Source organism: Eumetopias jubatus, unplaced genomic scaffold, assembly GCF_037043125.1.
Source record: "Eumetopias jubatus isolate StellerSeaLion01/CBP00866 unplaced genomic scaffold, mEumJub1_p1.0 scaffold_11, whole genome shotgun sequence".
NCBI lineage: Eukaryota > Metazoa > Chordata > Mammalia > Carnivora > Otariidae > Eumetopias > Eumetopias jubatus.
In genome coordinates, this window is record NW_028274817.1 from 77,139,353 (window position 1) to 77,211,441 (window position 72,089).

The 72,089-nt window shown below is 41.3% G+C and overlaps 1 protein-coding gene and 3 pseudogenes across 1 annotated transcript; 2 read left to right on the forward strand and 2 right to left on the reverse strand.

Moving 5' to 3' along the window:
- Window positions 1-1,484: 1,484 nt before the first annotated feature.
- On the forward strand, window positions 1,485-1,826 carry LOC148163091 (signal transducer CD24 pseudogene; annotated as a pseudogene).
- Window positions 1,827-11,589: 9,763 nt separating this feature from the next.
- Window positions 11,590-37,876, forward strand: GNL3L (G protein nucleolar 3 like). The gene is made up of 16 exons (XM_028092865.2): window positions 11,590-11,684; window positions 13,955-14,020; window positions 19,773-19,813; window positions 20,804-20,911; window positions 21,681-21,797; window positions 22,556-22,639; window positions 22,806-22,941; window positions 23,850-23,953; window positions 25,682-25,826; window positions 29,052-29,139; window positions 29,669-29,843; window positions 29,930-30,072; window positions 30,400-30,536; window positions 32,562-32,689; window positions 35,745-35,964; window positions 37,530-37,876. The coding sequence occupies exons 2-16, from the start codon at window positions 14,002-14,004 to the stop codon at window positions 37,610-37,612; spliced, it is 1,728 nt and encodes a 575-aa protein (XP_027948666.1). The 5' UTR covers window positions 11,590-11,684; window positions 13,955-14,001; the 3' UTR covers window positions 37,613-37,876.
- Window positions 37,877-54,903: 17,027 nt separating this feature from the next.
- On the reverse strand, window positions 54,904-56,175 carry LOC114200648 (mitochondrial fission regulator 1 pseudogene; annotated as a pseudogene).
- Window positions 56,176-65,576: 9,401 nt separating this feature from the next.
- Window positions 65,577-66,445, reverse strand: LOC114200630 (centromere protein P pseudogene; annotated as a pseudogene).
- Window positions 66,446-72,089: the final 5,644 nt, after the last annotated feature.

Genomic DNA, 72,089 nt, shown 5'->3' on the forward strand with positions numbered 1-72,089 from the left:
AAAGCAGTAATTTGAATGCTATTTTTATTTTCCTGAGTCTAGATGAAGGAGGGACACATTCAAATTCTTTTTATAAAGTGAGTATAATATTGATACCAAGATCTGACAACGATTCTACAAAAAAAAAAAGAAAATGATATAGATCAATATTCATTTATTGAATATATGCTATAAGTAGCAATGCAAAATTCTTTTTTTTAGCAATGCAAAATTCTAAATAAAATATTAGCAAACAGAATCCATGGCTGTGTGGAGTTTATCCCAAGCAAGCAAGAATCATTCAGTATTACAAAATCCATTAATATAATCTAACATATTATTAAATCTAAGGAGAAAAATCATATCATCGTTTTCAGAGATGCCAAAGAGTCATTTGGAAAAATTCAATACCCATTCTTTATTAAAAAAAAAATTCAACAAGAGGAATATAAGGTTTCTTCCTTGATATGATTTAATTATGTGTGTTTGTGTGTGTGTATCTCCCCAAATACAGCAGTCCAGTATTTCACTTAACAAGGAAACACTAGCAGCATTTATATGCTAAAATCAGAAACCAGGCAAGGATGTCTACTCTCTCCACTATAATTTAACATTGTATTGGAAGTAGCAAGCATTGTAATTAAAAAAGAAAAAGAAATTAGAAGTATAAAATTGGAATTGAGGAGGTAAAGCTATCATTATTTATAGATAAGATTATATAGCCAGAAAACCCAAGCAAATCAATATAAAAACTACTATAAACAAGATAAGGTAGCAGGATAGAAAATTAATATATAGAAATCATTTAGTTGGAGGATATATAGAAGAGGGGCATCTGGCTGGCTCAGCTGGTAGAGCATGCAACTCTTGATCTCAGGGTTGTGAGTTTGGGCCCCATATTGGATGTAGAAATAAATAAAATCTTTTTTAAAAAAGAAGATATATGGAAGAGAAGGCCCCATTTATTATAGCAACAGAAAAGGCAAAATACTGTCTTAGTCCATTGTGGCTGCTATAACAATACCATAGAGTGGGTGGCCTACAAACAACAGAAATTTATTTCTCACAGTTCTAGAGGCTGAAAAGCCCAAGATCAAGGCAGACAGATTTGATCTCTGTTGAAAGCTGCTTCCTGGCTCATAGATAGTCATCTTCTAGCTGTGTCCACCGGGGCACTAATTTCACTCAGAGGGCTCCAACCTCATGACTTAATCACTTTCCAAAAGCCCTACCTCCAAATACCATCACAGTGGGGATTAGGTTTCAACATCTGAATTTTGGAGGCACACAAACCTTTAGTCTATAGCAAATACCTCGAAACAAAATAAGAAATGTCCAAAACCTTTATGACAAAACATTTATAACACTCTGAAGGAACAAACGGAAAGGCATCCCATGTTATGAAATAAGAAGATTCAGAATTATACAGATGTCGACCTTGCCTGCGCCCGCCCGGAGCCACCCGTTCTCCACTCACCCCACATCAGTGAGAGGCGCGGCGCACCGACGCCGATGGAGCGGACATGGGCAGAGTGATGGTGGCCAGGCTCGGACTGAGGCTGCTGCTTCTGGCGCAGCTCCTACCCACGCAGATTTATTCAAATCAAACAGCTGTTGTAACACTTTCAAGTAATTCCTCCTCCCAGAGTACCTCAACTGCCCCAAATCCAGCTAATACCACCACCACACCATCTGGCGGAGCTCTGCAGTCATCAGCCAGTCTCTTCGTGATCTCGTTCTCCCTTCTACATCTCTACTGTTAAAAGACTCAGGCCAAGAAACATCTATACTTTCCCATCTTCTAAACCCAATCCAAATGGCATCAGATATCCAGTGTGACAAGGAAAACACAGGTCTTCATTGAATCTGCTAATTCCACACCTTATTTTGTTGACACAGAAAGTGTTGAGGATCCCAAATTTGATTGAAGAACATGTGAAGGATTTGACTAGATGATGAATGTCTATTAAATCTACTGGAGTTTCATGTACAAGATGAAGAGACAGCATCCAAGATTAGTTTTAAGAGATAATTTCTTTAAATGTGGCCTAGGAAGTATGGACATGTAAAATCCTACCTTGAAAATGAGAATAGATTTTATCTTACCTAGATGTGAAAGATGGGATGTGAACAGATTCAGTTTTCATTTGGTTCATTAAATCTTTAAAGCCATAAAACAGTTAATACAAAAAGCTTCCATGATTCTATTTATATGTACATTAGAAGGAACTTCCAGGTGTTACTGTAAATCCTCAATGCATTGTTTCAGCAGTACTAACTTAATGCCTGTGTACTCTAGATAAAAGTTTTACCTTGTTAAGCTATCACTGTTTCTTGGGAACTGAACTCTTTCCTCTGAGGCTTTGGATTTGACATTGCATTTGATTTTTTTTTTTAAGATTTTATTTATTTATTTGACAGAGAGAGACACAGAGAGAGAGGGAACACAAGCAGGGGGAGTGGGAAAGGGAGAAACAGGCTTCCTGCCTAGCAGGGTTCCCGATGTGGGACTCGATCCCAGGACCCTGGGATCATGACCTGAGCCGAAGGCAGACGCTTAACGACTGAGCCACTCAGGCGCCCGCATTTGATTTTTTTTATATAGTAATTGACATATGCCAGGGCAATGATGGATTGGAATCTACCCCCAAATGAAGCATAAGGAATAAATTTTGCTTATATACTGATTACTTATTCCTATTCAACAAGAGTGCCAGATTCATTTAGCTACACTGATTCCAAAGAGTAGAAGATCATTGACCTCTGCTAATTTCAAAATGCTTTTTATTTCTGCATATGTTGAATACTTTTTATAATTTAAAAGATCTGTTTTGAAGGTAAAATTGACAAATCTTGAAATTAAAAAGGCAAAATATGTGCAGGAGCCAAAACTGTAAATCAAGTATTTGGGAAGTGAAGACTGGAAGTTTACATTAAATTTGGAAAAACTTTTATACTCTTTCTGTAAATACTTTTTTTTTTTAACTCTGAACCAGAATAGCCACATTTGGAACACTTTCTGTTAGTCAATATTTTTAGTTAGAACCTGGTCCTAAGCCTAAAGTGGGCTTGATTCTGGAAATTAAATCTTTTTACAACTGCCTCGATGCACAGAAAGCTTTTTAAAAGTAGACACTCTAAGGTCTTTTGTTCGCATGGTCACACACTGATGCTTAGATGTTCCAGTATCTAATATGGCCACAGTAGTCTTGATAACCAAAGTCACTTTTTCCCACCTTTAGGAACCTACACCAGAACAACCATACCCAAAAGATCTCAAGCTACTGTGTGTGTGAATGAACATTCCATTTTGTTCCATACCTGAATGTACATCTATTTTGGATTGTATACTGTGTTTGTGTATTTATGCTTTGATTCATAGTAACTTCTCATGTTATGGAATTGATTTGCATTGAACACAAACTGTAAATAAAAATAAACGGCTGAAAGAGCAAAAAAAATTATACAGATGTCAAATTAATTTATAAATTTAGTATAAACTCATTTAAAATGCCATTTTTTCTCTTTTTCTGAAACTAGACAAGCTGAATTAAAGTTCAAATGGAGGGACGCCTGGATGGCTCAGCTGGCTTAGCATCAGACTCTTGGTTTCAGCTCAGATCACGATCTCAGGGTTGTTAGATCCAGCCCTGCTTCAAGCTCAGTGCTCAGCAGGAGTCTGCTTGAGATTCTCTCCGCCTCCGCCCCCCCCCCCGGCCCCCGCCCCTCCCGTGGCTCACGCACATGCACGTTCTCGCTCTCTCAAATAAATAAATAAATAAAATCTTTTAAAAAAAGTTCAAATGGAAAAATAACGAGCAAGCTTAGCCAGGATATCTCCAAAAAGGAAGAGCAATGATATGGGACTATTGCCATAATAATGCTCTGTAAAAAGACAAAATGAATATTTATGTACCAAAACCTAGAGTCTGTGGGTCATTTGGGAGGGTCTACAATCTGGATCAAGCTCTGTTGATCTCAACTGGGCTAGCTCATGTGTCTGCACTAAGTTGATGGCTTCACTAGAGATTGGCCACTATAGGATGTCTTAACTGGGAGGACTGGGCTCATTTCTACATGTCTCTCACATCCTTCCAAGGTTAGCTTGGGTATGTTCTTGTAGCAGTGGCAGGGGTCCAAGAGAGGAAACAGAATATGCAAGAGCTTTTTCAAGTCTCTTCTTAATATCAAGTTTGCAACTATCCTGTTGGTTAAAGCAAGTTATATGGCCACACTCAGAGTCAATAAAGCAGGGCACTATGAAAGGGTGTGGATACATAGACACATGAGAAATTGGGGTCATTAATTGCAATCTATACCACCAACAACAACTCAAAATCTAGAATCCATAAAAAAAAACAAAGATAAATTTGTTTACATAAAATAAAATAAAACTTGCCTGGAAAAAATCCATTAGCAAAGTCAAAAGGATAACAAACTGAGGAAAAACACTGACAAATCATATGATTCACAAAGGTCTAATCTCTCTAATATATAACAACATTCTAGAAATCAAGGAAAGGCCAATAATCCAACAGAAAAATACAGGATATATATAGACAATTCACAGAAAAAGACGTAAAATTGACCCTTAAACATATGAAAAGATGCTCAGCCTCACTCATAATAAGAGAAATGTAAATTAAAACTACCATGAGATACTATTTCTTACCTATCACATTGTAAAAAATCTAAGTCTTTAACAACACACTTTGTTGGTGAGGCTGTGATAAAACAGATAAACTCATACATGGGTGGTAAGTGCAAAATGGTATACCTATGGAGGGAAATTTTGGCAATATCTACAAATATAATTATTGGAATGTATCTTACATAATTACAAATATAACTATTGGAATTTATCCTACATAATTATCTGCATATGTATGAAATGTCTATTCATTATGGCACCATTTGTAATACCAAAGGACTAAAAAACATCCCAAGCATCCACAAAAGGGGACTGCAGTCATTAAAAAAAACCCTATTATATATCCACATAATGTAACACTTTGAATAAGTACTCTATAAGCTTCCATACAGTGACTTTCTATGTACAGGAAACTCTAATGCTCTGATATGGAAAGACCTCCAGGATGTATTATTAAGAGAAATAAGCAACATGTATAACAGAATACACATGGGTAAGAAAGGGGGAGAGGGATTAAGATACATTTATGTTTGTTTGTATCTGCATAAAGAAACACTGGAAGAATAAAAAATAAACTAATAAAACTGGTAACTGTGAATCAAAACAGTATGGTACTGTCATAAAAAAACAGGCACATAGATCAGTGGAACAGAATAGAGAGTCCAGAAATAAACCCATGATTATATGGTCAATTAATCTGTGACAAAGAAGGCAAGAATATATAATGGGTAAACACAGTCTCTTCAACAAATGGTGCTGGGAAAATTGGACGGCTATATGCAAAAGAATAAAATTGGACCACTTTCTTACAGCATACACAAAAATAAATTCCAAATGAATTAAAGACCTAAAATGTGAGACCTGAAACCATAAAACTCCTAGAAGAAAACATAGGCAGTAATTTCTTGGACGCCAGCTGTAGAAACATTTTTCTAGATAAGGAAAACAAAAGTAAAAGTAAACTATTGGGACTATGCCAAAATAAAAAGCTTTTGCATGGCAAAGGAAACCATCAATAAAGTGAAAAGGCAACCTACTGAATGGTAGATGATATTTGCAAATGATATATCTGATAAGGGTCGATATCTAAAATATATAAAGAACTTATACAACTCAACACCAAGGAAAAAAACCAATACAATTAAAAAATGGGCAAAGGGCCTGAATAGACATTTTTCCAAAGAAGACATACAGGTGGTCAACAGACCTATGAAAAGATGCTCAACATCACTAATCATCAGGAAATCCAAATCCAAACCACAGTGATGGGATGCCTGGGTGGCTCGGTCAGTTAAGCGTCTGCCTTTGGCTCAGGTCATGATCCCAAGGTCCTGGGACTGAGTCCCGCATCAGGCTCCTTGCTCAGCAGGGAGCCTGCTTCTCCCTCTGCCTGCTGCTCCCCCTGCTTGCTCAGTCCCTCTCTCTCTCTGACAAATAAATAAAATCTTAAAAAAAAAACAACCCACAATGAGATATCACCTCACAGATGTTTGAATGGCTATTATCAAAAAGACAGGAAATAACAAGTGTTGGAGAGGATGTAGAGAAAAAGGAATCCTCTAAAACTATTGGTGGGAATGCAAATTGGTGCAGTCACTGTGGAAAACAGTATAGAGATTCCTCCAAAAATTAAAAATAGAATTATATGATCCAGTAATTCCACTACTGGGTATTTACCCAAAGAAAATGAAAACACTAATTTGAAAAGATACCTGTACCCCTATGTTTATTGCAGCATTATTTATAATAGCCAAATATGGAAGCAACCCAAGCATCCATCAATAGACGAATGGATAAAGAAGATGTGGTCTAGATCTATATCTATATGAAATAGTACTTATATATATATATCAAACTTCTTATCAAATAGATCACTGGCCTTTGAACATAGGGATGTTTCAGTGATGTGATACTTTTCAGTATAATCTGGTTAACAGAACATTCTGAAGAGGGAGATTGACTGTAATGTACCTACATATCTCCATCATGTCTTTGTTAATTTTGTCTTTCCTTATTCTAGGGGAGTTGGCCTGTTCAGTTACTGGGTTGTCTATTTAATACATTAAAGAAACAATATACAAAAATCAAAATTAAGGAGGCATTCTCTACTTCCTTCCTTCGTTCCCTCTACTTCCTTCCTTCCTTACAGTCTTTGTTGTCCCTTTTTTGGTACAATTCTTATTTCATAATGTTCTTTGTTGAACCTAAAAGAAAGCATTCTTAAGGTGGAAAGAAGCTTGAAGTCAGTATCTGTGTACCAAAATGACTGTACAAAGATACCAGATAGAGATCAGTGTGTATGTTTTGTTTTTTATTTTTTTTATTTTTTTAAGATTTTATTTATTTGACAGAAAGAGAGAGACAGCTAGAGAGGGAACACAAGCAGGGGCAGTGGGAGAGGGAGAAGCAGGTTCCTGGTTGAGCAAGGAGCCCGATGCGGGGCTCAATCCCAGGACCCCAGGATCACAACCTGAGCCGAAGGCAGACGCTTAATGACTGAGCCACCCAGGCGCCCCAGAATGTTTTGTTTTTTAAAAAGCATGTGAAAATGTAGGGTTTTTTGAACCTCTTGTCATTCATAGAGTCTGTCTTGATTGTTGAAAGTAAACTTAAATACAAGAAAAAATATTAAATATAAAATATTCTGTATATAACGGAATCCTATGCAGCCATAAAAAAGAATGAGATCTTGCCATTTGCAACAACATGGATGGACCTAGATGGTATAATGTTAAGTGAAATAAGTCAGAGAAAGACAATACCATATGATTTCATTCATATGTGGAATTTAAGAAACAAAACAAATGAGCAAAGGAGAAAAAGACAAAAAAAAAAAAACAACCAACAACAACATACCAGATTCTTAAATACAGAGAATGAATTGGAGGTTGCCAGAGGGGAGGTGGCTGGGGGGATGGGTGAAATAGAGGGGATTAGGAGTATACTTATCTTGATGAACACTTAGTAATGAATAGAATTGTTGAATCATTAGACCTGAAACTAATATAACACTGCATATTAATCATAAATAAGAAATTAAAAAAAAGTGGTAACTGCTGGGGGTGTGTATAGTGGCAACTGGGTGAAATGGACAAGAGTGACACTTTTCAAAGTATAATTTTTATTTTGTTTTGATATTCAAAATGTATGTGTATTATCTATTCAAAAAGAAATAACTATAAAATATTCACAATAGTAACAAAAACTACAAAGCAACTAGGAATTAAATTAGTAAAAACACACAATTCCAAAGAGAAAACTCGACTCTTAATAAAGGACATAGATAGAAGGTGAATTCAACAAATGAGGAGATAGTCCATGTCCTTGGATGAGTTATTATTTTGATGATGTCAACTCTCTCAAATTAATCTGTAAATTTAGTGTGATCCTAATAAGAATTCCAGTCGGATTTCTGAAGAGCTTGATAAACTCTTTTTAAAATTTATGTGGAGATATAGCTAAGACAATACTAAAACAAGACTAAAGCAGAGGTACTTGCCCTATCAAATCTTATATTACAAAATATCAAAAGCAAGGCAGTATTAGTGCAAGAACTGAAACAGACTTGTGCGTGTGTGTTTCATAATATGTGACAAAGGTGGCACAGCAAATCAGTGAAAAAGTAAGGATCGTTCAGTGTTTGATGGTGGGAAATGTGGCTCACTGTGTATAGAAAAAATAAAATTGCATCCCTACCTATCACTACATATGAGAGGGATTCTAGATGGATTAAAACCTAAAGGTGAAAGATAAAACTATAAAGTTAATAGAAAAAAATAAGAGAATATCTTTGTGACCTGGGAGGAGGTAACTAGTTTTTAAATAAAACCCCCAAACCAGAAACCATAGAGCAAAAATTTGATGGATTTGATTGCATTAAAAACAACAATTTCTATTCAAAAAAGGCTAACATGGACAAAGTTAAAATAGGGACAGAATATTTGCAATGCCTGAAATTGACAGGGGACTAGTAGCTAGACTACATAAGGAACTCTAGCAAATCAATAGGAAAGATAGGAAACTCATCGGAAAAATGGGCCAACTACATAAGCAGGCAATTTACAAAAGAGGCATTTAACACACACACGAAGTGATGCTGAAAAATTCATTAATAATCAGAGAAATGCAATATTAAGGGTATATGGGCTTTCATTGTACTATTCTTTCAAGTTTTCTGAATTTTGAAAAAGTGAAAAATAAAAATTTTGAGGAAATACATGCACCTAAAACAATAATACATATTTTGCAAGAACACATATAAGCAAAAAGATCTGCATAAAATACCACAGAATGGATGCCTATGAGGGAAATAAGAGTTTGAAATAGAGATTAAGGTGAATTTAAAACAAACAACAAAAACCTCTCTGTAAAGTAATTCATATTCATTATGTGGAAAACACGGAAAAGCACAATGAAGACAACAAAATTCACTGAGAATCTCATATTCTTTGCCAGTAGGTCTCAATATATGGTACCTGGACTAGCAGCAGCCCCAGATGATTCTTCTCCCCCTCCCCCTTCTTCTCCATCATCATCATCATCATTGCTTGGAAACTTGTTAGAAATTCAAATTCTTGGGCCCTACCAGACTTACTGAAACACAACTCTGGGCATAGGGCCCAGCAATCAGTGTTCTGACAAGCCCTCCCACTGACTCTGATGCTGGCCAAAGTTTGAGAACCACTGATCTATATTTAACCATCATTAGTTTTTTTTATAGATCCTTGTAGTCTTTCTTTAAAAAAGTATGAAATATTTCAGGCATACAAATAAGTATAGAGAATAATGTAACACACATCCATATACCTACTACCCAGATAAAGTATTAGACAAACAGTTGAAGTCCCCTGTGTATCTCTCTTTCTGTTCCTTTGTTTTCTTCCCCAGAACTAATTACCATTCTGCATTTCCTATTTAATGCCGTTTTAAAAATATTGTTTATTTATTTATATAACCTATAAGTAATTTAGTGCATTATTTTCTAGATTTAAAAAGTCTATATAGGGGCTCCTAGCTGGCAAAGTCAGTAGAGCACCTGACTCTTGATCTTGGGGTCATATGAGTTCAAGCCCTACATTGGGTGTAGAGATTACTTAAAATTTTTTAAAAAAATCTACATAAATGTCTCATATTTCATATATCCTTCTATAACTTATATTTTATCTCAGCACTGTGTTTTTTAAATTTATCTGGGTTGATATATGTAACTCAATTTCATTTTTTCCGCTGCTGTATAGTATGCTGTTGTATGATTGTACTGCTATTTATTCATTCTCCTGTTGGTGAACTTTTAGATTGTTCAGATTTTTTCTCTATTATAAACAGTTATGCAACGTAATATTCTTGCACATGCCTCCTTATGCATATGTATAAGAATTTCTCTAGGACTTAAAAGTCTGGAGGTTATATACATCTCTACCAGTAGAATTGCTGGGTCCCAGGGCCCAACTTCAACTATTCTGGATAACTTCCTAATTGTTTTCCAAAGTAGAAACACCAATTTTCTTTCTTATCAAAGATTTCATTGCATTTTCCCCTTATAGTTTGCACATTTGGGCCTTTGTTGAAAAAGTCTTTCCCCAGTTGTAGGTGACAAAGATACTCTCCACCATCTTACATGTAAATAAGTAGGGATCCAGTTTTATTTCTCTCCTTATAGTGAGCCAAATTTCCCAGTGCTATCTACTAGATTGTCCATTTCCCATTGATTTGTGGTGCAGGCCTATAAACTCACACATTTCACATATATTGGCTGAAGCCTGATTTGTACCAGTCTTGTGCTGGGTCTTGTTGAGGTCTTGAAGATATATGGTCCCTAGTCTCAGGAGGCGAGACTCCATCTCCATTTATGTGGAGATGCATCCACATAAATGATTACAGCATTAAGGGATAAGTGCAGAAAGGTGTTCTGAGTTTCTAACTCAGCTGGGAAAGTTCATACAAGTGACAAGAGTTAGGTCTTAAAAAAGAATTTGCTAATGCAGTGGTAAGGGGTAAGGTGGTTAGGGTTGGTTTGGAGTCCCCAGGAGATCTGTTTAATCTCCAGGGTGAGAGGTTAGGCGCCTTTCATCAAGGTAGGGGCAGTGAGTAGTGCGTACGTAAGGGGTAGGAGTAGGCAGAGATTTCCGCTTGGATATTCTGGAAGTGGAGGAACATACCCTAGGGGTAGTGGGGCTGGGCCCTACCCCAAAGTTTAGGTTTGAAGAAGAGAAGGGGCTGGAATTAAATTATCATAAAGACATTTTCAGACTAATATTTACTGTTTTTAAGGGGAGACCTCATTCTCCAGCCATGTCAGGAGCTCCTCAAGATGGTTTCTAAAGAAATCCTTATTTGTTCCCACTTCAGAGGTATATATTCATTCCCTTCTGCATTTGCCGCTCTGCGGCCAAAGACAAGGAGGGAGGAGGAGGGGAAGAGGAAAAACGGGTGGGAGAGACTTCCAGTTGTTCAGCTCCTGGGCCTGACCATGGATTTGAATTTCTGCATAAAGAGCTGGGAGTACCTGCTTCAGGGTTTGTCTGGGGCCTTACCAGCCAGGAAGGTTGTTGGGAACAGCTAACCAAGTCACTTTTTGGTGGGGGGGGGGGGGGCACTCGGCAAGACATGTGACCCAGGCGGCCATTTTCCCACACCCTGCCCGTCGCCATCTTCCTTTGTAGACAAAGGGACTGACCCCCACCTGCGATCACGGTGATTGCTTGGTCACTATGATTCGGGAACACGCATATTCGGGCGCAGGTAGAGGCCGGCAGACAAGATCTTGGCTTACAAGTAGGTATATGGTGACCCGCCGCTCCCAACCTACCACCTCTCGGCTTTTTCCTCACCTCACAGGGTTGCGGGGGAGGCGGGACCAGTGCCCTTGTGGAGTAGGGATGGCGGGCGCGAGCCGTCAATCCGAGGCCCCGCCCCTCGGGGGGGACGTAAGGCGGGCCAACCAGCGCCGCAAGGCTGGGGTCCGGAAGTCGGAGCCTAGCGGCGCGAGCGCAGTTTGCAGACCAACCCTATCGTACTGCCATTCTCTCCTGTCTGATCCCCGCCGGAAGTGGAGGTAAGAGACGACTCTCCTCTTTTCTCGTTGTGAGCGCTCACCCAGCCAGCCGCGCAGTAAGGATCGTGTATTTGAGTTGGAAACTAGAGGTGTCCTCCACCCTGGAATGGAGAGATAGAGAACCGGCTGTCATCCACGGTAGAAGGGCCCAGATGAGGAACAGGGATCGCTCCGCAAATGGGCATGTGCGAAAATGCACTCTCGCTGGGTAAAGGAGCACGGCCCCACCCCATCTCGGCAGGTGTAGACCTCTGGTCACAATATGTAGAAAGCCACAGACCCCACTTGTGTGGAGAAGCATCGAGTGCCCTCTTGCCTTCAGGATAGCAAGGCTCCATTTTGCACTCCTCCAGTATAGACAGGCGTCTCCGTGTGGCGACATCGAGCCCATGGTTATAGAGACATACCGCCCTCCCCGTCCCCCAATCCCCTGGCTGAGCGGCGCGGACCTTTACTGGCGCGGAGGCACACACAGCCGCCTTGGCGCATCTCTTCTCTTTGGACAGAGGCTTTGATATATTACCTCCTCCACAGACATACACTACCGCCTACCCCGGCAGGACCGCCAGTACAGAGGAGCTTAGAAACGTTTAATATACAGAGACGGAAGAGCTGGAGACTTCCTTGCCTCGCCCCCGTGTAACTAATTGTGGAAGCCCCGCCCCTGCTACTGCAGATATGTTAGATCACCCCTCTTCCAAGTGGTTGGCACCCGCTTCAGCCCATAGAGAACCACGCAGATTTTCCTCTCCCTGCCTAGAGTGAGTCCCCGTTGTGGAAAATCAGACCTGACTCCTCACCCCACCCCATAAGAAGGCACTGGTTTACCGAATTTGTAAAGGCCCGGCCCCAAAAATGCCCTGCAGCAAAGAGAAACAGACCTTAACCAGGGAATATTGTCAGATTTGCCCCTTATTGGGCAGCTGCGGTAGAGGGGCTCAGGTTTGTTCTCCTTTTGAGGTAAACAGATCATCCCTCCCCTCCTCCTTCCCCAAAGATTTGGAATCACCAAATGTCGCAGAACAGAGACACACCCCCCCATCAAGGGAGCAGAGAGGTGCAGCTCCCCCTCCCTGCAGTGTTGAGAGACAGTGACATCACTGATTACCCTACATTTTGTGTATGTGGGCTCCCCCCCTTACCCAAGGTAGAGGAGCTCAAACATCTTTCTCTCCATTCAGGATAACCGCCCCCCTCCCTGCAAAGTGTAAGGGCTGATCCACTGAATTTATAGTTGTGTACCTACCCCCCACTACCATGTGGAGAACCAGAGGTCCTATTCCCTTCAGTGTTAGCACACTGCTGACTTCAACCCATATAAAAGATAAACAGATTGTTCCCCATTCCACCCACATGGAAGGGTCCAGAATAGCCCACAACAGGCAAGGTGCAGACCCCATTCATGCAAAACTGCATATACCCCCCCGCCCCGTTTGTTAGTGTGTCAACTAATATCACCTTGTAGTGGAGACAGGCATATCATCTTCCCCTCACCCCAACCCTCCCCAGGGTACAGAGACCCAGGATTCCTCCCCGCCAACTTAGAGATGTACACACCTGCGCTTCTCTCCCATGTGGCAGAGATGCACACAGCCACTGTGCTGGTTTTCCCAGTTCCTCTACACCCCAGAGTAGAGCAACAGAAGGCATCTCCTTACCCACGTTCACAAGGAACAGACCCCACCCACACATGCAGGCATACATTCCCCCCCCAACCCCTGCATTCCCCCCCCAACCCCTGCCCCAGCAAGATTTTGCACTGGCTCCTAGCCTCAGTTTAGTAAACACAGTTAAAAGCGTTGTTCTAAGGTCCCTTTTCCCTAGGGTAGACTCCTGGTACCTGTCTTTTCCCCTACTTCCAGGGTAGATCAGATATAGAACCCCCTACTTGGGAAAAGAGGTACTATTAATATGTAGAAACAGGCCATCCTTGTATACCCCGTCCCCTCAGCCTAGAGAGGTTTAGTACTAGGGTGTATAACACTACAGGGTGGAGGATTGAGGACCAAGGACTTCATCTGATGCATTGAGGCACTGACTCCACCCATCAAGAGAGTTTCCTTTTGGGTAGTGTGATGCTGCTTTCCCTGTGTAGATAGCTACACCAGGCCCCAACTCCATTATAGCCTCTTCTCCTAGTTCCTCCAATTGTTAGGGCTTCCTTATCAAGTTCTTTGCACATTTCATTTTGCCTGTAGGGGGCTTGGAAGGGGGCTTGTGGCATTGTGGTTCCCCCCTCTGTCTTCACATTGGTTCTTCCATTCTGACAGGAAGAAAGACTGCAGATTTGAACCTACCTGCTTTCAAGCTAGTCATCATGATGAAACACAGACACAGTGAGTTTCTTTTACCACCCCTCCCAATGCTAAGCTTTAATGAATATTTGTAGTAGTTCATGGCAACTTTTTAAAAATTATTCTTTCTTTTTTTTAAAAATTTTAATTCCAATGTAGTTAACATACAATGTTATATTAGTTTTAGGTGTACAGTATAGTGATTCAGCACTTCCAGACATCACCCATTGCTCATTACAAGTGCACTCCTTAATCCCCATCACCTATTTCCCGCATCCCCACACCCACCTCCCCTCTGGTAACCATCAGTTTGTTCTCTATAGTTAAGAGTCTGTTTCTTGGTTTGTCTCTCTCTCTCTCTCTTTTTTTAACTTTGCTCATTTGTTTTGTTTCTTAAAGTTCCACATTTGAGTGAAATCATATGGTATTTGTCTTTCTCTGACTTACTTTGCTTCATGTTAAACTCTCTAGCTCCATCCGTGTCATTGCAAATGGCAAGATTTCATTCTTTTTTATGGTTGAGTAATATTCTGTTGGATATATACACCACATCTTTATCCATCCATCAGTCGATGGGGGAGGTGGGGGAGGTGCCTCATGGTGCAGCTAGCTACCTGAGCTTGGGCTGTTTCCATAATTTGGTTATTGTAGATAATGCTGCTATAAATATTGGGGTGCATGTATCCCTTTGAATTTGTGTTTTTGTATTTTTTGGGTAAATACCCAGTAGTGTGATCACAGGATCATAGGGTAGTTCTATTTTAAAAAATTGCTCAGTATGGCATGAGGGGATGGGGCAGAATGGGTGAAGGGGGGTGAGAGACACAGGCTTTCAGTTATGGAATGAATAAGTCTTGGGATTAAAATATACAGTATAGGGAATAGAGTCAATGGTATTGTAGCATTGTATGGTGACAGATGGTAGCTATGCTTATGGTGAGCAGAGCATCATGCATAGACTTAGACTTGTCTTGTGGAATCACTACGTTGTACACCTGAAACTAGTGTAACATTGTGTGTCAACTATACTAAAATAATAAAAAAAAAACCCTCAAAAAATTGCTCAGTAGGTACCAGATCATTTAGTCTGTCTTCTACGTATGGTATCATTGTTGTCTTCCCAACTTCCTTGATGGTGGTGTTCCCCTTATCCCCCATTCCCATTTTACAGTTGAGGAAACTGAGACTCAGCAAAGTTAAGTGACTTGATCTGAGGTGAATAGCAGTAAATACCAGACAGTGTGGACAAGTTGCTCTTCTTTTTGCCTTCGAGATGCTTTTCTTTCCTTCTCCCTCATTCTTCAACTGGATAACTCTTGCTCATTTTTTAGATTTCAACTTACACATTACTTCCTCTAGGAATCTCTCCCATTAAGCTTCTCCCTTGGTTTCTATGGTCTGTACCCCTAAGAACTGGGGCTGTTGGCACTGTATGACTGGGTCTGTCTCCTCCACTGCACTGTTAACTTCTCACCCACATCTAGTTTATCTTTTTGTCCCAAGGGCCCAGCATAACTGGGCATAGCTATTTGGTACTTACTGTGTGCCGGGCACTAGAATGTCTCAGTTGTCCTAACTCAGTTCCTCCTCCTCCTCCCACCATGCTTACAGCCTAGAGAGAAAAGACAAATGTGATACATGATTCTCCCGTATAAGAGGGAAGGCAAGGGCATTAGGGCCAGTCTGGTTCTGTGCTTCCTGCCTTTATCTTGCTATAGCCCACATAGAAAACGACATCATAGACTAGACAAGACTTGTGCAACCCAGTGACCCCATACTCTGTGTGAATGGTGGCCCTGCCTATGTGGGCTTGGTGAAAAAAGTTCAATACACTTACTTTATATAATTATAAAAAAATCAACAAGAATCAGACTTTGGTTATGTGACTACCAAAAGCAAATAATCATTTTTTTCAAGTAACACAAGAAAAATGAACAAAATTAATTATTTTCTATTTAAGAACATCAAATACCAGAGGATAATAAAATTATTGATAGTGATGAAAAAGACAATAATGAGCTGGTTGAATGAAGTAGAGTATATGCATACAAAAGAACATTGGCAGTTTATAAAGATTTTATTTATTTATTTGACAGAGAGAGAGAGAGTGAGCACAAGCAGGGGGAGCGGCAGGCCGAGGAAGAGGGAGGAGCAGGCTCCCCGCTGAGCAGAGAGCCGGATGTGGGGCTCAATCCCAGGACCCTGGGATCATGACCCGAGCCAAAGGTAGATGCTTAACCGACTGAGCCACCCAGGCGCCCAAGAACCCTGGCAGTTAAAATAAATGAGGAAGTATTGTATGGAAAGATTATATAGAAAGACTATTATATGGAAGAAGTATTAGATAGAAAGATCTCTAGGATTTGTTAAGTGAAAAAAGCAAGTTGTCAACAGGAGGACATACTATGTTATCTTTAATGGAGAAAATGGGGGAAATAAGATTACATGTATTTGCGTTTGCACTAATAAGTGGTTTCTTGTTGCAGTGAGGAGAGTGCAGTGGCTAGGGACAAGTGTGGAAGACCTCTCAAAATACACCTTCTTATTTTGGAACCATATGACCATTACCTGTTAAAGAACAATCATATACATCTACATGAGTGGGAAAAATGGTGATTATTAAACAAAAACTTAACATGTGCTCATAAAACACAGACTGTGATTGGTAAATTGCAACTAAGTAATGATCAGACTAAGTGGAATGACTGCAATGGAAGGTGCCTCATGGTGCAGCTACTTGAACTCTCAGCAATACCTTGGACCCAAATGGTAATGATAATGGTTAAATCTGGGGAGGTTATTGAGGAGCCCTGCAAGGAGTGTTTTCTCCTTACTAAGTGATTTATTTTGTTTTTATTGCGTGCCTATATCCGGCACAGGCCCTCGGTTTCCAGGGAAGTTAGGCAGATAGAAATTGTTGAGTAAAATGGCCAGTCCTGGTTCATTCCCAACCTCACATTCTTTTCATTGCAACATGAGTACTTTGGAACAAAAGGAGACTTGAGGTCTGTTTTTGTTGTTGTTGTTGTTACAGGAAAATTTGATCCATTCGTATTCATATATTTGGTCTAATTTCTGCCATTTTATTTTATATTTTTTGTTTGTTTCTTTTTAGTCTCATTTATTTACTTTTCAAGTTCAAAAAAAATCCACCAGTGATTATAAAGTTTTCTCTAAAGATTTTATTTATTCATTTGTCAGAGAGAGAGTGCAAGTGAGCAGCAGGCAGAGGGAGAAGCAGGCTCCCTGCTGAGCAAGGATCCCGCTGCAGGACTCCATCCCAGGACCCTGGGATCATGACCTGAGCCGAAAGCAGACGCTTAACTGACTGAGCCACCCAGGTGTCCCCCAGTGATTATAAAGTTATGTTAGTAGTTGCATTCATGTTTATATCAAACATAATTAAACTTGAATTTCTCTTGTCACTTTACCGAAGTTAAGTATTAACTATTTTTATCCTATCCTTCCAAAGTAAGATCATGCTTTCATGATTTTACTTTTCCAACCCCTATTGCCTGATTCCAGGATTTTGTTGAAATAATTTGGTATTTTGGTACTGAGCTATTTCCTATGATATGCTTCCTGGTTTTTAAAAATCTTTTCTAAATATGTATTATAGTTCTTAGCTACATTAGTAGCATTTTGAAGATTTAATGTAAGTTGTTTTTTTAATTTAGTGATAAGTTTTAATCGATATCCCGCCCATCATTATTTGTTTCCTTTAGCTTGAGATCTTTATTCTGAATTAATTTTTATTTTTGCTGGTATACTTCCTTAGTACAATTGACCCTTGAACAACATGGGGCTTAGGGGCCTCAAGCCCCTGTGCACTCAAGAATCCACATAGAACTTTTGACTCCCCCAAAACTTCACTACTAATAGCCTACTACTGATGGGAAGCCTTACCAGTAACATAAACAGTCTATTAACACATATTTTGTTAGATGTGCTCTGTACCGTATTCTTCCAATAAAGGAAGCTAGAGGAAAGACAATGTTATTAAGAAAATCGTAAGGAAGAGAAAACACATTTACAGTACTATGCGTATTTATCAAAAAAATCTGTGTATAAGTGAATCTATGGAGTTCAAACTCAAGTTGTTCAAGGGTCAACTGTAGTTTTACCAGAACACAGGTGCTCATCTTTGCACATCTGAAAATGCCTTTTAACTTTGTGTAAGAGTAATCTGTTGGTTAAGTATAGGAATTTAGCTTGGTACACAGTTCCTTGTTTCAGAACTTTGTACGGGGCGCCTGGGTGGTGAAGTCGGTTAAGAGTCTGGCTCTTGGTTTCGGCTCAGGTCGTGATCTCAGGATTGTAAGATTGAACCCTGCGTCCGGCTCCATGCTTGGTGCAGAGTCTGCTTCGAATTCTCTCTCCTTCTTCCTCTGCCCCTCCCGCTCGTGCTTGCTCTCTCTCTCAAATAAATCTTTTTAAAAAAGAACTTTGTAATGGTTATTCTGTCTTAAATGTTAAGAGTTGTAGATTTGAGAAGGCTGTCTGCTTCTCTTGCCTTTGTTGGAAACTCCTGTTTGGAAGTTTATAAGATTTTCTTTTTATCATTAGAGTTCAGAATTTTCATCAGGGTATGCCTATGGTATGGCTTTTTTTGTTAATCTTGGTGTCCTATGAGCCTTTCTAATCTGAACCCTCAAGCCTGTTTTCAATTTAAGGAACTTTCATATATTATTTTAACAAAATAATTGCTTCTCCATTTGTACCTTTTTCTCTTTCAGGAACTCCTGTTATTTAGATATCAGCTCTCCTGGGCCCATTCTCCATTTTTTATTTTTACTCATAATTTCCATTTCTTTAGATTTTTGTTTTAAGCAAGCTCTTCTCTTGATTTTCCAGCTTATTAGTTTGGTTGTTAATGGTGTCTTTGTTGTTTTTCACTACATCTATTGAATTTTTATCCAACATCAAGTTTTGGGAATTTTTTTTTTCTCACACAGTTCCTTTGAGGTATCTTCTTGAATCTCCTTAAGTATTTGCAATAGTATTTAAATTCTGTTTCCTATATTAATTCTGCTTTGGTGTGAACCACCTTATTGGAGAGCCTGTTCTCTGGTAATTCCAAGCTGCTCCTATATTTGTTTGTATATATCCTGACCTTCCAGAACCTACCGCTCTAGGAATTTCTTTAGCTCCCTTACAGGTAGTAAGCATTAAGGCAACCATTCTTCCCCAGGAGGCCATCTGTGAAGGGGATGACAGATGGGACTTCTCATGAAGAGGGTGAGGCCTCTTAAGTTCTTGGGCTCTGTTTAGATGTGACTGAAGAAGATGAGCTCTCTCTTCCTTGTATCCAATGGAGGCCACAGTTTGGCTAGATAGAGCAAGTCCCTTTGGAGTTAATGGCCTGAGCAGGATCAGCAGGAAGGAGCAGTTCTCTCCCCATGTGCTGAGGGCATCTGCCCTGGCTTAGCCACCTGGGACTCCTCAGATCACCTTCCCATGCCGGCAGCCCCCAACTTGAGCTCGGTGTGGCAATTGTTGAGTTGCTCCCAGCCAGAAGTTTGGGGAGAGAGAGGAGTTAAAAGCACGCATTCAGGTAGCCCTCTTCACAGGGTTCCCATAAGCACTGTTTCAGTCCGCATTGAAATAATGTCTCAAACATTTTCTCCAGTACTTCCTCTGACCCTGTTGCTGTCATCTCCATGTCTTTGTTGTTCTGGGCCTGGACAGACATAGTAGCTCAGTCCTCCTTAGGTTCTCGGTGTGGCCTGGCTTTGATTAAGGTATAAACAGATGTTGGGTAGGTGGATAATGGCTTTTTTTTTTTTTTTTGTAGAAAATAAAAAACCAGGTAAAGGTTCCAAAGGCTGCAAGAAGGTAAGTTGGCTTGACCCCCAGGTAAGGTATACTCATTGTTGGTAAGGTCAGGAACAGGTTCCCTGCCCCAGAAGAGGTCTACAAACCCCAGTAGATGTTGGGTCATTCCAGACAGAGCAGCAAATTGGAATCAGAGGATCTGGCTTTCCCTCCCTCTCTGGTTGACTGAGGTAGAGAATCAGCAGCATTTATTAATTTTCCTCCATGAGCCATGTGCTGCTTTGTGCTTGAGTTACCTTGGTGTAGGGATTGCTCCATTTTTAAAATGAAGAAACTGAGCCTTAGTGAGAAAGTTCCTGCGTTCAGGGTAGCACGGCTGGGACTTGAGTCTCTCTGATTCCCAAGTCCCTATTGCTCTTGTTGAGGAGGGAGGCCAAAACATAATCTTTGGCTCCAGCTCTTGGTCCTGCTAGGAAAGGTGGAGACAGGTAAGATGGGCCAGAGCAGTGGTTCTCAAATTTTAACGTGGTTAAAGTTCTCAAACCTTAACCAACCCTCCAGGTAATTGGGGCTGGTTAAGACACAGATTGCTGGGCCTCACCCTTGAGTTTCTGATTCAGTAGGTCTGTTGTGGCATCCCATAATTTATATTTCTTTTTTTAAATTTTATTGTTATGTTAATCACCATATATTACATCATTAGTTTTTGATGCCATAATTTATATTTCTAACCAGTTTCCAGGTGATGGTGCTGCTCTGGTCCACGAACCACACTTTGAGAGCTACTTTAGCATTTCCCTTGGCCTTTACTTGGGAAACTTTTCTACTTGCCCCCACCTTTCCTGGGGTTCTTCAGTCAGTCCCTGCCTAGGAGAGGGAGGGTCTCTTCTCTAGCCAGATGGGCAGACCTCTGAGGACAGAGCCCTTCTTTTTGCTTATTCCTCTCTTTTCCCTACAAGTACACTTTTGAGCAGCTTTAACCCTCCAGGAAGCGTGATTTCCATGGGTTCATTCGCTCAGTTTGATTGTTTCCTTTTGTGTGGTGACCAGCCTGCAAAGCAGAATGGAAAGAAAGCAGCTTCCAAAGTGGCTTCTGCTCCCCAGTTTGTTCACTCCAATGATCATGCCAGTCGGGAGGCTGAATTAAAGAAGAAGAGGGTAAGCCCTTGACCTTGGAGGAAGGAGAGGGCCTGGCCTGACTGCCAGGTCCACAGAAGTGGTGACTGAAAGGGAAAAGACCAGAGTTGTTAGGGTTGTTGAGGCTGTTTGTGGAAGAAGGAAGAGAAGGGGGTCACTTTGATACTTGATTTAGTGTCTCTGTTTGCTTATCTCCCTCTCACCTCCCCGTCCGTTGCTGCCCTGCTGTGTTCCCACTGCCCCACTGAAAACTCTCCGGTCAGCCTCACCAGTTTGTTCTGTGCCATCACACTCAGGGATAGTCTCCTTCCATTGTCTCATCCGAATTGTCAGAATTTGAGACCATGCTTTCTTTGGAGCACTGTCACTTTGACTTTCTTGTCATCTCACTATCCTGGATGTCCTCCTTCCTCGTTCCCAGTCTCTTTGGCTGTTCCTTCCTTTTCCTGCTCTTTAGAGGATGGACCATCCCAGGACCTTGTCCTCTCTCTCCCTCTGGTCTTATTTGACTCCCTTTGCCTAGAGCACATTCTCTCTCTGTTTTACACGCCCTCTTTTTATTGTTCTCTGCCACACTTTCCCTTCCTTCATCTTTTGTTTCCTTTCTCTCAAACCCTGTATCTCCTACTATCATAGCTGCTCTCTCCCTGCATCCCTGCCCCTCCTACCTCTGCCACATCAACTCTGTTTCTTCCCTCTGTCACCCGCTCTCTGTTACTGTAGGTCTCCCACACCTCCCTTAGGTTACAGACCTAGCCAGCTGTAGTCCTGCTATGTGTTCCCTTGTTAGGTTGAGGAGATGAGGGAGAAGCAGCAGGCTGCCCGGGAGCAAGAGAGACACAGGCGCAGGACTATCGAGAGCTACTGTCAGGATGTGCTGCAATGCCAGGAGGAATTTGAGCATAAGGTAAGAGGACAACCTTTGCTTCTGGTTCAGACTCGTTCTGGTTTGCTGAAAAGCATCTATTGCCGTTGCTCTGTGAAAGGGAAAGAGGAAAGATGGGAGATTTTTTGGGGGGGGACGGAGGAAATAGGTGCAGAGAAGATGAGAAACAGTGGGGATGGAGGGAGGGAGGTATGAGAAGGAAGCAGAGAGCCATTTTGAGCCTTATCTGTGACTGGACAACCCTGGATAGGCCCCAAAGACAGGGTTGGGAGTAGAGGAAGGGAGACCTAGGACCAGGGGACAGGGGGAGAGGGAATAAGTGAGAGGGAAGGGTTGACAGAGGATGGTATGTGAGGGGGATGCCAGCTTCCTTCTGGGACTCACTGCCCTTCTGGCATATGTTCTCACTTCACATAATATGCACTTTCCAGCTCAAAGTTCCTTTCCTAACGTAAAGTGCATATTTTGCCTCCCGCATCCCATGTTCCCACATGGGTTGTTTTTCTCACTTATACCTCCCTCTCACATTCTTTCCTTACATGCACAGGTGCACACTCAGGTCCCTAGCTAGTGCTTGAACACATACTTAAACATAGGCACACACATGCATTATGTGGTTCCATCCATTCTTCCAGTTCCCAGCTTTATTGGCTGGTCAAAGTTACTCTTCGTTGGGCTGGGACTCCCATTGCTCCCCCAGCCTGTCATGGTTTCCAAAGCCCTGACTTTCACTCCCTCTTTCCTCTCTGGACCATTCTTTTTTTTTTTTTTTCCTTTAGGAGGAAGTTCTGCAGGAATTAAATATGTTTCCTCAGTTGGATGATGAGGCAACAAGGAAGGCTTATTACAAGGAGTTCCGTAAGGTATGGGGACCCATTTCTTAAGGCTCTTTAGGGAGGGCACCAATCCCATCCAATCATCCCTCCATTTCTGCTTTTCCTGACTGAGATGAAGACTTTTCTTTTATGGGCCTGTGTGATTCACACCCAGTCCTTTCCCTGCCTTCATCCCCTGTCCTTTCCCCTGTAGGTGGTGGAATACTCTGATGTGATTTTGGAAGTCCTGGATGCCAGGGACCCATTGGGCTGCCGCTGCTTCCAAATGGAGGAGGCTGTCCTGCAGGCAGAAGGCAACAAGAAGCTCGTCCTGGTCTTGAACAAGATTGGTGGGTGTTGGGGCAGAATTGGGTAAGGCAGGACGGGGGCCAGACCTCCTTGAAAGACTAGCTCAGACCAGACCCTGAGCCTCAGCAACTCAGTGGTAGTTATAACAGTTGTGTGAGGTAGGAATTTGTGTTCAGTTTTTTAAAACCAGGAATCTGAGAGGTGAAATCACTTGTTTAAAGACACACACACACACACACACACACACGAGTATAACAGAAATTGGGGATGGGGTCAAAGCCTGTCTGCCTTTCAGTCCCTTGTTCTTGCCATTTTGAGCCTTATTGGCCAACCCTGGAGAATTCCTCTCTGCCCCAAACTGGAACCAAAGACTAGGGCAGAAGAGTACATGGACTCAGGAGTCACTGAGGTCTGGGTCTTATCCCAGTTGTACTGTCAGTTTTCTCTAGGATCTTGGACAAGTCGTGTCACCTGAGAGCTTCTGTTTCTCTAGCTGTAAAATGGGCTGTGATTGTCCCAATCTCACAGGGTTGTTGTGAGAATTAATGATAAAGTGCTTGGTGTATGCATGGTTAGTACCCCACAAATGGTAGCGATATTCTTGTCAAGAGTTATTTTTGACATTTGGCCCAACCTAGAAGGATCTACAAAGAGAGTGTGAAACAATCTTTAGGAAGCCTGGCTTGGAAGGAAGGCATCTGGGACCAAACAGCTAATTTGCCCATTTTCCCCAAGGGACAGAGGTCCCCTCAGAGAGGGCCAACTAGTCTCCTAGACTAGACTTTCCTTTCTAATTTTAACCTGGGAGCTGGACAGGTACTGATAGGGCCAGGGAGACATCTGTTGGCAGGAGGTGGGCCTAGCCTTGGGTGTGGGTGGATATATCTTTAGAGTGAGCCACTGAAGTGATGTTGTCCTTATAAGTCCTACCTATTTCTATTTTCCCCAGACCTGGTCCCCAAAGAGGTCGTGGAGAAGTGGCTGGATTACCTTCGGAATGAGCTGCCGACCGTGGCTTTCAAGGCCAGCACACAGCATCAGGTCAAAAACCTGGTAAGCTGGGGCCAGGGTTAGAGGATCATGACTTGGACTGGGGCCTCCAGCCCTTTGGTAATTGAACTGGGCTTTCAACTTTGAGCTTTTTGCCTTACTAGATGACCTTTTAATATTTGTTTCACTTCTTCCTATATTTTAGCTTTTGGGGAAAGTTGTTTTTTTTTTTTTTTTCTTTCTCAGATGTAAGGGTAATACATACTGTCCATAGAAAATTTGGAAAATATAGTTAACTATTTGTTAGCTTTTAAAAACATATGTCTTCATTTTTCTCCTTAACACAAATCACACTATTTTCTAATTGTATCATTAACACAAATACATTTTAGTTGTAAAACATTAAAGTGTTACAGAAACATTGGTTGCTTCTGAGGAGAGAAACTGGGTTCTAGGGGATATTTTTTCAATTTTGCACTAGGTGTAGAACTTATTATTTATGAAAAATAAAGTAGAAAAAAAAAAGCAATTATAGACAGCTTAAATATCCTTTACCAGTACCCTTAATTCTAGGCTCCTTTATCCATACCCAGATGTAACCAACATTGTTAGCTTGGTGTGTGTCCTTTCAGATATTTTTCTGTGCTTTATACATATGTAGATGTATATAGAGAGAGAAGGAAGTGTTTGGGAGTGTCCTATGTGTCATCCTGGGGCTTGCTTTTTTTTCCCGTGGCAATTTTTTTTATAGAGATGTACTTTTTTGATGCTAAATAAAATTAGTTTCCAATTTTTAATCATTATAAGCAGTACTTTAGCACATACCCTTGCATATGTTATCTTGGCTGGTGGGCGAGCGCTTATATAGGTTGGATACTGAGGGGTGGAGTGGGTATGTATTTTACATTTTCCTAGACACTGACAAATTGCCTCCCTTCCAGTGGCTGTACCAATTTATCTTCCTACCCCTGGGGTAGATGAATGTGTGAGAGGGCTTATTTCCCTACACCCTTTCCAACACTTGCTATCGTTAAACATTTTAATCTTTACTCATTTGGGGAAACCTGATACCTCATTTATATAATTTTTGGCCTTCTCGATGGCAAAAATGTGGTGAGCATCCTTTTCTAACAGCTCTCTTTCATTTGTATTCCACTTTAAGGATGTATTTCCTTAACCTATTTCTTACTGATGGATATTTAGCTTAATTCCTAATTTGCAGTGCTGTGGTGGGTAAGTAAGGAGAGAGGAAGAGGTGGAAGGGCATTCTGGGCTGAGGAGGTGGCATCAGGAGTAAGGAGATGGAAGCTGGAGTGGCCTTGTCTTGTGTGAGGAATTAAGGGAAGGTAGGCTATGGGCCAGGCACGGTCTTCCCACCACAGGTAGGGAGAGCAGTGTCCCCATTTTGTGGATGAGGGCACTGAAACCCAGAGAAGGGAAGCAGGATTTGATGCCCACACACCTGTGAGAGGCAGAGCTGGAACTCAAACCTGGCCTGACTAGAAGCTGGGGTGCCATCCTTTCCCTGCTGAGGGAGGCAAGAGATACGTGTGTCTAGAGAGAGGCAGGGACAGAGAAGACTGAAGACGCAATGACAGTGGAAAAACAAGCCTTGTGCAAGCAGGGAAATGGCGGGTATTCAGGGCCTTCATGAGAAGCCCTCTGCTTCAGCCTTGGGGAGCTCGGTGATCACAGGGAGGTGGCCCTGAAAGTTTCATTGAAAGTTGGAAATCTGGACTCAGACTGTATTTCCCACCTGATGCCTCTTCTGTAATACCCCTCGGTTTCCAGAATCGTTGCACTGTACCAGTGGATCAGGCCTCCGAGTCACTGCTGAAAAGCAAAGCCTGCTTTGGAGCTGAAAACCTCATGAGGGTTTTGGGGAACTATTGCCGCCTTGGCGAAGTGCGCACTCATATCCGTGTGGGTGTTGTGGGTAAGACCTGTGGGGAGGCCATGGGGCCCAGGCTCATTCTTTGGGCAGGGGTTTCACTGGGCAAAGGATTCTGGGAGCTTTGTGTTACCCCTCTGAGGAAGAGAGGAGCAGTTCAGAAACGGTTTTGTGACTTGTGGTACATATTGGTGGACATAGGAAGGCATACTGGGAATCACCACCATGCATTGAGTATTAGAACCGTGGATCAAATACACAGGGTTGTGCTTGGATTTGGTGCCATCTCATCCTACCAGAGCTGTGGGTGGTGGGGGGGAGGAGTGAACATATCTCTGACAGATAAGGACACTGAGGCCCAGAGAAGTGAAAGGGACTTGTGGGGATCAGCCCTGTGTGAGACAAGGTAGAGCTGGTACTCAAACCTGGGCCTGTCTGGAACCCAGGGCACTGAGGGAAGGATGATAGGGGAAAGAAGAGGGAAATTGAGAGAAGCAGAGATAGACTGTCAGGGAGATGAAGTGAAGCCAAAAGAGAAAGACATTGGGAGAGAGCTGGACACTGAGAAAAAGGGAGAGATATACAGACCTGAATAGACATAGAAAAAGAACTGGGAAATGATGGGATTGGTGGGGAGTGGAAAGGAAGGGTGGATTTAAATGACAGAGGCATGCCGAGAGAGGGAGATAACGATCAGAAAAAGATACCAGAAGGACTATAGAAGACCTGCAGAGAGACATAAGAGAGCTAGATACTTTATGCCTGTAGAGAGGCAGACATGCATACCAAAGAAACAATGAGAAAGGGACACCTGGGGGCTCAGTCAGTTAAGCGTCTGCCTCTGGCTCAGGTCGTGATCCTAGGACCACCCCACCCCCCCCCCCCCCCCCCCCCCCCCCCCCCCCCCGCATTGGGCTCCTTGCTCAGCAGGGAGCCTGCTTCTTCCTCTGCCTGCCCCTCCCCCTGCTTGTGCTTGTGCTCTTTCGCTCTCTCTCTGACAAATAAAATCTTTAAAAAACAAAACAATGAGAGGGACAGGCAGACACAGATAGACAGATTCAGAGAGAGGTACATATGGAAGGAACCGGGACAAAGAGTTAGACATAGAGGAACACACACACACACAGTCCTGGAACACATGCAGATCCACAAATACATGTACAGATCCACACTTGTGCAGACATGTCCAGACCCAGAGGCAACACACATGTAGACCCAGGTCCTTCCCACATACTCGCCCCAACTCTGCTCACAAGCGAATAGAGGCACAGAGAGACACATGTGCCCAGATACACTGGACCCTTGGACCCAGTCACTTCCCCAGAGTCACAGAGGGAGACAAATACACAAACATGTCTATGATGAGATAGATACATGTTCGTAGAGAAATAGAGACAGAGGGAAGGCTAGGGATATACAGACATAGACAGAAGAAAGCACAATGAAACAGTACAGAGAAGCATACAGAGACGGGCCCATGGAGAGAAGAAACACCGAAAGAGACTGAGAGAAGTTGTCATCGAGGGAATTGAAAAGAGGGGCAGGATAAAAAAAAATGAAATCTTGCCATTTGCAACAACGTGGATAGAACTAGAGGTCCTGGTGTAAAATTCACCTGGTGGGGGGTGGGAGAGCCCTCTCCAGATGTCAGTCTCTGAGCAGCTGTCTGCCTGTGGTACATGTTTTCTGTTCCAGCATCTGTGAACACCTCTAGGCCTGTGGATGTCTTTGTGTGCTACCCCCTCACCAGGTCTCTTGTTCTCATCATTCGCCTTCTCTGTGTGCCAGAATTTATGCACAGACTGCTCTCTCATTCTTTTTTAAGATTTTATTTATTTGAGAGAGAGAACAAGAGAGAGCATTAGCGGGAGGGGGAGGGGCACTGAGTAAAATAAGTCCATCAGAGAAAGACAAGTATCCATATGATCTCACGGATATGAGGAATTTGAGAAACAAGACAGGATCATAGGGGAAGAAAGGAAAAAAAACCGAAGAAATCAGGGAGAAAAACCATAAGAGACTCTTAATCATAGGAAACAAACTGAGGGCTGCTGGAGGGGAGGGGTGTGGGGGGATGCGATAACTGGTGATGGACATTAAGGAGGGCACAGGATGTAATGACCACTGGGTATTACATAACACTCATGAATCACTGAGCTCCACCTCTGAAACTAATAATACATTATATGTTAATTAATTGAATTTAAACTTAAAAAAGCAAAAACCAAAAAGAGGGGCAGAATTGGTGGGGTGGGGAGAATCAGAAATGACAGTGGCCAGAATGAGAGACAAAGAGACAGACCAGCAGAGTAAGGTGCTTAGGTAGAGCTACACAGAGAAAGAAAAATATGTTAGAGAAAAAGACTGAGCGGGAGAAAGTAAACATGGAAAAAAGAGTAATATTTAGAATGAGAACAACCAAGAGATATGGATGTGCATGTGTGTACACACACACTGATGTACAGAGACTTCCACACATGAGGGGTACACACACATAGGTACATCCATAAGGGAGGTGTCTGGGGGCGCCTGGGTGGCTCAGTGGATTAAACTTCTGCATTAGGCTCAGGTCATGATCCCAGTGGGATCGAGCCCCATATCGGGCTCCCTGCTCAGTGGGGAGTCTGCCTCTCCCTCTGCCCCTCCCCCTCCTACTAATGCTCTCTCTTGTTCTCTCTCTCAAATAAATAAAATCTTAAGAGAATGAGAGAGTGGTCTGTGCATAAATTCTGGCACACAGAGAAGGAGAATGATGAGAACAAGAGACCTGGTGAGGGGGTAGCACACAAAGACATCCACAGGCCTAGAGGTGCTCACAGATGCTTGAACAGAAAACATGCACCACAGGCAGACAGCTGCTCAGAGAGACTGACATCTGGAGAGGGCTCTCCCACCCCCCACTAGGTGAATTTCACACCAGGACAGATGGTTCTCAGTTTCACAGACATTTCCTGATGTCTGCCCTCTGTTGGATCGTGTTACAGAGGCCTTGCATTGAGCACCTTTCCCAGGCTGGTTGTAGGTGGAAGGTGAGTGTCCTATCTAGAGAGAGGGACATGTCTACCCAGTATGCTCACAAATGGAGGAAAGGGGTAGGTAGGCCATGTTGAGGCTTGGTCAGGGCCTGGGATGGGAAGGCAGGAGGCCAGGCTCTGTTTTCGGCTTCTTCATAGCTCGGTCATTGTCCCCTCCTGGGCCACCCACATACAGGCCAGCCCAAATGTTCCTGAGGGCCCTTCCTGCCCTGAGCCATCTGCCGCCCCTTTATAGGTCTTCCTAATGTTGGGAAGAGCAGCCTGATCAATAGCCTGAAGCGCAGCCGTGCATGCAGTGTGGGAGCCGTTCCTGGTGTCACCAAGTAAGCACCTGCCTGCTTCCCCACTCCACAGCTCCTTGACCTTCCCATTCCCCCATCTCTCATGACTTCAGCCCCTGCCCTTTTCCTTATCTTGGCCCAGCCTCTGATTCTTCCCTGGGCACTCTCACTAACAGCTCTCATTTACCTGGTACGCCATAGGTGCGGGCCAGGCACTGAGCTGGGTGGTTTCCCCCTTAGCTTCTTCAAGTCTCTTAGCAGCCATGCAAGGTTGGGCTACAGATAAGCAACTCCACTTTGTAGATGAAGCAGTGGAGGCTCAGAGAATCAGAAGCTTGCCCACAGCCCTGCAGCTCAGTCCCCAGTGGCAGAATTAGACTAGTATTAGTAGACTAGAATTAGTCCCAGGTCTGTAGGCCCCAGAGCCCCCAGCCCCACATCTCTCCCATCTTCATCTGTATGCTGTCTGTCCCTCACCCCTCTCCCAGCTGTGTCCCTGGGGCCTGGGGGATACTAGATACATCCCAGCTTATCAGTGTCCTGCATTCTCTTACCTCCTTTCCTGTCCTAGGTTCATGCAGGAGGTCTATCTGGACAAGTTCATCAGGCTGCTGGATGCCCCAGGCATTGTCCCAGGACCGAACTCAGAGGTGGGCACCATCCTGCGCAACTGCATCCACGTGCAGAAGTTGGCAGACCCCGTGACCCCGGTAGAGACCATCCTGCAACGCTGTAACCTGGAGGAGGTACAGAAGGTTCTTGCTCATGCCCTGCCCCACTCCAAGCGCCCTTCATTTTTCCTCATGATTTCTTTTCTTTCTCTCTTCGCCAGATTTCCAACTATTATGGCATCTCTGGGTTCCAGACCACTGAGCACTTTCTGACTGCGGTGGCTCACCGCTTGGGGAAGAAGAAGAAAGGAGGCATATACAGTCAGGAGCAGGCAGCCAAAGCTGTTCTGGCTGACTGGGTGAGGTGAGGAGAGGGCTAGGGGTGAGGGTGCACCTGCCGAGAGTCAGACTCCACAAAGGGGGGTGCATCTGTGTTTATTGCAGCGGTGGGGCAGCCTGGCAGCCTGGCAGCCTGTTTCCTAGGGTAGGGGAAGGCCAAGGCACCAGGTCATGTCCCCATCAGGAATTTATGGCCAGTGACTATCCAGCAACTCAACTTCTTGTTGTTTGGAAGCTACTGTGGGTTTTCTTGTTGTTCCTCATTTTTTCTGACTTGGGAACTCATCCTCTCTTCGATTGGTCATTCGCTCTCTTAATGACATCACCAGTTTCCTCCCATTTCCCGATGCAGTGGGAAGATCAGCTTCTATACACTCCCACCTGCCACCCACACTCTGCCTGCCCATCTCAGTGCTGAGATCATTAAGGAGATGACCGAAGTCTTTGATATTGAGGATACCGAGCAGGCCAATGAAGACACCATGGAATGTAAGTAGGGGCGAGTGGACTGGCCTGCCTGGTACTTTGTCTTGCCCTGGGTGGGAGCCACACAGACCCAACAACAAATCCCATGTTTGGGGCACCTGGGTGGCTCGGTTATTAAGCGTCTGCCTTCGGCTTGGGTCATGATCCCGGGGTTCTGGGATCGAGCCCCACGTTGGGCTCCCTGCTCTGCAGGAAGCCTGCTTCTCCCTCTCCCACTCCCCCTGCTTGTGTTCCCTTTCACGCTGTCTCTCTCTCTCTGTCAAATAAATAAATAAAATCTTAAAAAAAAAAATCCCATGGTTGATCTTCCCCTGCCCTGGCCCTACTCTGGCTTTGGGAACATTATTTAACCAGCTCTAAGCTTAATGTTTTCTCCCACAAGGCAGAGAATTCTAATCTGGGCCTTGGGGGTGGTTGTGGGCTCTTGGTAGATAGGAAAAAAAGTCAGCAAAGTACTGTGTACACAGTGAGTTGCTCAGGAAATAATGAGGGTCCTTTCCCCATCTCTTGGGACCTGGAGTGGACTAAGACACTCCTCTCCAAAACCCCTTCCCTCGTGTTGCCCTAGGCTTTGCCTCAGCTACTGCATGTCTGTTCCTAGATTTTTGTTCTCACCCCCACTGGCAGGGAGGCATCTGAGTCACAGAAAGCTGGTATTTCCTGAACGATGCATGGTCAGTGGCAGGCAGAGGTGGCATTTAAAGCAACTCTTCTGCCCTCTAGTCTGAGACCATCCCAGCTTGGAGTAGCTAAGTGGTTAAAAGAATGGACTGCCTGGAGTCAAATTCAAGTTTTGTTTCTTGTTAGCTCTGTGATTAAGTTACTTCATTTCTCCATGTCTCAGTGGCATCCTCTGTAAAATGGGGACAGTAGCACTCACCCAATAAGATGGTCATGAAGACTTATTTAATATGTAAAAACACAGCAGTGCTGGCTTGGAGTACATGCTTGGTGAATATTAGTTGTTACTAAGATGATCATTTGCTGCAGTACAGAGGTGTGGCTTTGAGAAATTCCTGTGGGAAATTTGTTCTCTTTAGGTACTACCATCTGCAACCTTGGCTTACGGCTCCTTCCTTCTCTACCCCACCTCGGAGAGGTGCCTGGTGCTCTCTGGGCCTGTCTGTGGACACTCGGGCAGTGGAAAAAGCCCTGGCTGGCCTGGCTTCTGGTTTCTCTGTTTCTCTTGAGGGCCACTAGCTTTCCTTCTCTGGGTCTTTTAGTGTCCTTAGATTATAGATGAGGACAAGAGGACTTGCCTGCTTCAGAGTTTATTCCCCAGGTGGCTTCTGGCAAGTCAGTTCGCTTTCTGAACTTTACCTCCCTCTTCTACCAAGTGGGTAGTTGGGAGGAATTTGAGGTCACGTTCCTATGATGATGCTTGACCCTGGCTGCATGTGAGGGCAAGAGGGGCTCCATCACTGAGAATGGGCTTTGGCAAAAGATTGAGGTCTGGGAAATTGAGGAGAGGGAGAGGTTAATGGTGAGAATTTCCTAGGGGAGTTGGCTCTAGTGTTGTATCTTGAAGAGTGAGTAGGAATTAGAGGAAGGGGATGGTAGCAAAGTTTAGAAGCAGGCGGGAGGATAGCATGGGCCCAGGGCAATGGGTGCATTAATGGTTTGCAGTGGAGGCCAACTCCAGGCAAGGGGACAGAAGGAAGGGGAGAGAGGCCTGGTCCCGGGGAAGGAAACCCAGTGGCTGCCATTTACTGAGCAGTATTTCAGGCCAGTGCATTTCAGGTGTCCTCTGCTGTGACAGCAGCCCCATGTCATAGGCTTGTGGTATTCTCATTTTCTAGATGAAGAAGCTGAGGCTCCAAGACCAGCTCCCAGCAGGCGAATGCCCTACTGCAAAACCCATGCCTTTAATCCTTTGTCATGTGGCCTCCCATCAGGAATGAAAGAGCCTTCCCTCCCCAACTCCCTTGGGCAGTGTCCACATATCCTTTCCACTGAGGCCTGAATGGGTGGGGGGGCTGGCAGCAGGGAGGAACTAGGGCCCTGACAGTGGTGTTGGTTGTGTTAAAGGCTTGGCTACCGGAGAAGCAGATGAACTGTTGGGTGACATGGACCCGCTCGAAATGGAGATCAAGTGGCTCCATTCTCCGATGATGAAAATAGCAGATGCCATGGAAAATAAAACCACTGTGTACAAGGTACCCATCCCCTTTCTTCATGGTAACCCTCTCTTCTACCCAGGGCTCTGGGGAGTGGTTGGTCCCTTCTATCTGGCTCCCACAAGGTCTGCCTATAATGGTGGGTAGATGTAGGTCATTCATTCACTCCTTGTGGGCGCCCTGGGCATCAGGTGGTGTGCATCCTTTACCAGGCAATGGCAGGTCCAGGGAGGAAGCATGCTGTCTCAAGCAGCTTTTCCAGCCTGGGTCCAGCCTAGAAAGCAGGTATCCATCCCCCTTTCAGCCACTCAGTTGTTCAAGTTGCAAACCTGGGTACCCCTGACTCTTCCCTCCAACTAGCATCCAGTATCCCAGACAGTCAGTCAGCAAGTCCTGTGGCTTCTCCCTCCCAAGTCTCTTGAGAAGCTATCAGCTTCTTTCGATTCCTATCATTTCTATAACTCTAGTTTAAGCTTCTCACCCTTTCTCACCTGGACATATGTCCCGTGGTTTCTAATGGCACAATCTGACCATGTCACCTCCCCTGTCATGGCTCCCCAGTACCTGCGTGATCAAGTCAATATGCCATGCTTATGATTCCTGGAGGCTTTTTCAGCTTCTACTGCCAGTGTCCCTATCTCTGCCCTTCAGGAGGTCACAGTTTAGTGGGTTTCACATATAGACCTCTGCACTGTTATGGGAGACACACAGACTAGGGGTGGGGACAGAGGTTGGGAAAGCGTGGATCTGAGGGCCCTAACCTATACTACTTGTGGGTCAGGGAAGTCTTCCTGAAGGCCTTGATCCTTGCGCCCCTTCTTGGAGGCTGAGGAATTCTCTGTACGAGGCGGGCAGCAGCCCGTGGCTAGGAGCTCAGACAGTGCTTATGCTGAGGCCCAAGAGGAGAGAGAGTGGTGTTTTATGGGGAAATGTTAGTGATGTGGGGTGGTTGGAATGAGAGATGAGGCAAGGAAGGATGAATCATCTGGAATTAGATCACAGCAGTCCTTGAGTTAGACCTTATACCATGGATATTAGGAAAACATTGAAAATCGGTTATTTTTTTCTGTCAAAGCATTTTCTATTTTTCCCCATTTTGTTTATTTAAAATATTTTTTATATTTTATATTTTTTATAAAAAAGATACCTTTTATTTATTTTTTGACTAGGTAGTATGTGTACGTGGTATAAAATTTAAAAGGTACTAAAGGGTATATAGTGAAAAGTAAGTTTCTCTCCTGCAGCTGTCTCCCAGCCACCTTGTCCCCTCTTTGGAGGCAGTCACTAGTAGCACACTTGAATGCCCTTTTCATAGCTATTCCATCTTAATGCACATGCATACGTACATATACACAGATAGATCCATTTTAATTCAAATAATAGCATGCTATTTGTATTCTGTGTTTTGCTTATTTCATTTAAAAATTCATCTTGTGATTGTTCCACATCATTACTTAAAGAGCCGTCCTTTATTTTTGATGGCTCCGTAATATCTGGAAGGGTTTCTTAAGGAAATGACATGGTTAGGTTTGTGTATTAGAACTGTCACTCTGGGAGCACCTGGGTGGCTCAGTCAATTAAGCATCTGCCTTTTGCTCAGGTCATGATCCTGGGGTCCTGGGATCAAGTCCCATATCGGGCTCCCTGCTCAGCAGGGAGCCTGCTTCTCCCTCTCCCTCTGTCCTTCTCCCCCTCCCCACGGACTCGTACTTGCTCTCTCTCTGTCTCTCAAATAAATAAATAAAACCTTTAAAAAAAAAGAACTGTCACTCTGGCAGCCAGAGTAAAAATCAGGTTAGAAAGAAAGGGACCAGGGTGGAGGCAGGGGGCCTAGGAAGTCAGTCTTATATTCTGTAAGAGATGATGAGGCCTACAGTGTGGTAGTGACAGGAATTATGCCATTCTCATTCCCACATAGTTTTAAAGATTTCCCTTCTGCTTACAGGAAAACCAGTGTAGAGTTGTGTGCTTAAGGCCCATATGCCCCAATGAACCCATAAGCCCCAGAACATACCATTTTTCCTTAGGGACCTACAGTAGTTCCCCGCTCTATGCTGCAGGTTCCAGACTCAGGTTCAGGGAACCTGAGCAGGGCCACTTCATTGTACAACTCTGGGAGATACCAGTTTTGTGTGCCGTATTGTGAATGGTGCCCCCTGCTGCAACCCCAGATGTATAGTTTGGTAGCCTTGCCTTTTCCCCACCATAGTGTAATGGGTAGTCATATATACATACAAGCCTTGCTGCTAGGGTTCTTATTTATTCCATTCTTTACTAGCTATGTGACCTGAGGTGCTTTGTTTGTCATAGCATTGTTGGCAAGGATTAAATGAGTTAATATGTGCACGTGCGCACGTGTGTACATATATATGTATACACACATGTATTTGTGTGTGCTTAGAATGGTACCTGGCACACAGTGAGCTTTCTGTCAATGTTAGCTTTTACTACCCACATGTACCCACGTGTACTCCAGCCAAACAGACACCCTTTTGGGTGCCCATCTATGTTCTGTGCTTTTCCATTGTTCATGGTCAGGAATGACCTTCCCATCAGTAGAAACGTATTGACCACCACCTTCCCCACAACCGCTGCTACTTACGCTGTGTCCTTCTGGTGGGCACTTAACACACTCTGACTTGGCCTGTGGTATGGGTTGGTTTTATCCTCTTTAGACCAGTTGCTTCTCAAAGATGGGACTGCATCTGATTCATTTTTCCAACATTTCCCCACATAGAGCTGGGCATAGAAGAGACGTCTGAAAATACTTGTTAAATTGAGTAAGATTTTGTAGGGTCACTTGAAAAAAGAATCATAATACCAATTGTCACTGATCAAGTAACTCTGCTTTTTTATTTTATTCTTGTAAAAGGCATGCAAGCTACCCATTGTCTACCCCATTTGACAGATGAGCCAACTACAGCTGAGAAATTAACTAAGCACCTTCTAGTTTGTGATGGAGCCAGACTCGGAGCTTAGTTCTGCGAGGCTCTAGGCTTCCTGTTCTTAACCAAACCTGTCCCTGTCTCTTCTGCAGAAGTCCTTGGTGGTACTCTGGGGGCCCAGACCTCACTGTTGTCCTTTCTCTCTCTAGATTGGAGATCTCACTGGGTATTGCACCAATCCGAACCGACATCAGATGGGGTGGGCTAAACGCAACGTGGACCACCGCCCCAGGAACAACAGCATGGTGGACGTCTGCCCTGTGGACCGCCGCCCAGTGCTGCAGAGGATCATGGAGACCGACCCCCTGCAGCAGGGCCAGGCTCTTGCATCTGCCCTGAAGAATAAGAAGAAGATGCAGAAGCGTACTGGTGGGGGCACCTGACCATACCCCTCTTCCCCATGCTCCAAAAAGCACCCACTTGGGCCCTGATTAGGAGCTTCTGAATGAGCATTTACATGTGTCCAGCACCAGGCTAACCCTGGTTAAGGGGCAGGGATGGGTTAGGAGGCTCACCTACTAGCACAGTGGTTCTCGAACTTAAGCTTGTTAGAATTGCCTGGCAGGCTTGTTAAAACACAGATTTCTGGGATTCACCCCCAGAGTTTCTGATTGAGTATGTTGGCCATAGGGCCCAAGAATTTGTGTTGCTAACTGGTTCCTGGTTGATGCTGATGTTGCTCTTCTGGGAACCACACTTGGAGAACCATTGGCCTAGTCTATGTGTCAAATAGCCACGATTTATTTCTTAGCTGCTTTCTATGTGTTTGGAAGCTTATAGGTTATATGTAATGTTTACTTTATCCATAGGCAATATACTCAAAATTCAAAAGGTACAAAGGGATATACAGTGAAATGTTTTTCTCCTTCCAGTCTCCTAGTCATCTAGGCCTCCTCACGGAGTGACCAGTTAATTTTTTCTATCTCATTCCTGAGATAGGTACACAGGCAAATATGGTACATAGATAGGTACATATGCAAATATGCGAACACTAGTCACCTGAACATAATTTTGCCACATCGTGTTTCCATTTAATGGCCGTTCACAAAAGAATTTCCTCCTTCATTTTAATGGTGGTTTGTTATGTGGTTGGCTGATTTAGGTCTTCATGCTATGCTAATCTTTACTAACTCATTGCAAGTCTTATCCCCATTTGGTAAGTGGGGAAACTGAGGCCCAGAGACATTAAATGACACACTCAAGGTAAAACAACTAGTATTTAATCGATCCAAAATGTAAACCTAGGATTGATTGACCCCATAAGCCCAATTCTTTGCTCTTGGCCTGGTTTCACTCTGAGTGCTGGGAATCCAGAGATGAATAACCCTTAAACTGCTGGTCCTATTATAAGGGAGTGAGGAGGAAATAAAACAGACATTGGCAACACAGAGTATTCACAGACACAGAAAGCAGAGTAAGGAAACCTAACTCAGCCTGGTGAACCTAACCCGGATGGTGGTGGGGTAGAGGTGATCGCTTCCTGGAGGAGATGATGTCTGAGGGGAATCCTGAAGAACAGCAGGGTATGGCTGGAGGATGGGAGGTGAGCATTCAGGCTTAAGGCCCCTACATCCATGCTGCCCTTTTGCTGTGAGAGCTTTGAGGGTACTGGCAGAGTGCTAAGCTCAACACAGTAAAAGAAAATTGCTGTTTGGATACTAGGAAGGGATAAAAATACTTGGAGCCCAGTGAGTCTGACACTCTGAGATAGAAGCTATATTGGGGTGATCATTTCACAGGTAGACAAATGGTTCTACCTGTGAGATTGCACACTGGCTGCCAATACCCCCCACCCAGTTGTTTTGTTTAGTGTTGGGGGTAAGTGAGTCGGTTTGGGAGTTTGATGTAGACCAAGGTAGATCTAGGCCAGCTCCTGCAGGCGTCCTCTTGGTGAGCCAGCCGCTAAGTGACTGCCTGTATTTCTCCATCTGCAGATAAACTCGCCAGCAAGTTGTCTGATTCCATGATGTCTGTCCTCGACCTCTCTGGCAACGCTGATGACAGTGCTGGTGACTGATCGACTAATCTCACCTTCTCCCCCCTGCCCCCCCGTCCCTCCAAGCACCAGTTCCAGTGGGATGGGGGAATACAGATGAAATGGTGTGCTTCTCCCTGAAGTACCAGCATATTAAAAGAACTCTTCACCCACCGTGCCCCTTTTCACTCTCCCCTCCATTTTTCCAAAAAAAAAAGAGTCCCAAGTTGCTGGAACTAGCAAACCCCATACCCTTTATTTAACCCCAACTCTGTTTTACAAGAGAAATAAAATTACTGTCAGATCCCTGAGGCTAACAATTTATTCCTCATCCTGTAGGTTGGTCTGGTTGGAGGATAAACTCTCAAAACTGTCTTGAACAGCTAAAGGTACAAGGCGAGGCTGCTGGTAGACCTGGGGGTCCCTGGCAGGGTGATGATTTCTTTATCAGTCTGCAACAGATCTCAGTGGTAAGACATTCCTGTGATGGGCTGTAGGCTATGCATCTTCCACCAAGTCTGCAGATCCTCACCTGGGTGGCAGTGATGGTAGGGGGAACAGTGATGAGCCTTGTCTCTGGAGGGGTCTGGGGCTGGGATAGAGGGAAGAAGAGAACATAAGCCTGGCTGGGTGCTGAAGTGTGGTAAGTGCCACCTTGTTTCCATGAAAGGAAAACAAGGTGCCTGTTAGTAGGGTGGCTAGATATGTTAGGGGCAAACCATATCTTGGGGCATTTCTAGGCACACTGGGTTGGAGGATCCCTTGAACTGAGGCACTCTGGCTGGGCCCCACCCTTCCATGACCACTTCCCATCTAGCACCAGTGTTTGAATTCCGTGATTCAAAAGGGTTATGGTACCATTTATTCACAGCCTGCATCCTCAAGGGAGCTGCTATATTGGAGGTGCCTTGGCTGATGTCATTATACTCCATTAAAATATAGTTAGCCACCCTGGGTGGGGGGCTACCCCATCAGACAAAGATAGTGTCAAGGGGCCCTCAGGAAGGGACTGGAGTAGATGGCAGCAGGAACATAATCTTCTTACTTTACCCGGGTTTGTTTGGGTTGTGCACATGACATCTGTCCCAGCAATCTACCTGAAACTGAACATATTTGAAGGGAGTGCCTGTTAGATCACTTCAGTCTTTTCCCCCTACCCCAAACTTCCACATCATCTTTGGACCCATAGCCACATCTTAGCCTTGCCTCATGCTGTCACCCCCTAATTTACCTATTCAAATTCTAAAAGCAGAACCAAATGATGGACTGGAGCAGTTGGCTGCAGGCTGATTGGCAGGGAAGTGCAGCCTACTGCATTCTGGGGCAGCCAAAGAAGAGAATTAAGTACTACTTGAGCACAAATTGCACCAAACCCTGAAAACCTGTTAGCTCCTTTAACCCTCAATATAGCTCCGCCAGTAAGGGATTAGTCTCCCCATATGAAAGATAAACAGGTTCAGGAAGCCGTTAGGACATACCCAAAACATATTAAATGTTGGTGCCAGGATTGGAACCCAGATGTGATAAAAGCTGTGTGCAGGTTCTTTCCTCTGCATTGTACTGTCTCCTTAACATTGATTAAGCACCCACTCTGTGCCAGCCTCTATTATCAAGCCCTTTAAATACATTCTGGTTTTACTTTTTTTAAAAAATTAGGGTCTTGCTAAAATTCCACTTCAAGTCCCTTTAGGTGGGGTCCAACTTATTTCACACTATCTTATCAAACTCTCCTGGTAGGTAAATGATGTTATAATGAAAAATTGGATACTAAGATAGGTAAGTCCATTTTACAGCTTATATGGCATTTCATAGTTGAACATTTAAAATGTTTTCTAGTGCTCCTAAGAGATACTGGTGAACTACTAGACATAAGAGGTATCTTGAGTAAGAAAGAGATGGGAGGGGAGCATGCCTGGCTCGCTCAGTAGAATATGCAGCTTGTTCTCTTGGTGAGTTCAAGCCCCATGCTGGGCATGGAACTTAATGTAAAGCATGGGAACATAATTTGGCTTAGAAGAACTGAAGTAGTCATGTCAAGGTAAGAATGTGGGACTCCAGATTCTCTACAACATATCACAACATTTTTTTTTTTTAAAGATTTCTTTATTTTAGATAGAGCCAGGGGGAGGGGCAGAGGGAGAGGGAGAGAATTTTAAGCAGACTCCCCAGTGAGTGTGGCACCTGACATGGGGCTCTATCTCATGACCCCAAGATCATGACCCAAGCTGAAACCAAGAGTGGGGCACCTGACTGACTGAGCCACCCAGGCGTCCCATCATAACTTTTTTAAAAAGGTGTTTCTTGAGTCTTTCCCCTCATTTTTACAAAAGAGATTTATTTATTTCAGAGAGAGAGCACATGAGTGGGGGGGTGGGGGAAGGGACAGAAGAAGAGGGAGAGATCTTAAGCAGACAATGCGCTGAGCACGGAGCCCAACAGGAGTCTCGATCTCAGGGTCATGAGATTGAGAGATCTCAACCTGAGCTGAAACCAAGAGTTGGACACTCAAATTACTGCACCACCCAGGAGCCACACCCTCATTTAAAAATGTTTTTAATTTAAATTCAATTTAATCAACATATACTGTACTATTAGTTTCAGAGGTAGAATTCACTGATTCATCAGTTGCATATTAACACCCAGTGCTCATTACTTCAAGTGCCGTCTTTAATGCCCATCACCCAATTACCCCATCCCCTCCCTCCCATCCATCAACCCTGTTTGTTTCCTGTAGTTAAGAGTTTCTTATGGTTTGCCTCCCTCTCTGTTTTCATCTTATTTTATTTTTCCTTCCCTTCCTCCATGTTGATTTGTTTGGTTTCTTAAATTCCACATATGAGTGAAACCATATGGTATTTGTCTTTCTCTGACTGACTTATTTCACTTAGCATAATACCCTCTAGTTCCATCCATGTCATTGCAAATGGCAAGATTTCATTTTTCTGATGGCTGAGTAGTATTCCATTGTATATGTATATATATATATATATATATATATATATATATATATATGTATGTATATATACACCACGTCTTTATCCATTTATCTGTCGAAGGACACCTGGGCTCTTTCCATAATTTGGCTATTGTGGACATTGCTGCTATAAACATTGGGCTGCAGGTGCCCCTTCAGATCACTACATTTGTATCTTTGCAGTATAAGTATAAATACTTATACTGCAATTGCTGGGTCATAGGGTAGCTCTATTTTCAATTTTTTGAGGAACCTCCATACTGTTTTCCAGAGTGGCTGCACCAGCTTGCATTCCCACCAACAGGGTAAGAGGGTTCCCCTTTCTCTGCATCTTTACCAACATCTGTTGTTTCCTGACTTGTTCATTTTAGCCATTCTGACTGGTGTGAGGTGGTATCTCATTGAGGTTTTGATTTGGATTTCCCTGGTGCTGAGTGATGGTGATCGTTTTTTTCATGTGTCTGTTGGCCATTTGTATGTCTTTGTGGGTAATGTCTGTTCATGTTCTTGTTTCTCTATGCCCTTGTGCCCTTGACTTGAATGCCTGTTTCCTTCCCCAGATTAGGGAAGTTCTCAGCTATAATTTGTTCAGATAAATCTTCTGCCCCTTTCTCCTGCTCCTCATCTTCTGGAATCCCTATTATCTGGATATTATTTCACTTAATGGAATCACTGAGTTCTCGAAGTCTCCTTTCGTGACCTAATAGTTTTCTTTCTCTTTTCAGTTTCCTTATTTTCCATCATTTTGTCTTCTGTATCACTGATTCTTCTGTTTTGTTCATCCTCACTTTTATGGGATCCACTTGGGACTGCATCTCAGTAATAGCATTTTTAATTTCAGCCTGACTAGGTTTTATTTCTTTTATCTCTACAGTAAGGGATTGTCTAGTATCTTCTATGCATTTGTCGAGCCCAGCTAGTATCTTTGGGAATCGTGGTTTTAAATTCTAGTTCAGATATCTTAATTATATCCTTAAATCCCTGGCGGTGAGTACTGCCTCCTGTTCTTTTTTTGGGATGAATTTCTCCATCTTGTCATTTTGTCCAGAAAAGAAAGGAAGAAAGAAGAAGAAGAAAAACAAAATAATAACAACAACAAGATCAACAACAAAAACTTCAGAAGTGTTTCTGGTGTATGTTTTGTACAGTCTGCTGTACAGTCAGCTGTGTTTTGACTGCTCTTTCCCACTGGCCCATCCTCTACAGAATTCCTCCTTCTTTGTAGTGGGGAGTGTTTGGATCTTTAACTAGCTGTGCTTTGATTTTTTTGTCAAGGTAAGAATGTAAAGTAAAAAAAAAAAAAGGGGGGCGCCTGGGTGGCTAAGTCTTAAGTGTCTGCCTTCAGCTCAGGTCCTGGGATCAAGCCCCGCATCGTGCTCCCTGCTCCGTGGGAAGCCTGCTTCTCCCTCTCTCACTCCCCCTGCTTGTGTTCCCTCTCTCACTGTCTCTCTCTGTCAAATAAATAAAAATCTTAAAAATAAAATAAAAAAGGAAAAGAAGAAAGAAGAAAAATAAAGCCTGATCCAAGACAAGAGAAAGGGAAAAGGAACAAAAATGCAAACAAGAAACTATAAGCCTGATTCCAACGAATAAAGAAAAAGAAGAAGAAGGAAAGAAGAAAAAAATAAGCCTGATTCGAAAAGGAAGGAAACAAATGAACAAATGAACAAAATGAACAACAAATTATGCAACAAATGAACAAAAAATTATAAGCCTCATACCAAAAAAAGGTAAAGCAAAAAGAATAAAAAAGGAAAAAAATATAAAAGATAAAAATAAGAAATAGAAAAGTAAAAAATAAAAAATTTAAAAAATTAAGAGAAACAAAGCAAATCTGGTCCTATTTTCATGTTTTAGAGCATTCTTTCATCAGTAGACTTGATACACGCAGGGGCCTATGTTGGTCTTTTGAGGGAGTGTCCTGCTGGGCTGGCCCACAACCTGACTTGCCCCTGTAAAGATGCCCCTGCCAGGTGCAGGAGAGTGGGGTTTAGTGTAGGGAACTCTGGTCTCCACTAGATGCGCTTGTTTCTCTCTGAAGTTGGACTGTTCTGTTGTGTGGTGGGGAGGGAGGGGTGGTGGAGGAGGATGAATATGGCCCTCTCATTCCTGGGGAGGGGAACTGGCTACTGTTGTTCAGGAGGCCCTCTCAGAAAAGCCAACAATCTCCTGTGTCCTGGGCTTTCATCAGTTCCATGAGCCTTAACCTGTCTGTTCCTGGCCATTGGTGCACCTGGCAGTACAGATCTCCAGTATTTTATCTCTGGCGAGTGGCTGGGACTCAAAACTCCAAGTTTTAAAGGGCCTGGTAATGTGCGGGCCCACTCCCCTCCCTCGGAGGGGAGTCTTGAGCTGTGCTCAGCACCATCTGTCCCCAAAAAGCAGTCATACAGTGCGCAAGCAGAGTCTCGAGATGATTTTAGCACTCAGTAAACAGCCGGAACCAGGTTATTGGCATCTGTGTGTGACTCTGTCCCCTACTCTCTTCTGTCAGAGAAAAGCAGTCATACAGAGGCTTGAATCTACTGTGGCGGACAGTGAAGAGCAGTGGCCAGGTTATCTGCAGTCTGCCTATCTCTGCTCTCTGTTCAGTTCTGCTGCACACAAGCAGCTGCTCTGTGCATACAGAGGTTTAAGCCTATTGTGGCTCACAGCAAAGTTGTTAGGAGGTCTTCTGCCCTCTGTGCACACCTCTGACCCTGCTGTTGAGTGCTGCTCAATGGCTCCTGTCTGTCCCTTTGTCCTTGCAGAAGCAAAATACCCTTTTCCAAATACACCCCAGGAAGGGGAGCGATCTCTCCCAATGCGACCCAGGGGAGCTCCTCACCACAACTTAATGTACAATCCCTACCCACTGTGCTCTCTTCCACTTTCTCCCTCTCCCTGACTTTGCTCCATGAAAAGGGTTCCCTCCCTGTTGTGGCACGACTTTCCTCTCCCCCAATTCAGGGCTCCGAACCTCACATCTGCCATGTTCTCTCCCTCCAACAGTGCAGATTGTTTTCTTAATCCTCAGATTGTATTCCTAGTTGTTCAAAATGGTTGGATGTTGATCTAGCTGTGTTCAAAGGACAAGGCAAACTCTAGGTCCCCCTACTACTCTGCCATCTTAACTCCATACTCATTTTTTAAAAATTAAGTTTAATGTACATACAATAAAGTTCATCATTTATAGGGTAAGTTCTGTCACTTTGGACAAATATATACAGTAGTAAACTATTAAAATCAAGATATGGAATAGTTATTTCACCCCCAAAACACTAGGGCCCTTTGTAGTCAACCCTTACCCCCACCTTCAGATTCTGGGAACCACTGATCTGTTTTCTGTCCCTATAAGTTTTGCTTTAGTGTGAATGTGATATGAAAAGAATCATACAACATGTAGGCTTATTTTATGCCTATAGGTTTTTAAATTTTATTCAAAATTTACATAGAATAAAATTCCTTTTGGTGTACACTTCTATAAGCTTTGACAAATGCAGAGTTGTGTAAACAACACAATCAAGGTACAGAACAGTTCCATTATTCCCTGCACTCTACCACCAAATTTATTCCTGCTAGTTTATTTTTATTTATTTTTTGAAGATTTATTTATTTATTTATTTTAGGGAGAGAGAGCATCAGCTTGGGGAGAGGAAGAGGGAAAGGGAGAGAAGCAGACTCCTCATTGAGCATGGGGCCTGATACTGGGTTCAATCCCACAACTCCGAGATCAGGACCTGAGCCAAAATCAAGAGTTGGATGTTCAACTGACTGAGCCAGCCAGGTGCTCCATTCCTGTTACTTTATAGTAAAAACCTCCCTACACCTAACTCTGGAAACCCTGATTTATTATTCATCCCTATAGTTTTATCCTTTGGAGAATGTCATGTAAGTGGAATTGTATAGTATTTAGCCTTTTGAGACTGGCTTCCTTCACTAAGCATAATACATCTGAGGTTCATTCATGTTGTTGGGTTTATCAATAGTTCCTTATTTCTGAGTCATAATCCATTGTATGGATATAGCACCATTTGGTTTATCCATTCCCCAGTTGAAGGGACATTGATTAGGTTACTTCCAGTTTTGGGTGATTACAAATAAAGCTGCCATAAACATTTGTATGCATTTTTTTGTGTTTTTATTTCTTGAGAGTAAATACTTACAGTTGGATTGCTGGCATATGTGGTAAGTATGTGTTTAACATTCTCAAAAACTGCTATACTGTTTCTCAAAGTAACTCTACCATTTGGCATTTCCATCAGTGTCTGAAAGTTTAAGTTGCTCTACATCCTTTCCAGCACTCGGCATTTTTGGTTTTGTGACATTAGCTATTCTAGTAGGATGTAAGTGGTATTTTGTGATTTTGATTTGCATTTCCTTACTGACTAGTGAGTTGAACATATTTTCATGTGCTTATTTGTCATCCATATATGTTCTTTGGCAAAGTGTTTAAATCTCTTCCACATCTGGTATTAGGTTGTTTATTGTTGAGTTTTGATAATTCTCTATATATTCATTGGATACAAGTTCTTTGTCAGATATTGCTTTGTAATATTTTTACCCAGTTCCTGGTTTGCCTTTTCATTCTCTAAAAAGTGTCTTTATTTTCCATTCCAAAGAGCTCTTTAAAAATTTTTTAAATTTAAATTCAATTATTAACATATAATGTATTATTAGTTTCAGAGGTAGAGGTCAGTGATTCATCAGTCCTATATAATACCCAATGCTCATTACATCAGATGCCCTCCTTAATGTTCATCACCCAGCTGCCTCATCCCCCCACCCCCTCCCCTCCAGCAACCCTCAGTTTGTTTCCTATGATTGAGAGTCTCTTATGGTTTGGGCGCCTGGGTGGCTCAGTTGGTTGAGCGACTGCCTTCGGCTCAGGTCATGATCCTGGAGTCCCGGGATCGAGTCCCACATCGGGCTTCCTGCTTGGCGGGGAGTCTGCTTCTCCCTCTGACCCTGTTCCCTCTCGTGCTTTCTATCTCTCATTCTCTCTCTCTCTCAAATAAATAAATAAAATCTTTAAGAAAAAAAAGAAAAAAAAAGAGTCTCTTATGGTTTGTCTCTCTCTGATTTCGTCTTGTTTTTTTTCCTCTCTTCCCCTATGATCCTCTGTTTTGATTCTTAAATTCCACATATGAGTGAGATCATATGATCATTGTCTTTCTCTGATTGACTTATTTCACTTAGCATAATACCCTCTAGTTCCATCCACGTCATTGCAAATGGCAAGATTTCATTTTTTTGACAGCTGAGTAGTATTCCATTGTGTGTGTGTGTGTGTGTGTGTGTGTGTGTGTGTGTGTGTGTGTGTTATATACCACTGCTTTTTTATCCATTCATCTGTCGATGGATACCAGGGCTCTTTCCATAATTTGGCTATTGTGGACATTGCTTCTATAAACATTGGGCTGCAGGTGCCCCTTCAGATCACTACATTTATATCTTTGGGGTAAATACTTAGACTGCAATTGCTGGGTCATAGGATAGCTCTATTTTCAACTTTTTGAGGAACCTCCGTACTGTTTTCCAGAGTGGCTGCACCAGCTTGCATTCCCACCAACAGTGTAAGAGGATTCCCCTTTCTCTGCATCCTCACCAACATCTGTTGTTTCCTGACTTGTTCATTTTAGCTGTTCTGACTGGTGTGAGGTGGTATCTCATTGTAGTTTTGATTTGTATTTTCCTAGCCGAGTGAGGGTGAGCATTTTCTCATGTGTTTGTTGGCCATTTGTATGTCTCCTTTGTGGGTAATATCTGTTCATGTCTTCTGCCCATTTCTTGACTGGATTATTTGTTCTTGGGTGTTCAGTTTGATACGTTCTTTATAGATTTTGGATACTAGTCCTTATTCTGATGTGTCATTTGCGAATATCTTCTCCCATTCTGTCATTTGTCTTTTGGTTTTGTTGACTGTTTCCTTTGCTGTGCATAAAATATTTTATCTTGATGAAGTCCAGTAGTTCAGTTTTGCCTTTGTTTCCTTTACCTCTGGAGATGTGTCTAGCAAGAAGTTGCTGCGACCGAGGTCAAAGAGGTTGCTGCCTGTGTTCTCCTCTAGAATATTGATGGATTCCTGTCTCACATTTAGGTCTTTCATTCATTTTGAGTCTATTTTTGTGTATGGTGTAAGGAAATGGCCCAGTTTCATTCTTCTGCATGTGGCTGTCCAATTTTCCCAACACCATTTGTTGACGAGACTGTCCTTTTTCCATTGGATATTCTTTCCTGCTTTGTCGAAGATTAGTTGACCATAGAGTTGAGGGTCCATTTCTGGGTTCCCTATTCTGTTCCATTGATCTATGTGTCTGTTTTTGTGCAAGTACCATGCTGTCTTGATGATTATAGCTTTGTAATAGAGTGTGAAGTTCGGAATTGTGATGCCACCAGCTTTGGTTTTCTTTTTCAACATTCCTTTGGCTATTCAGGGTCTTTTATGGTTCCATACAAATTTTAGGATTATTTGTTCCAGCTTTGTGAAAAAAGTTGATGGTATTTTGATGGTGATTGCATTGAATGTGTAAATTGCTCTAGGTAGCATAGACATTTAAACAATATTTGTTCTTCCAACCCATGAGCATGGAACATTTTACCATTTCTTTGTACCTTCCTCAATTTCTTTCATGAGTGTTCTGTAGTTTTCAGAGTACAGATCTGCCTCTGGTTAGGTTTATCCCTAGGTATCTTATGGTTTTTGGTGCCATTGTAAATGAGATTGCTCCTTAATTTCTCTTTCTTCTGTCTCATTTTTAGTGTATAGAAAGGCAACAGTTTTCTGTGGATTGATTTTATATCCTGCCACTTTTCTGAACTCTTGTATGAGTTGTAGCAATTTTTGTGTGGAGTTTTTTTTGGGTTTTCCACATTGTTATCATGTCATCTGTGAAGAGTGAGAGTTTGACTTCTTTGCCAATTTGGATGCCTCTTATTTCTTTTGGTTATCTGATTGCTGAGGCTAGGCCTTCTTTTTAAATTTTTAAAAAATTTATTTGAGAGAGAGAATGAGTGAGAGAGCACAAGCAGGGGGAGCAGCAGAGGGAGAGGGAGAAGCAGGCTCCCCACTGAGCAGGGAGCCAGAGGTGAAGCTCCATCCTAGGACCCTGGGATCATGACCTGAGCTGAAGGCAGATACTTAACCAAGTGAGCCACTCAGGTGCTCCAAGGCTAGGACTTCTAGTACTATGTTGAACAACAGTGGTGATAGTGGACATCTTTGTCGTGTTCCTGACCTTAGGGGAAAAGCTCAGTTTTCCCCATTGAGAATGACATTTGCTGTGGGCTTTTTTTAGATGGCTTTTATGATATTGAAGTATTATCCTTCTATCCCTACACTGTGAAGAGTTTTAATCAGGAAAGGATGCTGTACTTTGTCAAATGCTTTTTCTGCATCTATTGAGAGGATCATATGTTTCTTGACCTTTCTTTCATTAATGTGGTGTATCACATTGTTTGATTTGCAGATGTTGAACCAACCTTGCAGCCCAGGAATAAATCCTCCTTGGTCGTGGTGAATAATCCTTTTAATGTACTGTTGGATCCTATTGGCTAGTATTTTGTTGAGAAGTTTTGCATCTATGTTCATCAAGGATATTGGTCTGTAATTCCCCCTTTTGGTAGGGTCTTTGATTTTGAGATCAAAGTAATGCTGGCCTCATAGAACGAGTTTGGACATCTTCCTTCCATTTTGATTTTTTGAAACAGCTTCAGAAGAATAGGTATTAATTCTTCTTTAAATGTTTGATAGAATTCCCCTGGGAAGCCATCTGGCCCTGGACTCATGTTTTTTGGGAGATTTTTGATGACTTCTTCAATTTTCTTGCTGATTATGGGTCTGTTCAAGTTTTCTATTTCTTCCTGGTTCACTTTTGGTAGTTTATATGTCACTAAGAATGCATCTGTTTCTTCGAGATTGCCTAATTTGTTGGGATATAATTGCTCATAATATGTTCTTGTAATTGTTTATATTTCCTTGGTGTTGGTTGTGATCTCTCCTCTTTCATTCATGATTTTATTTATTTGTATCCTTCCTATTTTCTTTTTGATAAGTCTGGTTAGGGGTTTATCAATCTTAATTCTTTCAAAGAAGCAGCTCCTCATTTCATTGATCTGTTCTACTGTTCTTCTCATTTCTAGTTCATTGATTTCTGCTCTAATCTTTATTAATTTTCTTCTCCTGCTGGGTTTAGGCTTTATTTGCTCTTCTTTCTCCAGCTCCTTTAGGTGTAAGGTTAGGTTGTGTATTTGAGACCTTTCTTGTTTCTTGAGAAAGCTTGTATTTCTATATACTTACCTCTTAGGACAGCCTTTGCTGCATCCCAAAGGTTCTGAACTGTCATGTTTTCATTTTCATTTGCTTCCATGAATTTTCTTTTATTCTTCTTTAATTTCTTGGTTGAACCATTCATTCTTTAGTAGGATTCTCTTTAGTCTCCATTTATTTGAGTTCTTATCAAATTTCTTCCTCTTTTTATTTTATTTTATTATGTTATGTTAGTCACCATACAATACATCATTAGTTTTTGATGTAGTGATCCATGATTCATTGTTTTCGTATAACACCCAGTGCTCCATGCAGTACGTGCCCTCCTTAATACCCATCACCAGGCTAACCCATCCCCCCAACCCCTCCCCTCTAAAACCCTCAGTTTGCTTCTCAGAGTCCATAGTCTCTCATGGTTCATCTCTCCCTCTGATTTCCCTCCCTTCATTTTTCCCTTCCTTCTCCTAATGTCCTCCATGCTATTCCTTCTGTTTCACAAATAAGTGAAACCATATGATAATTGACTTTCTCTGCTTGACTTATTTCTCTTAGCATAATCTCCTCCAGTCCCATCCATGTTGATGTAAAAGTTGGGTGTTCATCCTTTCTGATGGGGCTGAGTAATATTCCATTGTATATATGAATCACATCTTTATCCATTCCTCTGTTGAAGGGCATCTTGGCTCTTTCCACAGCTTAGCTATTGCGGACATTGCTGCTATGAACATTGGGGTACATATGGCCCTTCTTTTCACTACATCTGTGTCTTTGGGGTCAGTACCCAGGAGTGCAATTGCTGGGTCATAGGGTAGCTCTATTTTTAAATTTTTGAGGAACCTCCACACTGTTTTCCAAAGTGGCTGTACCAACTTGCATTCCCACCAACAGTGTAAGAGGGTTCCCCTTTCTCCACAACCTCTCCAACATTTGTTGTTTCTTGCCTTGTCAATTTTTGCCGTTCTAACTGGTGTAAGGTTGTATCTCAATGTGGTTTTGATTTGAATTTCCCTGATGGCTAATGATGATGAACATTTTTTCATGTCTGTTAGCCATTTGTATGTCTTCTTTGGAGACGTGTCTGTTCATGTCTTCTGCCCATTTTTTGACTTGATTATTTGTTTTTTGGGTGTTGAGTTTGAGAAGTTCTCTATAGATCTTGGATACCAGCCTTTTATCTGTAGGGTCATTTGCGAATATCTTCTCCCATTCTGTGGGTTGCCTCTTTGTTTTGTTGACTGTTTCCTTTGTTGTGCAGAAGCTTTTATCTTGATTAAGTTCCAAAAGTTCATTGCCATCCCGATCAAACTTCCAATGACATTTTTCAAAGTGCTGGAACAAACAATCCTAAAATTTGTATGGAATCTGAAAAGACCCCGAATCGCCAAGGAAATGTTGAAAAAGAAAAACAAAGCTGGGGCATCATGTTGCCCCATTTCAAGCTACATTACAAAGCAGTGATCACCAAGACAGCATGGCACTGGCACAAAAACAGACATACAGACCAATGGAACAGAATAGTGAACCCAGATATGGGCCCTCAACTCTATGGTCACATAATCTTTGACAAAGCAGGAAAAAAATATGCAATGGAAAAAAGACAGTCTCTTCAATAAATGGTTCTGGGAAAATTGGACAGCTATATACAGAAGAATGAAACTCGACCATTCTCTTACACCATACACAAAGATAAACTCAAAATGGGTCAAATTTCCCTTTGTGATTGCATTCCATTTTCAAAGGATTGTGGTCTGAAAACATGCAGGGAATGATCTCAGTCTTTTGGTACTATTTGAGACCTGATTTGTGACCCAGTATATAATCTGTTCTGGACATTGTTCCATGTGTACTTAAGAAGAATGTGTATTTTGTTGCTTTGGGATGGAATGCTCTGAATATATCTGTGAAGTCCATCTGGTCCAGTGTGTCACTCAAAGCCCTTGTTTCCTTGTTGATCTTCTGCTTAGCTGATCTGTGCATTGCAGTGAGGTGGGTGTGTGTTAACGTCCCCTACTATTATTGTATTATTATCAATTTGTTTCTTTGATTTTGTTATGGTTGATATAATTGGATGCTCCCATGTTAAGGGCATAAATACTTCCAATTGTTAGATCTTGTTGGTTAGACCCTTTATGTAGTGTCCTTCCTCGTCTCTTATTACAGTCTTTGGTTTAAAATCTAATTTGTCTGATATAAGAATTGCCACCCCAGCTTTCTTCTGAAGTCCAGTAGCATGATAAAGTGATTTCCACCCCCTTACTTTAAATCTGGAGATGTCTTTGGATCTAAAATGAGTCTCTTGCAGACAGCATATTGATGGGTCTTGCTTTTTTATCCAATCTGATACCCTGTGTCTTTTGATTGGGACATTTAGCACATTTACATTCAGAGTAACTATTGAAAGATATGAATTTAGTGCCATTGTATTACCAGTACAGCCACTGTTTCTGTATACTGTCTTTGTTCCTTTCTGATCTATGTTACTTTCGGGCTCTCTCTTTGCTTAAAGAATCCCTTTTAGTATTTCTTTTAAGGGCTGGTTTAGTGATCACAAATTCTTTTAGTTTCTGTTTGTCCTGGAAGCTTTTTATCTCTCCTTCTACTTTGAATGACATCCTAGCTGGATAAAGTATTCTTGGCTGCCTATTTTTCTCATTTAGCACCCCGAATATATCATGCCAGTGTTTTCTGGCCTGCCAGTCTCTGTGGATAGACCTGTTGCCAGTCTAATATTTCTACTGTTGTAGATTATGGACCTCTTGTCCTGAGCTGCTTTCTGGATATTCTCTTTGTCCCTGATATTTGCAAATTTCACTATTGTATGTCAGGTTGTTGATCTATTTTTATTGATTTTGAGGGGGATTCTCTGTGTCTCCTAGATTGAATGCCTGTTTCCTTCCCCAGATTAGGGAAGTTCTCTGGTATAATTTGCTCCAATATACCTTCTGCCTCCCTCTCTCTTTCCTCTTCTTCTGGGATCCCACTTATTCTAATCTTGTTTCTCTTTATGGCATCACTTATCTCTCGAATTGTCCTCTCATGATCCAGTAGTTGTCTCTCTTTTTCTCAGCTTCTTTATTCTTCTATCATTTTGTCTTCTATATCACTAATTCTCTCTTCTGCCTCATTTATCCTAGTAGTTAGAGTTTCCTTTTTTTATTTTACATTTTTTTATTTTATTATGTTATGTTAATCACCATACATTACATCATTTGTTTTTGATGTAGTGTTCCATGATTCATTGTTTGCCTATAACACCCAGTGCTCCATTCAGTATGTGCCCTCTTTAATACCCAACACCATGCTAACCCATCCCCCCACCCGCTCCCCTCTAGAACCCTCAGTTTGTTTCTCAGACTCCATAGTCTTCTATGGTTTGTCTCCCGCTCCACGACGTAGATGGAACTGGAGGGTATTATGCTGAGTGAAATAAGTCAATCAGAGAAAGACATGTATCATATGATCTCACTGATATGAGGAATCCTTAATCTCAGGAAACAAACTGAGGGTTGCTGGAGTGGTGGGGTTGTGGGAGGGATGGGGTGGCTGGGTGATAGACATTGGGGACGGTATGTGCTACGGTGAGTGCTGTGAATTGTGTAAGACTGTTGAATCACAGACCTGTACCTCTGAAACAAATAATACATTATATGTTAAAAAAAAGAAGATAGTAGGAAGGGAAAAATGAATAGAGTTTCCATTTTTGATTGCATCTCCTTAATAGCCTTTTTGATTTCAACTTTATTAGTGTTTAGTTCTTTTATTTCTCCAGAAAGGGATTCTCTATTGTCTTCTATGCTTTTTTCAAGCCCAGCTTGTATCTTTATAATCATTATTCTGAACTCTAGTTCTGACATCTTACTAATGTCCATATTGGTTAGGTCCCTGGCAGTCATTACACCTCTTGTTCTCTTTTTTGAGGTGAGTTTTCCCGTTTTGTCATTCTTGCTGAAAGTGGTCGCTTTTCTATTTGTAGAGTTGCAGCTATTCTTTTCTTAGTTCTCCAGTTGAGTTCGCACGTGTTCAGAATGATTTGATAGCTATCTAGCTGAATTTGTGGGACTAGACGAAACTAAAGTCTCCTCTGCTATCTTGGACTCAGACCACTTTTAACAGATTTTTTTTTTTTTAAATTATGGTAAAAGTTCTTTCAACAGATTTTTTTAATTTTTAAAAATTGTGGTAAAATACATATAACATAAAATTTACCATCTTAACCACTTTTTCCCAAGGAAATAAATGTTTGCTGTATTTCAGAGCAGTAACTTTCTTATGTTGTAGCACTGGCCAAAATTCAATACTGATACAAATATAAACTTCTCAGGAGGTCAAGATATGTATGTCAGGCAATTTTTCTGAATTTCTTTTTTTTTTTAAAGATTTTATTTTTATTTATTTGAGAGAGAGAGAGAATGAAAGATAGAGAGCACGAGAGGGAAGAGGGTCAGAGGGAGAAGCAGACACCCTGCTGAGCAGGGAGCCCGATGTGGGACTCGATCCCGGGACTCCAGGATCATGACCTGAGCCGAAGGCAGTCGCTTAACCAACTGAGCCACCCAGGCGCCCTGAATTTCTTTTAAAGGCAGAATTTTTAAGCCATATGAAACAATTAGAAACAATGTACACAAACAACATGTGTAAAGCCATGTTCAAATTTATGCTGAATAACCAAACCATGTAAACTACTTCAACTAATATTTGCTAATATTTAGAATATTGCACGCAATTTCAATAACTTAACTGAATGTCTATTTTTCTTCTCATCTCCCATTCCCCCCGGGAAGTACAACTTTTCTTCTTTCCTTACTAGATTTAATAAATCCAAATATTTACTCAGGAGTTTCTGGCATTAACTATAGCTGAATTTACCAGAAATATGTAAAAGTACAAGGATTTATCAAGTATTCACAAATGATTACTTACAACTATTCCTTAGAAGTCCTCGATGAAAAAGGCCTTTGTCCACTTTTTAATAGCACGTAAGGCTTGCTGCATAATATAATTCAATAGAACAGTATTCTGACCAATGATAAACAACTTATAGGAAATTCTTTTGCCTATTCAATATTTCATATAAGGCTAATACATTTGACCAATACTAAAAACTTAAAAACTCCACTATGCTGACATATCCACAATTTCATCAACAAGTCATCCTTATGATTCCATTTATTAAACAAAGAAAAAGAAGATGGTACATTTTGGTATTCATTGTTTAGAGATTTAATGAAATAATTTGATTTGTCACCATTTGAAAACTACAACTACGTTTTCTTTATCAGTACTGGATGGCACTGAGGTGGAAGCAGGATTCATGTCCTTGACTTCCCTTTAAAGGAAAACATTTTGGAATTTTTCAGCAGTGAACATTATCTTGTTCCTATTCAAACCCCACCTTTAAAAAAATATGGAAAGAATGTAAGGTAACAGTCCTGTTCAAGTGGTGCCTGGGTGGCTCAGTCATTAAGCGTCTGCCTTCGGCTCGGACGAAGGTCGTGATCCCAGGGTCCTGGGATCTAGCCCCACATTGGGCTCCCTGCCCGGTGGGAAGCCTGCTTCTCCCTCTCCCACTCCCCCTGCTTGTGTTCCCTCTCTCGCTGTGTCTATTTCTGTCAAATAAATAAATAAAATCTTTAAAAAAAGTCCTGTTCAAGGTAAGAAAACTCCAATCTCAAATATTTTACTCCAACAACTTGGGTTATACCAGCTGTTCCATCATTGAATAGTAAATGATAACTGAAAGCTAATAATGTTAACAGTACCCTCAACTGCCATCATTGCTAAATTTTACATAGACTGTTTTATATCCAAATATATGCATATAAAACATTTGCACAGATAAATTAGTGTTAAGAATTAAAAACTCACATCTAGAAATATCCTTTCTTCTGAAATCCATCTAATCGTTTTCAAGACTGGAAACCTAAATATCCTGGCTACACATGAAAAATATGTCAGAATACACATATGTTATGAAAAACTTTAGAACTGACCATCTCATAAAAGCAAACACAAACTTAGAGTGCTTTTGTTGTTGCTTAATCCTCTAATTAAATTTAAAAGGAGACCTCTGACTGCTACAACCAGGTATTTATTAAATAGTGTTGTTTTCTACTAGCAAACAGCTGAACAAGGATAGTTTTCCTCAGGTCGTTGTCTATTAGAGGTCAAAACATTTTCAGTTAAAACCTTCATTTTTTTCTGTAGACTTCAGCATGTGTGGCCCAAACAAAACTGTTTCTGAGGTGGCCTCTCATTCATACTTTGGAATTCCTTTTTCAACTTCACCTTGGCTATCACTTTGTTACTGATAAACAAGTTTCTTTTTCAGACTCTCTGCTATGATGGCAGCAGTGTCAGTAACATCCACCGGTTTGGGCTTTATATCTTGTTTTGACCTTTTTTATTGACCAAAGTTTTACACTGTTCATATATTTTTTTAAAAAAGATTTTATTTATTTATTTGACAGAGAGAGACATAGCAAGAGAGGGAACACAAGCAGGGGGAGTGGGAGAGGGAGAAGCAGGCTTCCCACCAAGCGGGGAGCCTGATGTGGGGCTAGATCCCAGGACCCTGGGATCATGACCTGAGCTGAAGGCAGACGCTTAACGACTGAGCCACCCAGGCACCCCACGCTGTTCATATCTTTAAGGATCTTTAGCATATTTGGTATATCAGGTTTCTTTGGGCTATTCTTACCCGAAGTGTTTCCAACATAGGTTTTTTTTTTCTCTCTCTTCACTCTTTAATTAGATCAATAGCAAATACATTTTGGTGGAGCCCTGATGGAGGGATGGGCAGGGGAAGTGGCAGAGGGGAAGGTGGTGGGACAGAGAGTGATGTGGTAACAGATATGGTAGAATCTAAATCACCTGCAATGAGCTTTTGCTGTTCATGCCAGGGTCACAATTTTGGCAATCTGAGCTGAGAGCTGCAGGTTTATTTTCAAGGGCACAGGTCTTCTGCAGTGGTTCCTCGTTTGCCAGTTGTATTCTTTAGTTGAGGGTCTTCTGGAGACAAGTTTGGTGAGGAAAACTGCCTGCTTGGGGGCTTCTCAAAGAAAGGAAGGTCATCCTGAAGGGGTTGCCTTGACCTGACCTCTGTCCATTGTCTTGTTGAATACTCTCCTTCTTTGGCTACCCATCCAACATCAGCAAAAGACACCACTCCATCCTCTCCTGGGTGGATGGCACTCCATTCTGCTGTAGGGCTGGTAAGCTGAAACCGATCTCTTGGACACTGGATCAGAGACATATTAGTACCAATTTTCCTTACAATACTTTGAGATGAGCCATATAGCTTCCCAGACCAAAGTAACAGTTGCATGCTTATTCCAACCTGTTGAAAAAAAGCAACCTAATTAGGCACTTAATCCAGCCATGAATTTAGATGGCAAAGTCTCTCCAAATTTACATTTCTAGTACTTCAGGCATACATAGCAGCACATGGTCCATTAAGCACACTCATCTGTGTAGCAGCCAGGTGTCTTCTTCAGCTTCTCAGGCTTCCAGCTTAGCTGTTCCTGGGTGTTATTCCATTGTAACCAATTTTTTTTTTTTTTTTTTTTTTTTTTTTAGTTATTTACTGAGAGAGAGAGGAGAACAGGGAGGGGCAGAGGGAGATGGAGAGAGAATCCCAAGCAGACTCTGTGCTGAACACAGAGCCCAGTGAGGGGCTTGATCTCACCACCCTGAGATCATGACCTGAGCTGAAATCAAGAGTCAGATGCTTAACTGACTGAGCCACCCAGGAGCCCCTCCATCATAACCATTTTTAAGTGTACAGTTCAGTGACATTAAATACATTCACATTATTTTGCAACCATCACCACAATCCATCTTCAGAACTCATTTCATCTTGTGTATCTGAAACTATACCCTCTAAAAACTAACTAATTCCCCTCTTCCCCTAGCCTCTGGCAACTCCCATTCTACATTCTGTCTCTGAATTTGACTACTCTTGGTATCTCATACAAGTGGAATCATACAGTATTTGTCCTTTTGTGATTTGTTTATTTTACTTAACATAAGGTCTTTGAGGTTCATTCATGTTGTAGCTTATGCTGAAATTTCCTTCCTTTTAAAGGTTGAATAATATTCCATTGTAGTATACATCATATTTTGTTTATCCATTCATCTGTTGATGGACACTTGGGTTGCTTCCATCTTTTAGCTATTGTGAATAATGGTGCTTTGTGCGTGAATGTATAAATATCTCTGAATCCCTCCTTTTAATTGTTTTGGGTATCTTTTCAAATTAACATTTTCATTTTATTTGGGTAAATATCCAGTAGTAGAACTACTAGATCATACAGTAATTCTATTTTTTGATTTTTTTGGGGGGGAAATGCCAAATGTTTTTTGTAGCAGCTGCACCATTTTACATTCCCACCAACAGTGCATTAGAATTTCAGTTTCTCCACATCCTCGCCGACACTTGTTCTTTTCTTTTTCCTTCCCCCTCCACAAGTAAAGAGGTTTATTCTTTTCTCTTTTGTTCAAAATAACAAAACTACACTCATATTCTCCCTTTTGTCCCTGTTCTAGATTCACTATAGTACTCAGTCTCATCCCAGGCACCCTGATTAGCTTCCCAGTTGCCATAGTTAATTTAAAAAAGAGTTTTTATCTGAACACACAGGTTGTGCTTTATGCTTTGCAACCATTCCATTGATCTTATTCTTTCTTCTCTGTGTTGTTGTTATTTTAAGTTGTTATTTTAATTTTTATAGTTAATGTACAGTGTTGTATTAGTTTCTGGTATAGAATTTAGTGATTCAACATTTCCATACATCACCCAGTGCTCATCACAAGTGTCCTCCTTACTACCCTCACCTATTTCACCATCCCACCTCCCCTCCAGTAACCACCAATTTGTTCTCTATAGTTGAGTGTCTGTTTCTTGGTTTCTCTTTCTCTCTTTCTTTTTTTCCCTTTGCTTGTTTTATTTCTTAAATTGCACATAGGAGTGAAATCACATGGTATTTGTCTATCTGTAACTGAATTATTTCCGTTAGCAGTATTTATACTCTCTAGCTTCATCCATATTATTGCATCTTTTTTTTTTGATAGTAGTTATCCTAATGGGTATGAAGTGATATCTAATTGTGGTTTTGATTTGCACTTCCTTAATGATTAGTGATGTTGAGCATCTTTTCACGTGTTTACTGGTCATTAGTATATCTTCTTTGAGTAATGTCTTCTTTGCTTATTTTTTAATTGGGTTGGTTTTGTTGTTGTTGTTGTTGAGTTGTGGAGGTTCTTTATATAGTCTACATACTAAAACCTAGTCAGATATATGATTTGCAAATATTTTCTCCCATTCCATGGATTGCCTTTTCATTGTATTGTCTGTGTCCTTTAATGGCACAGTTTTTAATTTTGGTGTAGTCCAATTTTTTTCTTTTGTTTCCTATGCTTTTGATGTTATATCCAAGAAATCATTGCCAAATCCAATGTCATAATCTTATGTTGTCTTCCAAGAATTTTGTAGTTCTAACTCTTATTTTTGATCTATTTTGAGTTAATTTTTGTATATCGTGTAAGGTAAGGGTCCTACTTCATTCTTTTGCATGTGGATATCTAGTTTTCCCAATACTATTTTTTGATCTAAACAGTGTCTTTTGAGGAAAAGAAATTTTTAATTTTGATGATTTTTATCATTTTGTTCTTTTTTGGGTCATGCTTTTCACATCATATCTAAAGAATTTTCTTTTAAAAAGATTTTATTCTTAAGTAACTTCTACACCCAACATGGGGCTCGAACTTAAACCCCGAGGTTGAGTCACGTGCCCCACCCACTGAGCCAGCCAGGTGCCCCTAAAAAATCTTTGTCTAACATAAGAATATAAAGATTTTCTCTTATGTTTCCTTTTACTAGTTTTATAGTTTTAGGTTTTATATTTAAGTCTATGGCCCATTTTAGGTTAATTTTGTATATGGTACAAGGTATTGATCCACAATCTTTTTTTTTTTCACATATAGTTATCCAATTGTTCTAGCAGTATGTGTTGAGAAGGCTATCCTTTCTCCATTGCATTACCTTTGTGCTTTTGTCAGATGACAGTTGTCTATATATATTATGTAGGTTTATTTCTGGACCTTCTGTTCCACTGTTGTAATTGTCGATCTTTAGGCAAAATAACACTGTTTGATTACAGTAGCTTTACGCTCATTTTTGAAATCAGATATTCTTAATCCTTCAACTTTGTTCTTTTTTCAGAGTTGTTTGGCTCTTTCAGGGTCTTTTGTATTTCCATATGAATTTTAAAATTAGCTTGTCTATTTCTACAAAAGAGACTGTTGGGATTGCATCAAATATGTAGATCCTTGTGACATCTTAATATTGAGTCTTTGACTCATGAACAAGATATTCTCCTCCTTTTATTTAGGTCTTCAACTTTTCTCAACAATATTTTGTAATTTTCAATGTACAGGTCTTTCACATTTTTTTCCAGATTTCTTCCTAAATATTTCATATATTTTTTCACTCTTTACAAAAATTTTTTATTGTAGTTGAAGCACAATGTTACATTAGTTTCAGGTAGACAACATAGTGATTCAAACTCTACATGTTATGCTATATTCACCACAAGTGCAGCTACCATCTCTCAGCATACAATGCTATTATAATATCATTGACTATATTCCCTATGCTGTGCTTTTCATCCCCATGGCTTCTTTATTCCACAACTGGAAGCTTGTCCCTCCCACTCCACCCATTTTTCCCATTCCCCCACACTTCTGCCCTCTGGTAACCTCCATTTTTTTCCTGTATTTATGGATCTGTTTCTGGATTTTTTTGGTTTAAAAAAAATTTTTTTAGATTTCACATATAAGTGAGATCATATGGTATTTGTCTTTCTCTGTCTGACTTATTTCACTTAGCATAATATTCTCTAGGTCCATCCATGTTGTTGCAAATGGCACAATCTCATTCTCTTTTATGGCTGAGTAATATTCCATTATATAACACACCACATCTTCTTTATCCATTCATCTATTGATGGACACCTAGCTTGCTTCCATATCTTGGCTATTATAAATAATGCTGCAATAAACATAGGGTTGCAGGTATCTTTTCAAATTAGTTTTTTCATTTTCTTTGGATAAATATCCAGTAGTGGAATTATTATATAATATGGTATTTCTATTTTTAATTTTTGAGGGAACTCCATATTGTTTTCCACAGTGGTTGCACCAATTTCCAATCCCACCAACAGTGTATGAGGGTTTCCTAATCTCCACATTCTTGCCAACACTTGTTATTTCTTGTCTTTTTGATACTAGCCGTTCTGACAAGTGTGAGATGTGATATCTCACTGTGATTTTGATTTGCATTTTCCTAATGATTAGTGATGTTAAGCATCTTTTCATGTGATTGTTGGCCATCTGTATATCTTCTCTGGAAAAATGTTTATTCAGGTATTCTGTCAAAGTTTTAATCAAATTTTTTGGGTGTTGAGTATATTTCATATATTTTTTAAAGATTTATTTATTTATTTTAGAGACGGAGGGAGAAAGAGAGAGAGAGAGTGGGGGGAATTGCAGAGGGGGAGGGAGAGAGGGGGGAAAGAATCTCAAGCAGACTCCGGTCTGAGTGCAGAGCCAGCACAGGGCCCGAGCTCATGACCCCAAGATCATGACTTGAGCTGAAAACAAGGGTCGAATGCTTAACCAACTGAGCCACCCAGATGTCCCGACTATATTTCATATATTTGAAGGCTATTATAAATGGTATTTTAAAAATATTGTTTTTATTTATTTGAGAGAGAGAGAGAGAGAGAGTAGAGCAAGAGAGAGAGCAAGAGAGCAAGAGTGGGGGCCAGGGGATAGGGGCGGAGGGAGAGGGAGAAGTGGCCTTCCCTGCTGAGCAGGGAGTCTGATGTGGGGCTCAATCCCAGGACACTTGACTTGAGCCAAAGGCAGATGCTTAGCCAACTGAGACACCCAGGAGCCCCATAAATGGTATTTTTTTAAAAATTAGATTTCAGCCATTTACTGCTAGTGTTTATAAATACAATAATTTCTGTATATAGATATTAAATCTTGAAACTTTGCTAAACTTACATAGTTGTAGTAGCTTTTTGTAGATTTCTTTGGACTTTCTACATAAACATGTCAGCTGTGAATAAAGACAGTTTCACTTCTTCATTTCTAATCTATACACCTTTATTTCCTTTTCTTGCCTTATTGTTGTGGGTGGAAATTCTAGTATTATGTTGAATAAGAATGGTGAGTGTAGGTGTCCTAGGATTTTTTCCTGATCTTAGGAAAGAAACATTCTGTCTTTAACCATTAAGAATGTTAGCTGTAGATTTTTTTTTTTATTTCTCTTTAGCAGCATGAGGTACCAAGTTTTATTTTTCAGGAATGGAAGCTGGATTTTTCTCAAACTGTGTTTCTACATCTACTGAGATAATCACATGGTCTTTCTTTTTTCTTTTGCTTTTATAGTGAATTATAGTGATTGATTTTCTAATGATAAACCAACTCTGCCTTCCTGTGACTAAATCCCACTTGATCGTCATGTATTATCCTTTTAATTTATTGTTGGATGGTTTATTAATTTCCTAATTCTCTTGTAACAAATGACCACAGACTTAGTGACTTACAAATTTGTCATCTTATAATTATGAAGGTTGGAGGCCCCAAATGGCTTTCATTGGGCCAAAATAAAAATGTGAGCAGAGCCCACTCCCTCCAGACTCTAGGGGAAATCCATTTCCTTGCCTTTTCCAGCTTCTAAAGGCTGCTTAGATTCCCAGGGTCACTGCCCCTTCCCCCATCTTCAAAGCAGCAATGTAGTACTCTCTCCTCTCTGACCTCTGCTTCCATCCTTACATCTCTCTCTGACTCTGATCCCCCTGCCTCCCACTTATAAAGATTCTTGTGATTATACTGAGTGCATTAGGATAATCCAACATAATCCACATCTCAAAATCCTTAACTTCGTTATATCTGGAAAGTCTCTTTCACCATGTAAAGTAACATGTTCAAAGATTCTGGTAATTAGGACTTGTACATCTTTGGGGGTTGGGAGCATTATTCAACCTACCACAGACACAATCTGATAAATTTTTGGTTAGAAGTTTTGTATCTATGTTCATAAAGGATATTGGTCTGAAATTTTCTTGTGTTTAATGTCTTTGTCTTTGGTATCAGGATAATGGTAGCCTCATAGAATGAGTTGGAAAGTGTTTCCTCATCTTCATGTTTAAAGAAGAGTTTGTGTACAATTGGTTTCATTCCTTCTTTAAATGTTTGTTAGAAATCGTCAGTGGTGGGGCACCTGGGTGGCTTAGTCATTAAGCATCTGCCTTCGGCTCAGGTCATGGTCCCAGTGTCCTGGGATAGAGTCCCACATTGGGCTCTCTGCTCACTGGGAAGCCTGCTTCTCCCTCTCCACCACTCCCCCTGCTTGTGTTACCTCTCTTGCTGTGTCTCTCTCTGTCAAATAAATAAAATCTTAAAAAAAAAAAAAGAAAAATCATCAGTGATGTCATCTGGTCTTGGAGTTTTCTTTGTAGGAGGGTTTAAGAATACAATTTCAAATTTTAAAAATATAAGGCTATTCAGGTTTTATTTATTCTTAGATGAATTTAAAAAATAGATATAAGGCTATTCAGGTTATATTTATTCCTATATGAAGATTGAGTTGTTTTCAAGGAATTTCTTCATTTCATGTAATTTGTCAAATTTATTTTCATAAACTGGTTCATAACAGTTTCTTAGTATCCTGTTTTGTATAAATTGTCAAGCTGATTCCAAAATTCATATAGAAATGCAAAGGACTTGGAATATTGCCAAAACAACTCCAAAAAAAAAAGAACAAAGTTGAACGACTAACACAATATGATGTCACGTTTCTCATCCCTGATATTGGTGATTTGTATCTTTACTTTTCTGGATCAGGCTGGCTAAAAGTTTATCAATTTTATTGATCATCTCAAAGAACCACATTTTGGCTTAATTGATCTTCTCTATTGTTTTTCTGTTTTCTAGTTTATTGATTTCTGCTTTAATAGTTATTGTTTCTTTTGGTTACTTTGGACTAAATTTGTTCTCCATTTTCTTTTTTTTTTAAAGATTTTATTTATTTATTTGAGAGAGAGAATGAGATAGAGAGAGAGAGAGCATGAGAGGGGGGAGGGTCCGAGGGAGAACCAGACTCACTGCTGAGCAGGGAGCCCGATGCGGGACTCGATCCTGGGACTCCAGGATCATGACCCGAGCCGAAGGCAGTCACTTAACCAACTGAGCCACCCAGGCGCCCCTTGCTCTCCATTTTCTAATTTATTAAGGAGGAAGCTGAGGTTAATGATTTGAGACCTTTATTATTTTCTAATGTAGGCATTTAGTGCTATAAATTTTCTTCTAAGTACTTTCTTAGCAGAGTCCCACAAATTCTGATATGTTCTGTTTTCATTAATTTCAGAATACTTTCTAATTTCCCTTTTGATTTCTTCTATGATTTGTGCGTTATTTAGAAGCATGTTATTTAGCTTCCAAAGATTTGGACATGTTCCAGAGATCTTTCTGTTCTCGATTTCAACTTATTCCATTGTGATAAGGAAACATACTTTCTTTCTTTTCCCGTGTTCTTTTTTATTTTATTAAGTTAGCCACCATACAGTACATCATTAGTTTTTGATGAAATGTTCAATGATTCATTAGTTGCGTATAACACTCAGTGCTCATTACAACATGGGCCCTCTTTAATACCCATCACCCAGCCACCCCATCGCCATACCTCCCTCCCCTCTGAAACTCTGTTTGTGTCCTGGAGTCCATAGTCTCATGGTTTGTCTCCCTCTCTGATTTCCCCCTCTTCAGTTTTCCCTTCCTTCCCCTATTGTCCTCCATGTTATACCTTATGTTCCACATATGAATGACACTGTGTGATAATTGTCTTTCTCTGCTTGACTTATTTCACTTAGCAAAATCCCCTCCAGTTTCATCTATGTTGATGCAAATGGTGCGTATTCATTGTTTCTGATGGTTGAGTAATATTCCATTGTATATATGAATCACATCTTCTTTATCCATTCACCTGTTGAAGGACATCTCAGCTCCTTCCACAGTATGGCTATTGTAGACATTCCTGCTTTGAACATTGGGGTGCAGGTGGCCCTTCTTTTCACTACATCTGTATCTTTGGGGTAAATACCTAGTAATGCAATTGCTGGATCATAGGGTAGTTCTATTTTTAATGTCTTGAGGAACCTCCATACTGGTTTCCAGAGTGGCTATACCAACTTGCATTCCCACCAACAGTGTAAGAGGGTTTCCCTTTCTCAACATCCTCACCAACATTTGTTGTTTCTTGCCTTGTCAATTTTTGCCATTCTAACTGGTGTAATGTGGTATCTCATTGTGGTTTTGATTTGTATTTCCCTGATGGCTAATGATGTTGAACATTTTCTAATGTGTCTGTTAGCCATTTGTATGTCTTCTTTGGAGAAGTGTTTGTTCATGTCTTCTGCCCATTTTTCGACTTATTATTATTTTTTGAGTGTCGAGTTTGAGAAGTTCTTTATAGATCTTGGATACCAGCCCTTTATCTCTAGTGTCATTTGCAAATATCTTCTCCCATTCCATGGGTTGCCTCTTAGTTTTGTGGACTGTTTCCTTTGCTGTGCAGAAGCTTTTTATCCTGATGAAGCCCCAAAAGTTTATTTTTGTTTTTGTTTCCCTTGCCTTTAGAGATGTGTCTAGCAAGAAATTGCTGTGGCCAATGTCAAAGAGGTTACTGCTTATGTTCTCCTCTATGATTTTGATGGATTCCTGTCTCACATTGAGGTCTTTCATCCACTTTGAGTTTATCTTTGTGAATGGTGTTAGAGAATGGTTGAGTTTCATTCTTCTGCATGTGGCTGTCCAATTTTCCCAGCACCATTTATTGAAGAGACTGTCTTTTTTCCATTGGATATTTTTTCCTGATTTGTCAAAGATTAGTTGACCATAGAGTTGAAGGTCCATTTCTGGAGACTCCATTCTGTTCCACTGATCTATGTGTCTGTTTTTGTGCCAATACAATGCTTTCCTTATGATCACAGCTTTGTAACATAGCTTGAAGTCAGGCAACCTGATGCTGCCAGCTTTGTTTTTCTTTTTCAACATTCCTTTGGCAATTCAGGGTCTTTTCTGGTTCCATACAAATTTTAGGATTGTTTGTTCCTTACACCTAAAGGAGCTGGAGAAAGAACAGCAAATAAAACCTAAACCAAGCAGGAGAAGAGAAATAATAAAGATTAGAGCAGAGGTTAAAGGAATAGAAACTAGAAAATCAGTAGAACAGATCAACAAAACTAAAAGCTGGTTCTTTGAAAGAATTAATAAGATTGATAAACCTCTGGCCAGACTAATCCAAAGGAAAAGGGAAATTAATAGGACCCAAATTAATAAAATCATGAATCAGGACTAACACCAGGAAGGGGAGAGATCAGGACTAACACCAAGGAAATAGAAACAATTATTATTATTTATTTTTGAGAAAGATTTTTTTTTTTAAGTAATCTATGCCCCCAGTGTTGGGCTCAAACTCATGACCCTGAGATCAAGAGTTGCACACTCCTCCAACCAAGCCCGCCAGGCACCCCTAAGCACTGTATGTGCAGCTCGTCTGGCATTTTGTATTCCAATAGCTGTGTTTATTTTTCGATGTCCCGACAGTTTATATAGAATGTGCTGAAACTGCACAGACGTGTCCTAAAGTGTTGTTTCTCTGTGGAACACAGAAACTGTTTATGTGGAAGAAGATCACACACCTGCGTGTTTGCCCGGAACTAGTCGTAGTCTGCTGTACAGAGCGACTTTATCAGGCTCTCGAGGGCAGCTTCAATGCCCAGTGTGCCCATCAGGGCTCCGAAGCTGAGAGGCGCAGTCTCCAGGACTCGGTTCCGGTCCAGCTTCAGGGCTTGCTGTGGCGCTTTGGGTAGAAGATCCAGCTTCGGCAAAACCTTCCCTTCTTCATCTATCTGCACCCTCCAAACGATGACCAGTTCAACCCTGGCTGGCAGGCGCTCCAGACCGCCATTCAGCTGGAGGCGGCCCCCTCTGGGAGGTGCACGGCTGCTGGGTACTTCTCCTTGAAGTGTTCAAATGTGTGCTTTCAATATTCACACCAGTCCACAAAAAAGTGTAGGCTTCGGAAAAACATCAACAGATCTCTTCTTTCTTCTGCTCTAGACACAAATTCACTTAATTCTGAATATTCAGTGGGCTCCATTATTATGTTGAAGTCAGTAATAACAGAAGATAAACTCTCCTTATTCTGGATTTCCAGAATCTGAAATTCAAGTTGAAATGTAATCATGTGGCAATTTCCTGATAATCTGTGTCTCTGTAGAACTTTCATTATACTCTTTTCTTTCTTCTCAGTGTTTGTAAGGTCCTCTGTCTTCATGGAGTAATTTCTTATACTGATGCCAGTAAGTGTGCTTAGAAAACGAAGTCCTGATTCTAAATGTCCAAGATGACTTCTCAGATCTTTGGAAGAGGCCCATCCTTCAGAATCTGATTGATACATTTCTTGAAGTGATTTTTGCCCTAGCCAACTGTCTTCCCCCGCCGCCCGTCGCAGTTCCTCACACGCCCGCCGCAGGGCAGCGATCTCAGCCTCCAAGGCGCGGACCTCTGCCCGTTGGGCGTCCATGGCGCCGTGCTAAGGAGAAGCGGCCTGAGTGGTGTGCACCGAGCCGGGCACTTCAAGCCTCCCGCGCTGCTGGCGCAGACCATCCGGGAACTCGGGGGGCGGGGGGGCGGGGAGGCGGGGGAGTGGGACCCTCGCGCGTGCCAACCGCGCCCGCACGCAGTATCCCGGGCTCGGGACCGTCGCTGCGGTCCTAGCCCCAGCTGGCCCCCAGCGGTCCCTGCGCTCGGAGAATAGAAACAATTATTAGAAATTATTATCAGCAACTATATGCCAACAAATTAAGCAACTTGAAAGAAATGGATGCTTTCCTGGAAACTTACAAACTACCAAGACCGAAACAGGAAGAAATTGACAATCTGAATAGATAAATAACCAGTAATGAAATGGAAGGAGTAATCAAAAACCTCCCAGAGGGGCGCCTGGGTGGCTCAGTTGGTTAAGTGACTGCCTTCAGCTCAGGTCATGATCCTGGAGTCCCTGGATGGAGTCCTGCATCGGGCTCCCTGCTCAGCAGGGAGTCTGCTTCTCTCTCTGACCCTCTTCCCTCTCGTGCTCTCTCACTCTCTCAAATAAATACATAAATAAAATCTTTAAAAAAAAACAAAACAACCTCCCAGAATACAAGAGTCTAGGGTCAGATGGCTTCCCAGGGGAATTCTACCAAACATTTAAAGAAGAAAGAAGAAATAATACCTATTCTTCTGAAGCTGTTTCTTAAAAATAGTAATGGAAGGAAAACTTCCAAACTCATTCTATGAGGCCAGTATTACCCTGATCCCAAAACCAGACAAAGACCCATCAAAAAGGAGAAATACAGACCAATATCCCTGATGAACATGGATGCCAACATACTCAACAAGATACTAGCCAATAGGATCCAACAGTACATTAAAAGGATTATCCATCATGACCAGGTGGGATTTATTCCTGGGATGCAAGGGCGGTTCAACATTTCCAAATCAATCAACGTGATAGAGTACATTAATAAAAGAAAAGAACCATATGATCCTCTCAATTGATGCAGAGAAAGCATTTGACAAAATACAGCATCCTTTCCTGATTAAAACTCTTCACAGTGTAGGGATAGAGGGAACATACCTCAATATCATAAAAACCATCTATGTAAAGCCCACAGCGAATATCATTCTCAGTGGGTAAAAGCTGAGAGCTTTTCCCTTAAGGTCAGGAACTCAATCAACAGGGATGCCCACTCTCACCACTATTGCTCAACATAGTACTAGAAGTCCTAGCCTTAGAAATCAGACAACAAAAAGAAATGAAAGGCATTCAAATTGGCAAAGAAGAGGGAAACATACTTTCTATGGCTTGAATACTATAAACTATGCCATAAGTTTTTATGACCCAGAATGTGGTCTATATATCTAAAATATTTCATCTGCACTTAAGAAGAGTATGTATTTTTCTGCTGTTGGATGAAGTGTTCTATAAATATCAATCATGTCAAACTGGTTGATGGTGTTGCTCATGTCTACTATATCCATGCTGATTTTATACCTACTCGTTCTATCAGTTATTAAGAGAGGTCTTGAACTCTCTGGCCATAATTGTGGATTTGTCTGTTACTCCTTGCAGTTCTATCGGTTTTTGCTTCATGTATTTTGATCCTCTTATGTTAAATGCATAAACATTTAGAATTGTCATGTCCTCTAGAGTAATTAACCCCTTTTATCATTATGAAATAAATTTTATGTTCTTTGTTTTGAAATGTATATAAATATAGCCACTGAACTTTCTTTTGACTAGATTTAGGTATGGTATATGGTTTTTATACTTTTACTTTTCTTTACTTGTTTGTTTATATTTAAAGTGCACTTCTCAGGCAGCATATAGTTGGTTCTTGCTTTTAAAATTAAATATGATGGTTTTGACCTTTTCGGTGGTGTTTTGACCATTTATATTTAATGTTGTTATTGGTATGTTTAGGTTTGAGTCCACTATCTATTTGTTTTTTCTTTGTCCCATGTATACCTTTTTCCACTTTCCCCCTGTTTTCTCCTTTTAGATTTTAATTTGTATGATTCCATTTGTTCTCCTTCTTTGGTTTATTAGTTATAATTAATTATTTTGTTATTTTAGTGGTTGCCATAAGTTGATGGTATATATCTTTAATTCATCCCAGTGTACCTGCAAGTGATATCTTATCTAAAAACACTATACTTCCATTTCTTCCCTCCCGGCTTTTATGCTATTGTCATAAATTTTACTCTTACAGGTGTTATAAACCCTACAATATTGTTATTTTTATACTTTAAATTCTCTTTTAAAGAGATTTAAATAATAAAACATATTCTTACTCATGCAGTTAGCATTTCTGGTACTCTTCATGTCTGTAGCTCCAGATTTTTGTAGGATATAATTTTCTTTTTATCTGAAGAAATTCCTTTAACATTTCTTGTATTGTAAGTCTGTTGGTCAGTGAATTCATTCAGCTTTTGTATGTCCAAATAGTCTTTATTATGCGTTTGTCTTTGAAAGATATTTTCCCCCCATATAGAATTCAAGTAAATAGGTTTTGTCTTTCATTACTGTAAAAATTTTGTTTCATTGTCTTCTCATGTGTGTTGTTTCCAATGAGAAACCTGATATCATCCTTATTTTTTCTTCTATATCCATCATGGTTTTTCTCTGGTTATGTATAGATTTTGTCTTAATTTTTGAGCGATTTGGTTATAATGTGTGTTTTTTTAAATTTTATTATGTTATGTTAGTCACCATACAATACATCATTAGTTTTTGATGTGGTGATCCACGATCCATTGTTTTCGTATAATACCCGGTGCTCCATGCAGTATGTGCCCTCCTTAATACCCATCACTGAGCTAACCAATCCCCCCTCCCCCCTCCCCTCTAAAACCCTGTTTGTTTCTCAGAGTCCATAGTCTCTCATGGTTCATCTCTCCCTCCGATTTCCCCCCCTTCATTTTCCCTTTCTTCTCCTAATGCGCTCCATGCTATTCCTTATGTTCCACAAATAAGTGAAACCATATGATAATTGACTTTCTCTGCTTGACTTATTTCTCTTAGCATAATCTCCTCCAGTCCCATCCATGTTGATGTAAAAGCTAGCTGGGGATTCATCCTTTCTGATGGGGCTGAGTAATATTCCATTGTATATATGGACCACATCTTCTTTATCCATTCATCTGTTGAAGGGCATCTCAGCTCTTTCCACAGTTTGGCTATTGCAGACATTGCTGCTATGAACATTGGGGTGCATATGGCCCTTCTTTTCACTACATCTGTGTCTTTGGGGTAAATACCCAGGAGTGCAATTGCTGGGTCATAGGGTAGCTCTGTTTTTTTGAGGAACCTCCACACTGTTTTCCAAAGTGGCTATACCAACTTTCATTCCCACCAACAGTGTAAGAGAGTTCCCCTTTCTCCACAACCACTGTAACATTTGTTGTTTCTCGCCCTGTCCATTTTTGCCATTCTAACTGGTGTAAGGTCATATCTCAATGTGGTTTTTATTTGAATTTCCCTGATGATCTTATGGTTTTTGTGCTATTTTAAATGGAATTGTTTCTCTAATTTCTCTTTCTACAGTTGCGTTGTTAGTGTATAAGAAAGTAATTGATTTCTGTGCATTGATTTTGTATCCTGCCACATTACTGAATTGCTTTATGAGTTCTAGTAATTTGGGGGTGGAGTCTTTTGGGTTTTTCACATAAAGTATCATGTCGTCTGTGCAAAGAGAGAGTTTGACTTCTTCTTTGCCAATTTGAATGCCTTTTATTTCTTTTTGTTGTCTGATTGCTGTTGCTAGGACTTCTACTACTGTATTGAACAACAATGGCGAGTGTGGGCATCCTTGATGTGTTCCTCCTCTTAAGGGAAAGGCTCTCAGCTTTTCCCCATTGAGAATGATATTTGCTGTGGGTTTTTCATAGATGGATTTTATGAACTTGAGGAATTTCCCTCTATCCTTATACTCTGAAGAGTTTTAATCAGGAAAGGATGTTGTATTTTGTCAAACGCTTTTTCTGCATCAATTGAGAGGACCATATGGTTCTTCTCCCTCCTCTAATTAATGTGTTCTATCACATTGATTGATTTGTGAATGTTGAACCACCCTTGCATCCCAGGGATAAATCCCACTTCGTCGTGGTGGATGATCCTTTTAATGTATTGTTGGATCCTATTAGCTAGGATTTTGTTGAGGATTTTGGAATCCATATTCATCAGGGATATCAGTCTGAAATTCTCCTTTTTGATGGGGTCTTTGCCTGGTTTGAGGATTAAGGTAATGCTGACCTCATAGAATGAGTTTGGAAGTTTTCCTTCTGTTTCTATTTTTTGATACAGCTTCAGTAGAATAGGTATTATTTCTTCTTTGAATGTTTGGTAGAATTCCCCAGGGAATCCATCAGGCCCTGGACTCTTGTTTTTTGGGAGGTTTTTGATCACTACTTCAATCTTGTTAGTGGTTATTGGCCTATTCAGATTGTCAATTTCTTCCTGTTTCAGTCTTGGCAGCTTGTAGGTTTCTGCGAAGACACCCATTTCATCCAGATTGCTCAGTTTATTGGCATATAGTTGTTGATAATAATTTCTAATAATTGTTTCTATTTCCTTGGTGTTAGTCATGATCTCTCCCCTTTCATTCATCATTTTATTAATTTGGGTCCTTTCTCTTTTCTTTTGGATAAGCCCGGCCAGTGGTTTATCGATCTTATTAATTCTTTAGAGAACCAGCTTCTAGTTTTGTTGATCTGATCTACTGTGTTTCTGGTTTCTAATTCATTGATTTCTGCTCTAATTTTAATTATTTCTCTTCTAATGCATGGCTTAGGCATCGTTTGTTGCTTTTTCTCTAGTTCTTTAAGGTGTAGAATTAGTTGGTGAATTCGGGATTTTTCTATTTTTTTGAGTGAGGCTTGGATGGCTATGTATTTCCCCCTTAGGACCGCCTTTGCAGTATCCCATAGGTTTTGGACCGATGTGTTTTCGTTCTCATTGATTTCCATGAATTGTTTAACTTCTTCTTTGATTTCCTGGTTGACCCAAACATTCCTGAGCAGAGCGGTCTTTAGCTTCCAAGTGTTTGAATTTCTGCCAAATTTTTTCTTGTGATTGAGTTCCAGTTTTAAAGCATTGTGGTCTGAGAATATGCAGGGAATAATCTCAATCTTTTGGTATCGGTTGAGACCTGATTTGTGACCTAGTATGTGGTCTATTCTGGAGAAAGTTCCATGTGCGCTCAAGAAGAATGAGTATTCTGTTGTTTTAGGGTGGAATGTTCTGTAAATATCTATGAGGTCCATCTGGTCCAGTGTATCATTCAAAGCTCTTGTTTCCTTGTTGATTTTCTGCTTAGATGATCTGTCCATTGTTGAGAGTGGAGTATTGAGGTCTCCTACAGTTAACATATTGTTTTCAATATGACTCTTTATTTTGGTGAACAGTTGGCTTATGTAGATGGCTGCTCCCATGTTGGGGGCATAGATATTTAAAATTGTTAGGTCTTCTTGTTGGATAGACCCTTTAAGAATGATATAGTGTCCTTCAGTGTCTCTAATTACAGACTTTAGTTTAAAATCTAGTTTGTCTGATATAAGCATTGCTACCCCAGCTTTCTTTTGAGGTCCACTGGCATGAAAGATGGATCTCTAGCCCTTCACGT

What these genes read in the sequence shown, in the direction of transcription:
- GNL3L (XM_028092865.2), top strand. An exon ending in GCCGTTCCTGGTGTCACCAA is followed by an intron (nt 29,140 to 29,668) that starts GTAAGCACCTGC and finishes TTCCTGTCCTAG; the next exon opens with GTTCATGCAGGAGGTCTATC. An exon ending in GAAGATGCAGAAGCGTACTG is followed by an intron (nt 35,965 to 37,529) that starts GTGGGGGCACCT and finishes CTCCATCTGCAG; the next exon opens with ATAAACTCGCCAGCAAGTTG.